The sequence below is a fragment of the Phaseolus vulgaris genome, chromosome 7 (genome assembly GCF_051622355.1).
Source record: "Phaseolus vulgaris cultivar YP4 chromosome 7, ASM5162235v1, whole genome shotgun sequence".
In the NCBI taxonomy this organism is placed as follows: Eukaryota; Viridiplantae; Streptophyta; class Magnoliopsida; order Fabales; family Fabaceae; genus Phaseolus; species Phaseolus vulgaris.
Window position 1 is genome coordinate 51,050,405 of NC_143504.1, and position 72,089 is coordinate 51,122,493.

General features: G+C 31.0%; 4 protein-coding genes across 4 annotated transcripts in view; 2 read left to right on the forward strand and 2 right to left on the reverse strand.

Annotated features, from left to right (window-relative positions):
• The window catches only part of LOC137829985 (inorganic phosphate transporter 1-4), a 5,008-nt gene extending 2,091 nt beyond the window's left edge, over positions 1-2,917 (reverse strand). The window contains exons 1-2 of the mRNA XM_068637040.2: positions 2,831-2,917; positions 2,194-2,323 (exon numbers count right to left, since the gene is read on the reverse strand). The gene's annotated coding sequence lies outside the window, so the exon portion shown is untranslated. The remainder of the gene's footprint in view (positions 1-2,193; positions 2,324-2,830) is intronic.
• A 20,836-nt stretch (positions 2,918-23,753) lies between these two features.
• On the forward strand, positions 23,754-24,275 carry LOC137829395 (uncharacterized). Its single transcript, XM_068636198.1, has one exon. The coding sequence runs from the start codon at positions 23,754-23,756 to the stop codon at positions 24,273-24,275; it is 522 nt and encodes a 173-aa protein (XP_068492299.1).
• A 5,103-nt stretch (positions 24,276-29,378) lies between these two features.
• LOC137829987 (ethylene-responsive transcription factor 1B) lies at positions 29,379-30,497 on the reverse strand. Its single transcript, XM_068637041.2, has one exon. It carries the CDS (start codon positions 30,374-30,376, stop codon positions 29,609-29,611), a length of 768 nt encoding a protein of 255 aa, XP_068493142.1. The 5' UTR covers positions 30,377-30,497; the 3' UTR covers positions 29,379-29,608.
• A 15,651-nt stretch (positions 30,498-46,148) lies between these two features.
• On the forward strand, positions 46,149-46,921 carry LOC137829989 (ethylene-responsive transcription factor ERF098). The gene has a single exon (XM_068637045.2). The coding sequence runs from the start codon at positions 46,294-46,296 to the stop codon at positions 46,735-46,737; it is 444 nt and encodes a 147-aa protein (XP_068493146.1). The 5' UTR covers positions 46,149-46,293; the 3' UTR covers positions 46,738-46,921.
• The last annotated feature ends 25,168 nt before the right edge of the window (positions 46,922-72,089 follow it).

Below are 72,089 nucleotides of genomic sequence, written 5' to 3' on the forward strand. Positions count from 1 at the left end.
TGCAATAAAGGTGAATATTACCTTATCCTGAAAAACTGGAAGGCCTTTAACCATGTTATGTGACAAGGAATAGGATAATCATATTAAAAAACTACAACTAATGATGATGTAGTTTTTAAATAATATAAAAGAAGAACGGTGAAATTTGTAAATGGATGTGAAAATATATGAAAAAAATTACAAGAACGGTGTAATTTGACAAAAATATACGTGGTAATCTGACAAAAAAAATATGTAATTTGATACTTGCAGAACAAATTACAAAATGGGGAAGTTGTTGTCATTAATCACGACTTCAAATTTTCAAAATAACTAAATCGGGGCTTCAACTTTGTTATTGATATGCACTGAAGTTGTGCACAATCAGTATAACTTGAATTGAAATTATTTACGTAGATATCGTCATGCATGCATATATACGATTTTGATTAAGTTTTTATCAGTTTTTTTAAATTGAAGTTGTTAGAGAAGATGACAACTTTAATACAAGGCAAATGCTCCCTTCACCCAACACTTTTTAACCTGCATCCAACATAATTTCAAAAATTTCGAAAATATTTTTTATTCTGAAAATAAAAATCCGAAATTAAAAATAATGCATTTTGGAAAAAAAAATCCGGAAGAGGTTTTTGTGTTTCGGATATAAAAATCTGGAAAAAAAAACAAATTTCATTCCGGATAAAAAAATCTGGATCTGAAAATAATATATTTCGTTAAAAAATTATCTGGAAGAGATTATTGTGTTCTGGAAAAAAGGGTCCAAAATGTAATTTTATATGTACCTATTTTTTAAGCGTATTTTCGGTATTTTCCTTGTGATTGGGTGCAATGATATGGTGCAGGAAGCAATTGCCTTAATATAATAAATTAGAGAGAAGTCATGCGGTTAAACACTAACGACTTCAGTTAATTTTTTTTTCTACGTTAAATGATTATTATTTTTTTTAAATGAAAATATTTATAATTTTTTTTAACTTCCTTGACATCATCAACTGAATATTTTATTGTGAAAAAAATTATTTTATGCTATATTATTTCTAAATTCAGTTTTAATAAGTTTTTAAATTATCATTTTTATTTAAAATATTAATTACTTTTGCTATAAAAATAATTTTCAGATTTTTATAAGGTTAAAGAATTCATGGTTTACTGCTTTTTAAGTATTGTTAAATTTAAAATTATTTGTGTTGTTTTAAAAGATTTAAATAATGTTACTGAAACAAGATAACGTTTAAGGTATACAATTATAAATACTAGAAATATGTAAACAATATTTATAAAATGGTAAATAAGTATGATTTATACATAAATAGGAAACAAATTTCATTTTTAAGAAATTGTGCTACATGGTTTCTTCTTTGTCTTCTTGGTATTCACTAACAATATTTTTAAATTTAACAATATTTATAAAACAGTACACTATGAATTGTTTAACCTTATAAAAAATTTAAAATTAGTCTATAGTAAAAGTAATTTATATTTTAAATAAAATGACAATTTAAAAATTAATTAAAACTGAATTTTGAAATTATATAACATAAAATAAAATTTTGCAAAAAAAAAATATTCAATTGATAAGAATTTTAGATAATTTTTAAAAGTTTACATAAATAATTTATATTAAAAAGGTTAATTATCATTTATCGTAGATTTTTTTTTTAACTATAATCTAGACAATTTCAGTGTAAATAAAATATATTAGAGTTGTCTTCCCTCTAACGATTTCAATTAAAGAAAAAATAACAAAATTATAACTTAATCAAAGTAGTATGAATAGATGATCATTATTATGTAAATATTTTCAATTAAAGTCGGTGGTATAGGACTCAACTAGTGATAAAGTTGGAGTAGTATTTCTTAATGAAGACTTTATTTATTTCTAAAAATTAAAATCTTGTAACTTTGATATTTTTTAATTTTTCCTACAATTATCCACTTACAATTTTTTTTAATGAAATTACACCATTCTTATAATTTGTAGGAATATATATATAAAGAAATTAACAAATTCACAGTTTTCATCTAAGTGGATGAGTTTGAATAAATAATCCTCATAACTAGTATTTAGGATAACCTAAATATATCAGGACTCTCACATAATCTTATTAAAATCTTGCTCGGCTGTTTACAAATATTTCTGAACAAACTGATTTTGTATGTACCCAATATGCTACATAAAAAGAAACACTATACCAGTTGGCGTTGGATCTACCGAAAGATATTAATTCTCCGCAACGAGATGAACCAGGGTTAAAATTCTCGCTGGGAGAGATGTCCACAATCAGTCCAAAGATACTTCTTAGATTGCCTCCAATGAGAAAACCTGTGAGAAAAAAGATGAAATATTATGTTTCAGAGTTCCAAAGTTCAATGGGAAAATGTGTAATCGAAAACACATGTCCTTCTAGAAAGAAAACCAGGATATAAGAGAAGAAACAGGTTAATTGATATAAGATGAAGCAGCCCCCAGACACCAGACACCAGAAGAACACAAGAAAGATATCTGAACCCCAAAAGAACAAACTATACATGCATGCACACAAAATATAAATATATTTTTGCTCTCAGTTTACATGCACAAAGAATCATTAATTCATGCCAATATTTGCATATCAATATTCACAAATCGTCATGCATAACACAGATATTAAATTAGAACATAGTAAATGGGATAAATAAAAGAAACATTTAGAGTGGACGTAGATATATAACCAAGTTAATTTCAGAGACATGTAGGCATGGAAAGGGACGAGACATTAGAAGGATTCATCAAAGACGAAAAGAACATGAAGAGAGAAAGGGACAACGTAAGATGCAATGTGAATCTAACCTGCAGGTACAAGAGAGTGTTGAGAGAGAGAGAGAGAGAGAGAGAGCAAAGGAGAAGAATTGGCTACACACAAAAGAGATGAATGTAATGGGAAATGATTTATAGGGAAAACAATAGTGACTTAGAAAGAATATACCTCATCTTTTTCGTTCATATTTTTTATACTTAAATAAATTATTATTTTATTATAATATAATATTTTATTTAAAAAATAGTTATAAAATAGTTGTTTTTACTATTTATAATGTAAAACAAACTTTTTTGCGTACAGCACATGTTGAGTTCACACATGACTTCAGTTTTTGGGTTCCATTGGGTTGGACGTCAGATACAAGTTCAACTCCAAATATAACATTGAATTATTATGTTGTGGAATTAAAAAACTTTAAAGAGGTCACAAATCCAATCATAAACTTGTTAATATTTTCATAAAGGATTTAATAAAAGAAAAGTGTAAAACAATAAAATTTATATTAATTTGTAACTATTAATACAAGTATGTATTACAAAATAAATAAAAAACATAAAGAAAAATTATCAAAATAGAAATCAATTCGACTTCAATCTTCTTCTTATTTCAAATTTTGTACTCCATAATTTTGCATCTCTGACATACTAGTAACAGCACCTCAAATTAGGCCTTCTATAGTTCCCAACTATGCTGTTGCACTCCGTGTATAATTATTTAAAAATAAATTAAAGGTATGAAACAAATTTGAAGGATGAAAAAAAGCACTATGATGAACAAATTACACAGAAAATTGCGAGATTTCAATAGTTTTGTGTTAGGTTGGTATGGAAGAGAAAGAGAAATTTACCGAACCAAAGTTCTTTCGTGCTCCAACTCAATCAAAAGAGTCCATTTTGCACAGAAGTCCATAATGGCGTGAATATTGATGTTACAATATATATGATATATAATGTAGAAATATGGTGTTCTTTAAGCAATAATCTCCAAACCTTAAATATAATTTTTCAAAGGTGACTGTGGAATATAAAATATTTATTACTTGTGGCAAAAATATTTATCATAAAATAAATTAATAAACTCATTTTTTTAAATTTCATTGTCAAGGGAGGATGAATTGGTTAAATAATGCAAGTTTCAATTTCATTTATGGTGAAGATAATGGTAGGAGTTATATCCGAAGAGAAAGTAAAGTTAACTTCGATTTCATTAAATATTGTTGGGAGTTCTTAAAAGAGGATATAATCACGACAACGAATGAGTTTGTAGATAGAGGAAAATGGCTCAAGGGTCCAACGCGTCGTTCATAAGTTTGATACCCAAGGTCGATAACTCTGAGCAACTTAGTGATTTTAGTTTAGACCTATCTCGTTGGTTGAAGGTTTATATAAAATAGACTTGAAGATTCTGTCATTAAGGTTGAAAAAGGTGATTAGTAAAGTAAAGTTATTGATCCTAGACAATTAACTTTCCTATAAGGCAGGGGTTATTGGATAGTGTTCTCGTGGTCAATGAGGTTTTAGAGGAGGTGAAGAGGAAGAAAAAAAGTTGTGTTTTCTTTAAAGTAGATTATGAGAAGGTTTATGATTCTGTAAGCTGGGAGTTCATCTTTTATATGCCAGGAAGGTTAGGATTCTATGAAAAGTGGGTTAGATGGATTAAATCTTGTATGGAATCTTCCTCAGTGTCTGTGCTTGTAAATGGGAGCCCAACCAAGGAGTTTTACCCGAAGAGGGGTTTGCGTCAACGTGATCCTTTAGCGCCTTTTTTTGTTTCTTATAACAGTTCGCAGGCATGTCAAGGAAAGCAGTTGAAAAGAATTTGGTAAAGAGCTCGGAGATCGGGGACAAGAAGGTTAAGGTAAATATGTCCAATATGCAGATGATACTTTTTTCTTTTGTGAAACAAACATTAAAAGCATGTTTAACTTAAAAGTTATTTTTGAATTGCTTTGAGTTAGCCTCTAACCTTAAGGTGAATTTCTTGAAGAGTAGAATTGGTGAGGTGGGAGTTGACCAGTTTGTGGTTCAATGTTTTGCAACAATTTTCAACTGCGATGCGATGAAAACTCCTTTTAAATACTTGAGGATGCTAGTGGGGGGGGGGGGGTGTCACAAAAGAGGTGTGTTTTGGGATGGATTGTTAGAAATAATCAAGAGTAGACTGGGTAGATGGAAAGAGGTGTGTTTTGGGGGAGGTGTTGTTCATACAAGGGTTGGACCACCACTAAAATGATTCATATTTATTTATTTTTTCTTGTTGATAAAAAAAATCTTTCGTTAGAATAGATTCTAAATGACTTTTATAACTCTTATATCATATTAAGAAGTTAACTTTAAGTTTAACTAAACCTTTGACTTATAACATGATAAGATTTGTACCCACTTATACTATAAAATGTTCTTATCTCCAATCGATATGGGATCTCCAACATAAAAAAAAAAAAAGATATGCATGCACACAAATATAACTTTAGTTTTTAGGAAATAATTAAATCCATGATAATATTTGCATATCAATTCAAATGTATCATATTGAATCTTAAGTTACATCTATTAAGATAATCAAAGAGAATATTATATGCATGGTGCATCCCTGAAACACGTGTGAATGAAAAGGTGAAACATTTAGAATGGACGTGTAGATAACCATTATTTAGCCACCTAATGCATGCATGGGAATGTGATGACAACAAAAGGATTGAATGCATAGAAGACAAATGGTATATGGAGAGGAAAAAAAGACAAGGATTATGAAATTGGCCTTTAGATAACAGAGCATCTCAGATGAATTTGGAGAGGGAAAGAAAAAGAGAAGAATTGACTTAAGTAAAAGAGAAGAAGAGACGTGCACTTATTTATAAGCAACATGTAAGAAGTAGGTGCAAAAAGAAAATCAGATATTCCACGATCATTTACCCTTGCTTAATAATAATAATTTGATAGTAAAATACTACTGTTCAATTTTTTTTAACAAGTTTAGATATTTGATTATAAACTATTATATGACGTGTTTAAAATTTTATTCAGGTATAATTATCTTTTTACACTACATTTAGCTATATATTTTTTATTAATATTCAATTTATTATCATGATTTTAAAAAAATCAATTTGGTCTAAAGATTTTTTTTTAAATATACAATTTGGTATCTTTCATTCCCATAAGCTTATGCAATACCTAAATGTGGAGATTGCAAATTCAAATTGCCACTAGAAATAAAGAAGGAGGATTGAAGAAAGAGAGAAATGAAAGGACAAATTTGAGAGAAGAGTTTGAGGGTTAAAAAGTGAAGATCATATTTGTTTTTGGTTGTGATGCAAGATATGATAAATGATGATGAAGAAGTTATTGTTGTAAGAGTGCCGCTGGTGGAGGAAGATGGATAGGGTTGGAATAGAGGGAAGAGAAAACGAGTTTAGGATTGAAGATGATGACAACACTCTGATGTGAAAACATGTGGGTATGAAAGTGTCACTTACTCTTACCCCACATCATCAACCGGCATCATTGGTGGAACTTTAACAAAAAGGACCAAACTTCATAATTTTTTTTTTTAAATCTTAGGACTAAATTGATTTTTTTAAAACTATTGTAATAAATTGAATATTAACCTTAAATATAGGGACAAAAAGATAATTATACATTTTATTTATTTTATTTATTTATAATATGTTTATATTAAATAATAATTTATTAATAAAATATAAAGAACATTAATATCAACCTTAACTTAATGTATTTCAATTTAATTAAATTGTTAAAAACTATCGCATTACACTAAGAAGATGAGAATGTACATATAATATGAAAGCATTTACTATTGTATCTTAATTTAAAACCAGGAAAACAAAAACAAAAAGTTTAATAAACGACACATTTTTTAGGAAAATTTAGTTATATTATTTTTATATATTTTTTATATTTTAAAAAATAACATGATAGTATTTAATCTTTTTTATAAATATAATTTGATGACAAAATATTATATTACAATTACATTAATCTTTCTTATTAATTTGTGTTATATTAAATGTTGATTTGATAATAAAATATTATATTATACTTAATTCTAATTTTTTTTATTATAATATATTTGGATCAAATAATAATTTAATAAAAGAATATTATACTTACAATGATATAGTTTTTCCTAAACCGATATTTTAGTTTTGCTTCAATTTGTTAATTTACAAGGAATCATTTATATACTTTTCCTAGAACTTGAGTCAGGTGAGTGTCATACCGTTACAAATAATGTATTAGTTTTTTTTCAAAGATAATTTATTCTTGAAGATGACCCAAAACTACTTATAACCAACATAATATACGGTTTTAATTTCCCTCAGAAACACCACTTTTTTAAGTTTGCCTTTGTTAGAATAATTGATAATGAATCTTTTATTTTTTTTCAAAGTGATCATAAGATGAAAGTGCTACACAATTTGAATTAGTCAGATATATAAGTATAAATGATACTTAATTAAATTTGCTGGAAAAAAGAAAAAATGTCTCACTTATATATAATTTTATTTTTTAACATGGTTAGATCTCATTTCGACTAAAATAATATATTAAAATCTATTTTTCAATAAACATTTATTTATTTGTTTTGTTAATTTAGAAAAGATTTGTTTGAAATATTATGAATACATAATTAACTTTGGAGATTACCTAAAAGTTTGGCAAAAACTTTAGTTACACCTAACTTAATCGTGTGGTACATAATCAATAAATGAAGCTAAAAAAGTAAGAAAGACCACGTGAATTCACGGATTTTCAAATATGAAATCTTGCACTTTTGTTTCTTTCATCTTTCAAATATGTTTTACATTGTACAAGTTTTGTTAATTAAATATATTTTTTAATGAATTTTCATAAAATTAATCTCAAAATAATTGCATTGAAAATAATTCTACTAGGATCAGTATTAATATTTACCGAATTCCAAAAAAAAATATTAAATTATAAAAAAAATATTAAATATAAATTAATATTATTTTTCAATTAACATCAATTAATATTTATAAAATTTGTTCTCATTTAACCATGTTTTCACACTACAAATACAGTATTCACATCCAAATGTTTTGCTTCCTACCCAACACAGATTCCCAAATTTCATGTAATGCCCGACTTAGTAATCCCCACTAGTTATCTATGAGAACAAAAAATCTAGTCTGAATAATTAAAAATATAATTGTATAAAATTATAAGTTTCTATAATTTAAAGGATAAAATTACTTAAAATATATTATTTATGTAATTTAAACAATAAAATTATTTAAAAAGTATTATTTTTTATTAATTTATATAATTTAGATAATAAAATTATTTAAAATATATTATTTAATAAATTGAATACAAAATTTTAAAAAAAATCAATCAATCAATGAAAAAGATGTAAAGTGGGGTCTTTTCGTCACTCTTGGGATGCTAAATAAATAGTCGGTATTGATATATATGTTATATATCATCATATTTTGAACCATTTTAGGATACGAAAGGTTAATGACTGAAAAAAATTATGTCCCAACAGTGAAAAACATTTTATCAAAATTAAAATTATTTAAAATAAAATATTTTTTATTGATTTATACAATTTAAAAATAAAATAGAAATTAATTATATAAAATTATATCATAGATTCTCCTATATCAGAAACCTTTTCATATAGAAAATTTTATTATTAAATTATTTAAAATATATTATTTAGTAAAATGACTGCAAAATTATAAAGTTATGTATATGTTATAACATTGTATAAAACTATAAATTTCTATAATTTAAAAAATAAAATTGTAAATAATGTAATATGTAATATTATATACAATTGTATAAAATTATATTATGTTATATTCAATTTTGAAATATATATGGATATAATTGATTGATGGTTAACTGATTTTATAATTTTGTAATAATTTTATTAAATAATATATTTAAATATCTTTGGAGGATATGACAGTGAAATTATCATAGTCACTATAAAAAATAATTAAATAAGAAATAATTTTAAAAATAAAAATAATTAATTATTATATTGATTAAATTTATATTCTTTTATAAATTAAAAATTTATTGGTTTTAAAATAGTTTTTATTATTACTAAAATTTATAAACTGATTTATAAATTGATATCTAATTATTTAGAATTTAAAATAATTGGTAGCTAAAAGTTTAGTAACTATTTAAATACAAATTTAAAAACTAATTTATAAATTTTATTAATAATATAAATTACTTTAAACATTAATATATTTTTTGTCTTTAAAATAATATTTAATTTAATTAATATAGTAATTAATTATTTTTTCAACAAATTATATACGTTTTTATATAAGATTTTGTATTGTTGTATTGGTAATAAGTTAATTGTTGAAAGTTGTGAAACTTTCTTCACATATATTACTTTCAGATATGATTTAGTTAATGATTTTTTTATCAACAATAAAAAAAAATACTACATGTTTTAACTAGTATAAAAAAAAACAACAGGCATATATATCTAACCTTCAGAATTCTCAAACCATAAACACATACAACAATGAAAAATAATGGATAACTAAAAGTTAAGGGATCAAAACCGTGTATTCAAGAATTAAAATTATATAAAATTTAAAACTAAAAGACTAAAATTAAAAGAAAATAAGAATTAAAAATTGTAGATTTTATAAAATATTGGACCAAGATCAAAGCCATTTTTTCTTTTTTATTTCCTTCATGTATTTTTCTTGGAAGGTATGTTTTATATGTGGCCCTTTCTTCCTACACACACCCATGGTTTTCTCAACATTTCATAAGGTGTACAAAATGTCAAAAGTCTTTCTCCAAGCAATTTTGTTGGAAAAATTACACATTAAATGATTTGGAATGTTTTTAGATTATACGTTGAAATGCATATTATAGATTGCACAAGTATTATTTATTTTCAATGATATTTATATTTTGGATTGTAGGATCTTAAATGCATTAACACTTTCATATGATTTTTTAATTGATTAATCAAGATTAAACAAATTTAATTATGGATCATACAATGTAAAAGTTAAAAAATTGTTATGTTAAAAATAATAGAATCTGATTATTTTTAACATTATTTAAATTTTTTTATTATATAATCTGTATTATTTGAAAATACATTATGAATTATACAAACTGTGATATTAAAGAACAATTAAAATAAATAATACTAAATTATACAATCTGAATTACATCACCAAATATTTTTCAGAGTTTTTCCAACAAAATTGCATAGAGGGATTCTTTTGAGATTTTTCATATCTTATGGAGGTGTAGAAGGAAATAATAGGGGTGCAGGGAGGAAGAGCCTTTTTATATGTTTATGTTGTTTTTGTCCATGAAATAGTGTTTAAAACGGTTTAAAAAAGGAGGCCGAATTAAGGAGTATACTATTGGCACCCCTACATTACCATTAAGAACTCTCCACCTCTTTTTCAAAAAACGAGCTTTTATGAAAAAGAAAATACTCGTGACTTTTGACCACCCTGAATGAGTTTCCTATGTATTAAATATTTTGAAGAAAAAAATACAATTGAATTATGTTTTTGTCATGTGAAACTCTTAGGAAAAAATAACACAATAGAAACAATTACTTACGAATTACCTAAAAGGTTAAGAAACTATTATACTCATGAATTAATTTAGTCATTGAAATAATTATGAAACTACTAAAGAAATCAATTTAACTGCAAACAAATAAAATATGTTATTTGTTATCTTCAACAATTTCGTTAATTTAAAAATAACTCGATTCAATATTTAATATTTTGATTCATTCAAACTTGATTTATTCATAATTAATTGTTTTCAATTAAAAAAGCAATTTGTATCATAACTCACTCAATCAATTACGGTTAAAAATTAACTTGCAATACAATTAATTCAATTCTAATTAAACATAAATTTATATGGTACACAATTTGATTAATATTAAAATAAAATTTAAAAAGATATTCACATAAAATTAATTATACAACAAAACCAATGTCAAAGGTTAAGGATATATAAAAGTTGAAAATAAAAATAATTACATACCATAGCAAGTTGATTCGCCCTTATTTGGAAGCATTTGCCTTGGTTAAAAGGTAATCTAAAAGTTTATCTAAAAGTTAAAGTTGGTAATCTAAAAGTTTAAAAGTTAATCAATAATTAGCTATGAAAATCAAGAGAATAGACGCATGGATTCAGATCACTTTTCCTCTTTGTATTATCACATTCTGGAATCACGAGTTGACAATTTCTAAACCCTACCTAATTTGATACAAGTTAAATGGATATAATTTCTCATTTAAGAAAAATAATCGCAGTCAAGTTAATATCGTGATTATTAATATCTATATAACATTTTATTAAATAATTAATACTTTCCAGATTATAGCATTATCTTTTCTATGGCCAAATTATGGTATTATCAAACTTTTACTTTAATATATTATGTATTAATATTTGATACATTTATATTTCTTGTGACTTAATGAACTCAACACAAATGCCTTTAGTTAAACCCATTGATTCAATTATTATTTTTAAACATATATTAGACTTAAAGAAACAGTTCAAATATATAAAGTTCTAAAATTTTTAAAAATGCAGACAGTGATGTTCGAGCTAATTTTTGTAGTTAGATTTGACTAAACTAGTATTGTGTTTTAATTTTCAGAATCCAACTTATACAATTAATTGAGATAATTAAGTCAACTAACCCGAATTAATCTAATTTAATACAGATAATAAATAGAACTACATATCATATAAAAATAATTTTTATACCTGCATTTTAAATTTTCCTAATTTTGCAAGGAACTATTTCCTGGCCATGTAAATATACTAAGTATAAAAAAAAAAATCAAAGTATAGGATGGACCCTTACAACTATTCAAATTTAAATAAAATAAACTTTTAGTAAAAAACCACTAAAAAAAATATTAAATAAAAATTGATTTTAAAAATAATAAAAATAATTAGTTATTATATTAATTAAATTAGATTCTAAATTAACATTATTAATATTAAAATAATTTCTATTATTAAAATAATTTCTAAGTTAATATCTAATTAAGTACTAGAATTTAACTACCAACTAACTAGATTCTAAAGTTAATAACTAAAATTTTGACAACTATTTAATACCAATTTAAAAACTATTTATTAATAATAGAAACTACTTTAGATATCAATAATTTTTTTAATTCTTAAAATAATATCTAATTTAGTTGATATAATGACTGATTATTGTTGATTTCTAAAATTAGTCTCTTTCTAATGATTTTTTTATAGTATATATTGAGTAAATTATATATTATTTTATAAACTAAAAAACTATTAGTATCTTTTTTTTTTATTAATAAAAATTTATAAATTAGTTTTTAAATTGATATATAAACACTAATTACATTAAAAAAATTAAGAATGGTACACATCAACTTAAAATTTGTTAAATCAATATTAATACTTAAATAATTTAAAAATTAATTTATACTTTTTAATTTTTTCTAAAAAAATATTTTATATGCGTTGAAATCAATTAGATTGATTCTAAGAACATCCTTATTTGGTGGAAATTAATATTCGGAAGTTAATTTAATATTTTTTTATAGTGAAAATTATATAAATTGGTTAACATATTTTATATGTAGAATAAGACACTCAATAATATTTATTAGTTGTGCTTTCTATCGTCACACCACCTCTCCCAAGCAGGACAGCAAGACATTTTGCTTTGAAATAATAAAACGTTTTGACAACAGCAAATTAATTAGAAAAGATAGAACACATCAACCTCCTTTAGAGAGCTAAAACTCAAGAGGACTGGAATTTGATGGAGCAAGTAAAGGAGATACTGTGATTCCATAGAATTTCCTTTCTCACATAATATTTAGAATGAATGATAGCCAGGCCAAAAGAAACGTATTATAGTCTTTCAAGAAGAACAATATGAGATATCTTGAGGGGTTTGTGAGGGATGTAGGTCACTGGAAGGAGGAGAGGTGGAGGTTTAATGAGGGACGTAAGCCACATCAATGGTTGAGCAACCGTGTCACCTTTTTTCTCTCTAAATTTTCGGGGTGGAGAATACGATATGCTTAAGATTTTTCAGAAGTGGACTAGGGAGAAAGAGGTGTTCATCTCACGTAGACTTAACAGGTGGGAAAGAAGGTTTAGTTTTGTGAGGTTCTTTGAGGTGGAGAATGCGAGTAGATTAGAGAAGGAGCTGGATGGTACACATAGGCAATATGAAACTTTATGTCAATATCCCAAGATACAGAAGAGCTGGTTTTGAAGAAGGAAGTGACCTGTCCAAAGTGGCTAGAAAACAACATAATCATGTTCCAATCAAGAACAAAAAGGAGGAGGTATGGAAGGAGGTATGGAAGGTAAACAAGAGAAAGCAATCCTTTGCAGATGTTGTGAGAGGCTCCTCATGTGAGAAGTGGAAAGGAATCATTGTTGAGACTAAACAACAAGTTCTGCCATGGATGGTTAACAATGTGGTGTGCCAAATGTCTCCAAATATTAACTTCAGTCAGTTGTGTGAGGAATTCATTAAAGGAGGAATGAGTATGGTTAGAGTGACGTTTTTGGGAGATAACTTGGTTCTATTAACGCCAAAAGAAGGTGAACGAATGGATGAACTTCTCAACCTTAACAAAGAATGGTTCAAAAGTGTTTTTGAAGTCATAAACCAAAGATCTGAACTCTTTGTAGCAGTACAATTTGCCCATTTCTCTATGGAATAAGGATTGTTTTTCGAAAGTGGTTGGAGAAGTGACCACTATGGTTTCTATTGATGAAGTTACAGAAACATGGGATAATCTCGAATATGCAAGGATCCTAGTGCGACTCCTTAAGTCCAACAGTGCTAATCTGTCCAAGAATATGCTGATTAACGGTCAAGCTTATCATATCCATGTTGAGGAGGAAATGCCCAACCAAGGAGGAGGCCTTTGTAGGTGCAATTGTAATCATTATGCATAATTTTCGTAATATTTCATATTAAAATATAGTCACATATGAGTATTAATTGCTAATTTACATATAAAATAATCCCTAATTTATGAATTTATACCTTTTTACATTTTTTATGATCTTTAACTGAGTAAGAACATTTTATTCCCAAATCTGGTGTTAATTGCAGGTTTCTAGGGAAGAATGGAGATTTGAACTAAAGAAGAATGATGTATGCTAAAAGGAGAAAGCTGGAAGGACTAAAACGCACAAAAGAGAGAAAAAAGTCCAACCCATCAACGAGAATGCGTCAGATTAATTGAGCTATTTTTATGTTTTTTTATCATTAAGCCCATGAGCGCGACGTAGGAAGTCACATAACCCTAGCAAATTAGGTTAAATAGGGGGCTAGAGGCACAACCCTAGTGTGCCAGATTGAGAGGAAAACACCATTGAATGAATTATAATCAATTGGGAGAATGGAAGTTTCTAGAAGTATGGGTGGCTAATTCTACCCTTTTGGGTTTGGGAGTAATCTGTTCAAACTCTTATGTATTGAGGTGATATTTAACTATGATATAATATTTTGTTTTTGATTGATTATTAGTATTGTTGTTTTGCTTTTAAATATTTGTGACATGTTTGAGAATCTTAAATATGACTGTAAAGTATTTTTAAGGTTCTAACCTAAACAACAATACTTAACATATTTGAGTGTTAAGAATAGATTTGATATGTTAATTGCTATTATCGTTTGAGCTTGATTCTAAGTTGTTCTTATAAATATGCGAGAGATCGATATTTAGGGAACATTCTTAATAATTTTTATATGCGGGGATTTGATATAAATGACTTTTATACGGACATCAATTTCAATCAAAGAACATAATGTTAACATACTAATAAAAAATACATAAGAGTGAGACAAATGAAACCTAATCTCTATTTTTCCAACTTGAAGCAACCAATTCTTTTTTTGTTTTCTTATTGATCATCGTCAACACAATCATTCTCAACACACTTTAATTTGTTCTGTTTTATATTTAAAGATTATTGTACTTGATAATTCACTGTTCCTTGTGGGATCGATATCCGTCCTTAGGGACAAATTATTACTTCTAACAACGCGGTGCACTTGCCGTAGAAAGTCATCAAGAAGACTCAGAAATGAGGTCAAAGGAATTGAGGTAGGAAGCCAATGGAGCGAGGAACCTGACGTTGTTTGCAGGGAAGCCAAAAAGTTATTTGAAGATAGATATCAGGTGACACATGATTACAGGGTCAGACTTGGAACTGTAGAGTTTAAGACTCTGTCCTTGGAGGCTAGTTCAGGTATGATTGCGAATTTCACAGAGGAAGAAATAAAAGAAGCGGTGTGGCAATGTGAAGGCTAAAAAAGCCTTGGTCCGGTTAGGTTCAATTTCAACTTTATCAAAGATAACTGGGATACTCTTAAAAAGGATATAATGGATGTCGTGCTTTCGTTTCAGGATACGGGGTGCATCGCAAAGGAATGTAATGCATCTTTTATAGCACTTGTGCCTAAAGTGTGAGATCCCACAAAACTTGATCAGTACAGGCCTATATCCCTTGTGGGTGCAATTTATAAAATCATATCTAAGGTGTTGTCGTGCCGCATCAATAGTGTTTTACCGACGGTAATTGATGATAGCCAATTGGCTTTCTTGAAGGATAGAGGTATGTTAGATATCGTTCTTGTGGCTAATGAGGTTGTTGAGGAGTTAAGGAGGCATAAGAGGAGTGAGTTATGCTTGAAGGTAGACTACGAAAAGGCGTATGACTCGATAAGGTGAGATTTCCTATTTCATATCTTACTCAAACTGGGTTTCCACAGAAAATGGATCAGGTGGGTCAAAGGATGTTTGGAGTCTGGGTCGGTGTCTGTTTTGGTTAATGGAAGCCCCATGATGGAATTTAGGCCAACAAGAGGGTTAAGGCACGAAGATCCCTTAGCCCCTTTCTTATTTCTCATTGTTGCTAAAGGCTTGGCCGGGCTAGTTAGTCAGGCTCTTAGGATGAACCTCCTCAAAGGCGTGAAGGTGGGGAAGAATGAGGTTGAAATCTCTATGCTGCAATTCACCGACAACACCTTGTTTATGTGCGAAGACTCCTATAACAGTGTTATCTTTGTAAAAGCAATCCTAAGGTGTTATGAGATTGCTTCGGGGCTAAAAATCCACTTTCATAAATCCAAGTTGGCTAGCATTAATGTTGAAAGGAATCCCCTCGAGTTCTATGCAAAGTCTTTAAATTGCATTCTAATGAGGGTACCTTTTAAATACTTGGGAGTCGTAGTAGAAGGAAACCCAAGAAAGAAGCAGTTTTGGGAGTCTATTCTGAATAACCTAAGTGATAGGTTAAGTGCTTGGAAAGGAAGATTCTTGTCGCTAGCGGGAAGGATTCACTTAATCAAATCGGTTTTAAATACCTTACCCATCTTTTATTCGTCCTTTTTTAAAGCACTGACATCGGTGTATAACAAAATTATTAGTATCCAAAGGAGTTTCTTGTGGGCTTGGGGAAGAGATAAAAGATCTATATTTTGGGTAAGTTGGGAGAATGTAAGCAAACCGATGGAGGAAGGTGGGTTGAGGATTAAAGATATCAAAATGTTTAACTGTGCTTCTCTAGCCAAGTGGAAATGGTGGTTAGTGAGTAATGAACAAGGGAAGTGGAAAGACATCTTAGTTTCAAAATATAGCACGAAATCGAGTCAAAGGCAGCTTTAAATAAAATTTCAATCCTGGTGGTGGAGAGATCTATCCAAAATATGTGGTAAGGGAAAGAATCAAGATGGTTCCAGGCAGCTTTATAATGGAAAGTTGGTTTTGGGGATAAGGTTAGGTTTTGGGAGGACGCTTGGCTTGGAAAAGGTAGCCTCATTACTTTGTATCCTAGGTTGTTTTCTCTATCTTTGGATCAGGGGAAGACGATGGGAGAGGTAGGTGGGGTGGGAAAAATTAGTGTGGAAGTGGAGGTTAAGGTGGAGAAGTCAGGTTTGAGTAGGAATCTCTGCAAGAGGAAGACATGCTGAGGTATATCTCTATGGGTTCTCTTAGGAGGGAAATAGAGGACTTGCAAACATGGGGAAGGGATCCCACAAGGAAGTTTTCTGTGAGGTCATCTTATGACTGCCTAGCAAATCAGGGCTTGGGTTAGTCATGTGGTATCTTCAATCAGTTGTGGCAAGTTAAAACATTCCGCAATGTTCTAACTTCTACTTGGAGGATTTTTTTTGACAAAATGCCAACTCATTGCAGCCTAATCAGGAGAGGAGTGATTGTTAGCTCTACTACTTGTGAGATGTACAAAGTGTCGGAGGAGACTTCTCGTCACCTGTTCTTAGAATGTCTCTTTGCATAAAGAGTGTGGTCTTTATGCTTTAGATGGATAGGTGTCCTGGGTGCTCAACATAAGGATTTGAGGGTTCACTTTGAGAATTTTAACTTGGTCCATTTAAGCTTTAAGAAGAACCTGTTGTAGAAAGGTATGCGGGTGACAATATTGAGGGGCATATGGGAACAAAAGAATGCGATTACCTTCTAGCAAGGGAAAACATGATGCGGAAGAAGTCTTCCATATGGCTCAACTAAGATTGTGGTTATGGATGAAACACAGGGTTCGTGCTTTCAATTTCTCATTCTCGAATTAACACTTGAATCCTACTCTTTGCATTAAAAGCTATAGGTAAAAGGGTTGGGTAGCCCTTTGAGAGCATGGCTGAGGGTTGGAATGACAGTACTCAAGTGGAATGATGGTATCTTGGTGCTCGTGTTGTGCTTCTACAAATGATGCAGGCCTCTACAATTGGTGGTGATGCAGAACTCGAGTGGAGTAATCTGCATATCTGAGAAGCAGAATTGTGAGGTAGTTTTTTAGCAACAAAATTGTGTGGCGGGGTCCTGGATGCATATCTTGGCTTATGAGGAAGCCATTATAGATGTAGAATGTGGTAGTGGTAAGAAATGGGTGTTGTTACAGCTTCAAATTGATGGAGCAATTTTTTTAGAGTTATTGGTTGTTACAACTTCAAATTATGGAGCGTCTAGCTGGAGGCTGAGGTTAGGCTTTTTGGGTAAGTTTCTGTCTGTGCCCTGCATTTCGTCTGAGGTGTGAAGCCAATAAGCCACTTGATAAAGTGTTGGTACAATGGATTTGGCGATGCCATTTGGTGCTTGCAAGTCTTCGGCTAAGTAATATCTTGGTTTTTTGTTGTATGAGTAATGAGGAAGTAGTGTAGTGGAACATTTTCTTGCAAGGTTGGGGAAGCTAGTAGACCAATTAATTAATTAGAATGAGAGGGGTTGGTGGAGTCGGTCAATGCCTTTGTCACGGGTTCAATAGAGCTTGGAACCAATGTAAGTAATGGGAGGGTGGGTGCTTGTCAACCATGTTGTTGATTTTGATCCAGCAATAATTTGCTTAGCTGGTTTTCTGCATAATTATGCAATACGAGGAATAGTAAAGAAGCAGAGACTTAACAGCATCTTCAAAAATAGAAGGAGATCTAAATATTCTACCAAAACCTTCTTCTTTAGCTTATGGATAAAGCTTTTGAAACTCAATCACTGTGTTTTCGTCTTCATCACTTATCCTTAGCATTCGTGATAGGGATGGCAAAGCGGGGCGGACCGCGGCCCATAGGTAAAAAACGCGGGGCGGGCTGGCCCGCTAACCCGCAAGAAAAAAAAATGTCATTGTTTGCAGATGACGGGGAAAGATTATAATTATGAAAAAATGGATGAAAGTTCTTATAAGACGACATCCAATGTTATTGAAATGGAAGAATGTCAATAATGTTAATGTTTAATGTTTTTGAATTAATGTTCATGTTTATGTTTAATGTTTTGGAATTAGGTATTTTTAATGTTTTGGAAGTGGAAGAATAGTGATATTTGATATTTATCTTAATGTTTAATTTTTTGATGTTTGACTATGTTTGAAAAGGAATAAAAAAAAATTTGGGTTTGATAGTAACAAATATATAGGTTTAATTTGACAATTTTTTAAGAACAAAATGTAAAAAAAAATGTTTAATTTTAAAAAAAAATGCGGATTGGCCCGCAAATCCGCGGGCTAGCTCTTATGCGGGGCGGGGCGGGTCGAAAATTCTAACCCACAATAATTTTTTGATTTTTTCCCCTGTCACGGGACGAGCCGGCCTGCTTTGCCACCCCTAATTCGTGATACTTGTTTCTAATAAACCAAACTTATAAATCAAAATCTCTAAGGGTATCCTAAAAGTGAGTGGGGAGAAATGAGGCAGGGGTCGCAGAGGCAAGGAGGACGTAGAGGTTCTGGTAGCTCTAATGATTTTACAACTTTCTTCTTTGCAAATTTTCCAAATGGGTATGGAGAATTGGATATGTTCAAGATTTTCAGAAGATGGGCTAGGGTCAAAGAAGTGTTTATTTCAAAAAGACTTAACAAATGGGGGAGAAGATTTGGATTTGTTAGATTCTTTGGAGTAAGGAATGTAGGGAGGCTGGAGAGAGACTTTAACCAAATATATATTGACAACAAGAAGTTGCATGTAAATGTTCCCAGGTACAGGAGGAGCGAGAAGGAGACTAGATGGCTTGAGAGTGAAACCAGAAGCAAATATTTTGAAAAGGAAAGGAATCCTAGGAAAAAGAATGAGGAAACAACTATATTACATGGAAATAAAAGAACAAAGGAGGTGTGGAGGGCAAAGACAGGGGGAAAAATCATATGTAGATGTGGTTAAAGGCGATTCACAAAGTAAGTGGAAGGGACAAATTATCAAAACAGCACAAGTCTTACCCTGGATGGAGCATAGTGTGATATGAAAATTTAGAGAAGAGATGGATTTTGAAAATCTGGGTGAAGAATTTGTGAAAGGTGGAATGAGTATGGTGAAAGTGAGATATATGGGGGATAATCTAGTCCTTCTTACACCGCCAGAAGGGGAAAACATGGAGGAGCTCATAAATCTTAATAAGGAGTGGTTCGAGAGTATCTTTCAAAGTATCGAGCCATGGTCAGCGAAGCTAGTAGCGGACCATAAGGTCGTTTGGGTGAGATGTTATGGGCTGCCTTTAACATTCTGGAACAAGGATTGTTTCTCAAAAGTGGTAGGAGAGGTAGCCACGCTTGTTTCTATTGATGAATCTACAACACTGTGGGAAAACCTGGAGTTTGCGAGACTCCAAGTCCGCTTGCAGAAAAATCGTAACGCTAAGTTGGCAAAGAATATGAGGATAGATGATCAAGTGTTGAGCATCTATATTGAAGAGGAACGCCCTAAACAATCTGCGTGTCAGTGTATGTGTAATTGTAATTTCTACGATACCTCGGACACCGTGTCTTCTTCAGAGACATATGTAGAGGAAACAACTCTGTTGGTGGCTTGTGAAGAGGAGGACATTGGGAACGGCGGGGAGTTTCACCGGGCAGAGAGGGAGATGGACGGAGGCAAGAGTCAAAGTGTGAATAAGACAAAAGTTTCCTACTCTAAGGTATCTGCCACGAAAAGCAATTCAACACAAAGTAAAGCACCTCTGATTATCACCAATGAAGGAACTAAGGACCAGAATGTGACTGCGGAAGTTGCTTTATACATCCAGAACAAACAGGACTCACGCAATCACCATTTTGAGCATGCTGACCTGGCTAAGCTGGTGGTGGATGTGGAATGTAAGGGTGCACATAAAGAGCCCAAAGTAGTATTGGGCCAAGAGGGGAAACAGGTGGCCCAAGAAGGAAAAGGGGTAGTCCAGGGAACAAATATTGCGCAAAAGAATGACGATGAACTGCAAGGAGGCACGACGGTAAGCAATCCCATGGACGAAGAAAGTGACCCAGGTTTTCGTTCAAATCATGAGAGTGACAAACAAGCAATTGAGGCCCCAGTGGAGATAAGAAGGAAAACATGTACGAGCTTACCCTGTTCACTTGAAGTAGAGGTGACAAATACAAGAAGTAGATGTGATACACCCTTACATAGAAGTAAGATGAAAGGGCTCCATGACTTGGGGGAACCAAGTACACATCCGAGGAGGTCAGTAAGGCCGAGTGAGAAATCGTCTCGAGCAAGGAAGGAACTGCTCACCAGAGGGGGTTCATTAATGCTGTCAGTTTCTGATGGGGATTTCGGTAATTGTAATTCCAAATTTCGGAAAACTGAATTTAGGGAGGAGCCAACCAAGCTATGAGACCTAGGGAAACAGATTGGGCTAGCTTGCCATGGGGATGAAGAAGAGGTGATTCAAGAATACGAAGGCATGGAAGATAAAGATCTGGACTTTATGAAGAACTTAGCAGTGGGTAATTTAAATGGTTTTTTATGTTAATTTTCAACATGAACATAAGAGGCTTAGGGGGAGGAACAAAAGTAAGGTATATGAGGCGATGCATATCTTTTGAGAAAGTAGAATTTGTGTGCCTTCAGGAGACGAAAACAACAGTGGTCACGGATACTAGATGCTTCTCGATGTGCGGTGATAACAAAATTGGATGGATTCATAATGAAGGGGATAATGGGAATGGAAGTCTTCTTTCGATGTGGCATAAAGAGGCATTCAGTTATGAGAGCCACTCCATGGGTAAGGGGTACATTGCCACTGTGGGACAACATTTGAAATCTGGTCATAGGTGTTGTGTGGTAAATGTCTATGCGGCATGTACCTTGAAAGAAAAGAAACTGCTCTGGGAGGAATTGTCCAATTATAAAGTAGTATCACAAATCGATGTGTGGTGCTTTTGTGGTGATTTTAATGCGAATAAGAAGTAGGAATGAAAGGAAAGAGCTTTAACAACTTCATTGATTCAAACTTATTAATGGAATTGCCTATTGTGGGGAAAAAATATACGTGGTTCAAAGCAAACGGTATGACGAAGAGCAGGATTGATAGAGTCCTTGTTATGGAGGAATGATTGCAGTGTTGGCCTATGAGCAAGCAATATGTCCAACGGAGGGAAGTCTCTGATCATTGTGCCTTTTAGATCTATTGATGTTTGGCATCTAGAAAGAGGTTTTCATGGGTTGGTGGAGGAGAAGTGGAAATCTTACTTGGGCCAAGGAAATGTTATAAGGAGACTCAAGGATAAGTTTAAACTATTGAAAGCGGACTTAAAAGTATGGAATAAGGAAGTTTTTGGAAATTTGAATACTGTGAAGGAATCCATCTTACAGGATATTGAGAATATTGACTGTCAAGAAAGCCAATGTGTTTCTGCGGAGAGGGAGAGTCAACTTAGAGCTAATTTGGTAAAGAAACTTTGGGAGACTGATGCAAAGATTGAATCCCTCTATCGTCAAAAGGCTAGAATCAACTGGCTCAAATATGGTGACTGTTGTACTAAATTCTTCCATTCATCCTTGAGGTGGAGGAGAATAAGGAATGAAGTAAAGGGTGTTGAGATAAGAGGCTTCTGGTGTGAAGAACCTTGCACGGTCCGATCTGAAGCAAAGAAACTGTTTGAATCTAGATTTAAAGCAACAAAAGACTATGGAGTTAGAGTTGACGAGGTAGAGTTTAAATCTTTATCACCAGAGGCAAGCTTGCGGTTGATTGAGGCTTTTAGTGAGGAGGAAGTTAAGGAAGTTGTGTGGCAGTGTGAGGGATCAAAGAGCCCTGGCCCGGATGGGTTCAATTTCAACTTTATTAAGAAGAGTTGGAATAGTCTTAAGGCAGATTTTGTGGCAGGTGTCATTCCAAAGGGGTGCAATGCGTCATTCATTGCTCTTGTACCTAAAGTAAGGGAACCTTGTAAGCTTGACCAGTTTAGACCCATCTCGTTAGTGGGCGCCATATACAAAGTTATATCAAAAGTGTTGGCTGGTGGGATCAAGAAAGTATTACCTACCATTATAGATGGGAGTCAATCAGCCTTCATCAAGGATAGAGGTCTAGCAGATAGTGTGCTTTAGGCAAATGAGGTAGTTGAGGAAGTTAGAAGGAAGGGGAAGAGCGGTTTGTGTCTGAAGGTAGATTTTGAAAAAGTATATGATTCTGTCAGATGGGACTTCATGTATGATATGCTTAGTAGGTTGGGTTTCCATAACATATGGATAAAATGGATGAGAGGATGTATGGAGTCAGCCACAGTATCAGTGCTAGTCAATGGGAGCCCCACGGAGGAATTTACTCCTACAAGAGGTTTGAGGCAGGGAGATCCCTTAGCACCATTTCTATTCATTGTGGTGGCAGAAGGCCTTGCAGGACTTGTACGACAATCAGTAAAATCTAACCTCCTATCCGGGATTAAGGTAGGAAGCAAAGAGGTAGAGGTGTCTTCTCTCCAGTTTGCGGATGACACTCTCTTCTTTTGTGAGGAGTCGGGGAGCAATGTGATCACAATGAAGTCCATCTTAAGGGGCTTTGAACTAGCTTCAGGGCTGAAGATTAACTTTCACAAATCAAAGCTAGCAGATATTAATGTTCAGAGTAACAACCTTCTATGCTACTCTAAGGGGTTGAATTATAACCATATGGGAACACCTTTCAAATACTTGGGTCTAGAAGTGGGAGGAAATCCAAGGAAGAAGTCGTTTTGGGAACCTGTGGTAAACAAACTAAAGACAAGGCTAAGTGTGTGGAAGGGACGGTTCTTATCAATGGTAGGAAGGATATGTGTAATTAAGTCAGTGTTCACTGCAATTTCTCTCTTTTATCTATCAGTTTTCAAAGCGCCGGAGTCAGTTTACAAGAGTATCATAAGTATTCAAAGGAGATTCCTGTGGGGATGGGTTAAGGAGAAAATACCGATATCATGGGTGAGCTGGGAAGACTTATGTAAACCAAAAGAGGAAGGTGGTTTGGGGCTCAGAGACATCAGAAAGTTCAACTTTGCTCTCTTGGCCAAATGGAGATGGCGGTTTATGTCTCAAGAGAGAGGGAAGTAGAAGGAGGTGTTGGAATCAAAGTATGGAGCGGAGCTAGAATGCCTCCATCTGCCAGTGAAGTATCAATCGTGGTGGTGGAGAGATATAGTCAAGGTGTGTATGGAGGGAGGTGGTGATGGGTGGTTTCAAGAAGAGGTACGGTGGAAACTAGGTAGGGGAGATAAGGTTAGATTCTGGGAGGATGTGTGGATTGGGGACTCAAGCCTCAAATCTTTGCTCCATAGACTGTTCTCCCTGTCGGTAAATCAAGAGCAAAAGGTTGAAGATGTAGGGGAGTGGGAAGGCACGGATTGGAGGTGGAGGTTAGAATGGAGACGGGATAGATTTGAGTGGGAAACCGAATTGGAAGGAAACTTGTTGGACTACATACTAAGGGCTAATGTAAATAAAAACATAAGTGATATTCGAGTGTGGGGGGAGGAGGAACTGGAGAAGTATTCCGTCAACATAGCATATAATCACCTAGCAAAGCGACCCGGAGCTACGCATCATTATGCCTTTGAGTACCTTTGGAAAGCTAAAGCATTTCCCAATGTGTTGATGACAGCTTGGAGGGCATTGTTAAATAGAATCCCAACAATGGAGAATCTTAGTAGAAGAGGAGTTCAGATGAACTCATAGTTTGTGTGCTCTGTCAAGAAAAGGAGGATTCATGCCATCACCTATTTATAGAGTGCAAATATGCCCAACAGGTTTGGTCTTTATGCCTCAAATGGTTAGGTCTCTTGTTTGTCCAACACAATGACTTAAGAGAACATTTTGGGAGTTTTCATATAGCACAAGCTAGTAGTAAGCAAAATCTGGTCCTGAAAGGTGTGTGGGCTGCTATTGTAAGGTGTATTTGGGATCAGAGAAACTCTATTTTGTTCAAGCAAGGAGTAGTTGATGCTGAAGAGATTTTGCAGATGGTGCAGTTTAAGTCGTGGCTGTGGATGAAGTATAGGGAGTCCTCCCTCAATTACTCTTTTGCAGATTGGATGTTTAATCCGACCACTTGTATATATAGCATAAGTTAGCTGAGTGCGAACCTGTATATGGAGAGGTTGTGGTTTGATTAGAGAACCTGTATAAGGAGGTGAGGGAACCGAGAGCAGGTTGCCAAGAGTACAAAGAGGGAGAGTAAAAATCTTGGTTCTTGGGAGGGGTACTAGACTACTTTTGGCCATATAGTTAGTGAAGGGAAGGAATTTATTCTAATGCTTGTTGGGATCTTAGGCAGCTGCAGCAAGGTATAAATTCCCGGAGACAGAACCTATGTGCTCTGATGTTGCATATTGTTGTTGCTGCTGGGAGAAATAACATTGGATAGTCTGATATTGATACTTTTAAGGGAGATGGTTGGAGTTGATAAAGGAGAGGCCTGATGGAAAACCTTTTTGAACCATATTTTTGTTAAATTTTCAACGATGCAGGATGTGATTTAGGTGCAATGTGTAGCTGATGTTCCCTGCGTCTGTTATAATTTTCTAGTTCTCTGATGTGGTGGTATGGTGCTGCTATGGGGTGGTTTGGACCACCTGACTTAAATTGTGTTATCTGATCTGCTACCAACACTGCACGGTTTGAGGTGGAGATCAATATTTAGTTGTGTCTGAAGCAAAGAGGAGTAGTGTTGCTGATTTTAGCTTAGCAGTCACAAGGCGTAGATCCAGGGGAGTTTTCTAGGGCTGCAAAGAACAAAGCACTGATCCATATCAAGTGATATAGGTGTTCCTTTTATTAAAATTCCCTTGGTGAATCCAAAATAGTTGTTGAAAGGTGAAAACAAGTGGAACCGTACCTGGCCTAGTGAAATTTTAAGGCAGTTAGAGTGAAGCTTTAATAGGTGGTTGCTGGTTTTATGCAGGATCTTTACAAGTTTAAACAATTATAAGTTTGGTTGTTGTGTTATTAAGGTAGTTAGAGTGAAGCTATAGCCGATGGTTGCTGATTTTATCTGTTGGAATTGGGTAATTGCTGGTATTATGCAGGATAATCTACAAGTTTGGAGCAACTAAAAGTTTGGTTGCTGGTTTTTGTTTATGCCTTCTGTAAGGAAAATTGGACCAACTCTTGGTCTAATATTGCTCAGAGATAAGCTAGGGTGAATTCTGTGTTGACTGAATGGCGAAGAGCTGACCTGTAGTTGATGGTGGAGTGTTTTTCCATGTTCAGGAAGGCGCGTATAGAGTCACATTCTAAATTTGTTAAGCTTTTGGTGCTCTTGTTGGACGGAGTGGGTAAGGTGCTGGATGCAGGGGAAGACTATGGTAAGGTAGGATGTGGTTTGCACTTGCACCAGGACCTGCACTGGGACAGTTTGCTCAATTACCACTTGTTATAGTTGCCATTGCAAAGACGTGTAAGGCTTTAACTGACAACATCTAAAATAATTCTGCCTCATTGGGGATTATCAAGGGGAAACGTTTGGTACAAGTTGGTTACAGTTTGTTGAGATAGGGTGCAAGTGGCTCTTTTTGGTATGGCTATTCTGCAGAGGTTGTGGTTTATGGATCTGGCCACTGGCGATGTTAAGTGTTATGTGGACAGATGCTGGAGGGTCTAATGCTTGTTTGGGTTTCACAAGATTGCACAGTGCTAGTTTTTCAAGGTGCTGGCAAAGCTGGATATAAAGCTGGAGAGAAATGTGCCACGGTAAGGGCTGGATGGTGGGGATTGGTGGTGCAGTACGGTGTTGTTAAGTGCTGCATTATAGGTTTTTGGTTTGGTTGTTGTTACATTCTATTAAGCTCCACGTGATGTGGTGCACCCCTTGAATGTTATCCTTTGTGGCTATAGTTTAGTCCATGCTCTAAGTGTTGCTGCAAATTAGGAGCAAATGTTGTCAAAGTGCTGTTGTAGTGTAGGGTAATCTTTGTGTAATGATGTAGATAAGCCATCTAATGGTTATCTTGTTCCAAGCCATATGGAATTTGTAAACGGGTTGGATACCCTAAGTATTTTTTTTAATTTAATTTATTCATTGGTGATAAAAAAAAGAATTAAGGGTGCTGTCCATAATAGTATTAAGCTCTCGGTATAGAAGTGGTGGGGAGGAAGTGTGTGAGCTTTGGCTTGGGTTGTTAGGAAGACTCTTAGGTTTTGCAGAAGACTTTGGTTAAAGGGGCATGTAGGTGATGGAGAAATTGTGAAGCGAAGATGTCCACTAAGTTAGCATGCTCTTTGCCTGGTAGCAGAGTTAATTTGGACCAAAAAGTGATCCATGTGTCTATGCTCTATATAGTAGAACTCTGTTTAAGCTTTTTTGGTGTTTGATGGGCTTCAAAACAGCAGTGATGCTGCAGGCCCACGTACACAAATTCAATGCTGATCAAGTGTAAAGCTAACAAGAAGGGGACTCAATTTGTTGATGAGTTCCTAATTTATAATATGGAAAATTGATGCTGAAGCAAGTTTACAATGGGGTCAACAAAATCAAAGTACACAGTACTATTTTGGAAGGGAGGTTGGATTCCAAATCTGGTTTTTGTTGTAATAGACATGTCTCACAATTTTGGCCTGCTGAGTAGTGTTGGATGTTTATGCAGGCGGCAATGTAATTTTTTTTTCTGGTTTGGGTACTTATATTGCTTGTGCTTTGGGTAGACTATCCATTTATTAGTTAGATGGTAGTAATTGTATGTAGGTTGAAACACTCTTTTAATTTATTATTCTTTTCCCATAAAAAAAACCTCCTTTACAATACTACACATGCTTCAAACTTTAATAAATTAATAGTATATAGCGCGGATTCATATTAATAATGGAGCCTAAGTTTCTCAATATATCTTCAACCAGGCATCAAAATGATCAAACAAACTATAATGCTAAAATCGATCTTTATGATGATATATTCTTTTAGAGAAATCGGTTAGAATAGCACAAATATAATAATAATATTTAGAATGCGGTTTTTGTTTCTTTTAGTTGTACTTCTAATTTCCACTTTTCTAAGCCTTCTATAGGTCCTTTTTAAAAATGATTAATATCTTGAAATGTTTGAATAAATGTTAATTGAAATCTATAAGACTATAATATTGTTTTCTTTTTCTGGAAGGATTAAAAAATTGTAGGTATGGCACAAAATTGTTGAATTTGACTCTAGCAGAGGGTTTGGTGGGAGAATTCTATTGGTGCAATAAATGAGAAATATATAAAACTTCAAAAACAATGGAGCTATAAATTAGGTCGATACATCACCAACTACTCAGAAAACTATTTTCAAACCCTATGGAGTTAAATTCTTACTCAAGCTAAATTTTTTACAAAGAACATGTTAGAATTCCCACACACCTTCATCTTTATTTTCAAAATAAGACGTATAAAATAGTTTGCTTTCATGATAATTTTTTTTTTTAAATTCTTGTTTTATATTGATCTACTTCTACATATTTTTACTTTTTGTGTGTGTGAAAGGGGGTTATTTTGATATGATACATGTATTTCTCTATTTGATATTAAAATATATTTAAATTTTAGTTCGTGAAATATTTTAAAATTCTACAAATGTGTGAAATCTTTGTTTCAGTCCATCCAATTTAATATTTTTTATTTGTTTCCTAACTGAATTAAATAATAGAGTCTTAAAAGGGCTTTCAACTCATATAAATGAGTCAAAAGTGACATGTAATATTCAATGGTTTGCAGATACCGGAAGTGTTAATTTTTTAAAAATAATTATGAAGACTATTATACTAACTTAATTTGATTTTTTTTAAAAGATAAAAACCTAATTGGGTATAATTATAAGTATTAGAAATATTTTTTTATTTTATTTTTAATCATAGTCATGTTTATTATGTTATAAAGCGCAAATTGATCGAATCCATAATAGGCAATAGAAAGTTGGGTAAGAAGTACCGAAAATATATAATTATAAATATATGATTTAATAACTTATTATAGATTTATTAGAATATAGTTGTGACTTTTATTTGAACCTAAAAATTAGGATACAACTGTTATATCTAGAAGCAGGTGATAACATTGCTTCTAAAGATTTATTCACCTTTAAAACGCTAACTTTTAAGATTGGGAAAGTTTTCTAGAATACAAAAAGCTCTTTTAAAACGAATGACAAAATAATTCACATCAACTTAATCTCACACAAAGGATGAGGATATGGATGAGGAAAAATTGAATGAAAAGAAAAAGAAAAACACATAAAGACAGATATTAGAAAGAACGTAGCATCGCTAAAATTGAGCTTTGTCTTTTATAGATTTGACTAAGTAAACTAATAAAACAAGTAAAATAAACTATTATTAAAAATTATACGTTGAACGTTGGCAAAGATAAAATTTAATCTCAATTTTTTTAAATAAAAAGATAAATATTATAATTTTAAAATACAAAAGTTTTATTACTCCTCATATAAATAGCCAACAAATTTGCCCACAACAATTTTTCTACAAATTAGATAGACCAATTCTTATTTAATTATAGGGCATGTTGAGAATCAATATGCTTTTAATTTCAGAAAGAAAATATTTTTTATTTTAACTTTTATCAAAAGTTCTTTGATTTTAATTTTTCAAAATATGAAATCATTTGACTCGTTAATTTCTCATATATTTAAAAAAACATATATGGTCATGATATTTACAAATATTCGTGACACATCACTGTAATACGCGATATTTGAATATTTATTTTTGGAAAAATAGAAATATTCTACCGAAATGAAATAATTCCGTTCCCTCTTGGTTTGATTAAAGAATAGCATGAGAGACATTTGAAAGTGTATTGTTTGAATAATTTTTTCCTTGATGTCATTTGTTTATACAATTGGAGTCTAATATTTTATTCTCTCTCATTACTTTATGAGGAACCAAATGATCAAGAGAGAGATGACGAAAAATGGCGACCGAATCCTAATGCCAACACAACAAATCTAGTACAAAGTCATGAAAGAATTAACGTTAATTAACAAGATTCAACAGCAGGATTAATTAACGAGCTAAACTAAGAATTAACTAGCAAAGCAAATGATCAGAAGAAGAAGAAGAAGAAGAAGAAGTTAAGCTGAGAAGCTGTTCCAAGTAGTCAGAGCCCAAATCCTCCAACACCAACACATTTTGTGAAAGCACATTCTCCAACTGGTGCTCCCTTTTGGCCTTTTTGTTTGTGGCTTTGGACTTCCTTCTCATGGTGTGTTTCCTCTTGAGTGCCAACACTGGTGAGGAACCATCTTCCCATGGCTTGTTGGCCATGTCTTTGAGTGATTCCCTCACCACTTCTTCTGGGAAGTTCAGCACTGCCATGGAACCTCTTGTTGACAAAGCTGCTTGGTCATAGGCCAGTGCAGCAGCCTCTGCTGTGTCAAATGTTCCAATCCACACTCTAACCCCATTTCTTGTGGAGTCTCTTATCTCAGCAGCAAATTTCCCCCATGGCCTTCTCCTCACTCCCCTAAAGGGTCTCTTCTCTTTGATGCTCTCCTTTGGAGGGGCTGATGCATCTGCTTCTTGGAGCACTTGGCCTTGCCTTGCATGAGTTAAATTGGAGGACACTTCCAGCTGTGACTCACTGCTGACCAAAGAGCCTGAAGAGTTGGAATCCGAGGATGATTCCTTGATTTGTGAGTGGTCACTGAAGGTGAAGGGATTATCATCAAGGGTGGTGGTGTTTTCTTCATTGAAGAGAAAAAAGTCCTCCCAATGGAATGGTTCTGCACACAAAGAAGAATTTAGAAAGGGAGTGTTAAGGCTTTGGTACTGGAAGAAAGATGAATCAAAATCCATCTCTTGGATCTCAATGTAGACACCAAATTCAGCTGTTTTGCTTTTGTTGTCTTTCTTTCCACCTCTGTTTCTCTCGTGTGCTTGTGGTATTATGTTTTTGTGGCTTGGAACAAATGTTTGGGTGCTTGCTTCATTTATATATACTCATTGAAAAGAAGGAAAAATGATGACCAAAAGATTCATAGATAATGGACAAATAAATGGAAATTAATAAAAAAAAATGAATTGTACTATAAAGTCGAAGTTGGAATTATTGGTCAAGGAGGATGTCTTTGGATATCTATTTTTTATGTCATTGAAATTGTACTATTAAAAGATGGATCTAAATATGTATGGAAACGGTTAAACAAAGTCCTAAAAGGAAGTTCTTTTACATTTACATTGGGTTTGGATGAGCCTAGGAGAGAATAGGGAGTGGATACAATTTTCAAACTATATGGGTTTAAAATGAATACAATCTAAAAAGTAATCATAATTAATTATGTGGTTAATTTTTTATGAGTAGAAAAGTTTTATTGGAAGAATATGTTACGTGAAAATTTAACTCCCATTAAGTGGATAAGGACCTATATCGAATTGATTTGTCTCAGTTCATGTTGAGCTGATTCGACTTGGGTCCATGTCGAGTCAGGTGGGTCCGAACCCATGTTGAGTCGAATGGGTTCGGATCCAAGTCGAGTCGGCACTGGTCCCAAGTCAGGTTGAGTCAGCTTGAGTCAAGTGGGCTCGAGCCCTTGTCGAGTAGAGTGGACCTAGACTCATGTTGAGTTGAGTCGACCCGATTTCAGGTAGAGTCAAATCTGCTCGGACCTAGGTTGAGATGAGTTAGCTTAGACCCATATCAAATTGAGTCATCTCGGACCTATATCAAGTCAAGTCGAGCCTGACCCATATCAACTCGAGTCGACTCATGCCCATGTCAAGCTGAGTCGCCTAGTACCAAGTTGAGCGTATTCGGGCCGAGTCTAGGTCAACTCGAGTCGATCTGGATCTAGGTCTAGTCGAGTTGATCTAGGTCTAGGTCGAGTTAGCCTAGACCTAGGTCGAGGCAAGTCAACCCATTTCCATATTGAAATGGATATAATCTAATTAATAAAGTGGATTTAATCTATTTTAAATGGATTTAATTTAAATTTAATCTACTTTAAATAAATTTGAAAGAGTCTAAATAAATTTGATTTAGTTAATAGATTTAAATTAAAATTTGAAAAATCCAATTCAAATAAATTTGATCTAGTTAGAATGGATATAAATTTAAATTAAAATTTAAAAAATCTTATTCATGACCACCTACTAAAAAGTAATCATAATTAATTACCTACTAAAAAGTAATAATAAATAATTATGTGGTTAATATTTGTTGAGTAGAAAAGTTTTATTGGAAGAATGTGTTACATGAAAATTGAACTCCCGTATATAGGAAAAGGTATACTAACAATAACAAAACATGTATTTAAATGATTAAAAAAAACAAGGTACTAGAAGATTGTATTGAATGGTATAGTCACGTGCGTTAAAAAAAGAATAAGAAAACGTGGGCAACTGGAGAGGGAGAAGGGTTGGAGCAATAGGTTGGTGAGTGGCTAGAAGGATTCAAAGTAAAGGAAAAGGGCGGTCGAAGGGCATGGTAACCAAGACTATGTCTCTTTGTCTCAGTGTCACAATCACTCTCATAACTCACAACCTTTCTCTTTCTCTCCTTTTGTCGCATTGCACACACCTCACAACATTTCAGTGACTAGTGAGTGAGTGACTGAGCCAGTGTCATTGTATCACATACCACTAATGTTGCACTCAAACCAAAAACCCCACCTCATCATATGCCCAGTAAGTGGGGATTTTTCTTTTCTTTTCATCTCTACTTTTCTTCTCATTTTTCACTACACACAATTTTATTCAATAATTACCTCTACTTTCACGTTTCATTAAAATATTATTAAAACCATATACTGTAAATAAATCCGGGGTTTCATTTTAGCCTCATTTCAAAGTAGATTGTTTAGAATTATCATATAATTACTTTAACAAAACAAGGTGCTTGATATTGGGTTTCATTCATAAGAGTTCATCACTCCATCAGAATATAATTGAGCTGAGTCTGCGTGAGCATTAACTCCGTTCCAAGAACCTTCCTCTGTCTTATCTACATTACTGAATTCCATCCCCTAAACGATATGGGACCCAACTATGCTAAGTGTTACATCAGCCGCCAGCGTGCCTGTCTACTTTCAACGGCATATAATATTAATTATGTCAGTTTTTGTTTTACTATAGCTATAAATACCAGTTAAATAACCTCTGTTAAATTTCATTTTTCTCCCCACCAAAGTTACTTTATCTCTGAATTATTACCACGCAAGTTTTAACCATTACAACATGCTGTTAGAAAGAAACATAATCAAACAGTTTCCGGTGGGTTAAGGTTGACAGCAGTGGCTCTTCTAGATGGGAAAAGAAATGATGATTATTATAAAAGGTGAAAAAGCAAAGATTAATAATGGATAGGGTTTTGATAATGATTCAAGAAAAGTTAAGAGAATGCAGACGAAGGGCATGTAGGAATGATTGAAAGTTTATAGTGTTGGGATGATCAAGTTGCGTGATAAAGCATGTGCCACTTGGTGATATTAAATGTTTGGAATGAATTGTTTATTGAGGGAAGAAGGTACATGCATGCATCTTTGTATCTCTCTGATTTCCACAACTTGGACTGTCACCAACGAACATTTGACATTTGATTTCTGTGATAAAGGATTCATAATATTTATGATTTAACAATTGCCTCAGACAAGGATCAGCTGGTCCACCAGATCGCCACGACTCAGTTTCAAAGTTCAAAGTCAAGAGGAATAACATATAGAAGCCTTTGTTGAATGTATAATCTTTCTTTCTATTTCCTTTGCATTATTTCTCAACAAGAACCTAGCTAGGACAAACAGTTTCCACCTTCACAATTACCTTTCAGATACGTAAGTTTTCTTATACAACTAAATGCCACCAATTAAGACATTCTTTTAACACTTCCTCCGTCACAGTTTTTATTTCTTTTTTATTAAGTGAAATTGATGTAAGTCTTATTAAATATTTTCAATTATTTTTTAGTGTCTATGATCGCACAAAATATTTATTATATACAGTATATAAATTATTATAAATTTTAATGATACATACTAATATTTTAAAAAAAATCTATTAAATTGACTCTAATAATATTAAATATCTTTTCGAATCAAATTACTCGATTAAGATAATCTTAAATATGTTTTAATAATTATAAACATATTTTAAAAATAACATATTGAAGTTAATTTTGCAGACTCTAATAATATTAAATATATTTTAATAATAAAAATATTTACAAAAATATTAGAATTAGTTTAGTTGACTTGTTTTAGTTTTTAAATTTGTAAAAATAAAATGTTTGTTAATAACGGTTAAATTAACACCAATTTATATATTATAAATTTGTATCTCTCTTTATGATAATAAGTAGTATCAGTAAATTATTTTTAATCAAAAGGATAGTATAAAGGTGACAATTTTTTTCATTTACAACTTTTTTCCTTTTCTTATCTATATTTTCACACTCATAATTATTTTCCTTATCTTTTTCATTCACATTCATCTCCTTCATCGACATTCATCTCATCCATCTATACTCATATCCTTCATCCACAAACATCTTATTTATCTACATTTTTTTCTTTATCTCTTTTATTTGTACTCATTTTCTTCCTCTCACTCATCTCCTTCATCCAATACAATCTTTTTTGTATTTTATTTTATTGAAGATAGAGCTGTTGTAAGATAAACTTATTTTTTAAATTATCATCACTAACATAAACCAAAATGATGCAAATTAAATTAATATTAAAAATATATTTTTATAATTAATTAACTAGTATATAATATATAGTGTATGTCTCATGAGTTTAATCGAAACTAATAATCCCTACTATCGAATTCCGACACAAAGATCATAACGTTGAGACACATAGAATAATTTTTTTGACCAATACAATACAAGATAGACAATAATCACAAATTAACGTACCTTTATAATTTTCGTCAGTTTTTATTCATGCTAAGTACACATTTTCTTGTAATGATTTTCTTTCAAAATTAGGTTAACATATCTTAGTATGTAGTGAGATTTAATTTTTTTTCCCCTGTTCTAATGAAGAAATATAATATATTTTAAATAATTATATTAGAGATCTCACATCGACTAGAGATGAGGACAATTCATTGTATATAAATAGGTGCAAACCTCACCTCATAAGCCAATTTTATAGAGTTGAGTTAGGCTTAAAGTCTACTTTGTAATATGTTATAAAGATTATTTTGAACCTACTCTAACGAGTGTTTATTGGACTTATCAGACCACCTGCTATCGGACTGTTATCGGATCACCCATAATATGTTATTTCACGCGGCACATCAACTAACATAATATGTTAGTTCATAATAAATTATGATATTAAAAGGTGTGAAGACTTAAAGAGTTTGTGTGGTAACACTAATGAATTAGTTATTAGTTTATATAATTTAGTTTAACCAACACAATAAATGTTTGATAGATATTTTAAAATATTTTAGATTTAGAGATATTTCTGACTTATAGGTTATAAACATCCGCTTTGTATTTGAACTTAGAAATGAAGAGAAAAATTATATATCTATATATATATATGATAAAAAAAAAAAAAAAAAGACAAGATGCAATGGAGACATGCACGTGTATCACCGGACCAACAAAACAACCCATTCAGAGAATTTATACTCTGATAAGCCAAATATATTTTTAAAGAATTCCTCCCACAACAATTACGCAAGAAGGGGAACCAAATAAATTCGGCAAGAAAGTCGATTAAATTTTTTATAAGTCTTTCAATACACTTTATCTAGCTTGTAACTTGTTTACATTTCTTTTCATTTTTATTTCTTATATTTTAATATATTATTTTTATTTTTAATTTATTTATTATTATCTATTTCAATCATATAAATATAATTAATTATTACACAATCTTTTTATATTTATTTAATTACTTTTTTATGCAGTTCAAATTAAAAAATAATTTACAAATTTGAAGTAACATATCAAACGATACTAATTAAAACTGCACACAATAAAAAAATTTAAAATAGAAATTTAAGGAAACAAAATTTTAATTGAAAAATAAAAAATAAATAAATAAATAAAAATTAAATTAAATTAATAAATTTTAAATGAATTGTTCAAAAAAATATAAGAAACTTTTAAAAGATAAATAGAAGAATCATTTAAAATTATTAGTGAAAAAATATTAAGTTTAAAGAATCATTTAAATTTAATTTTATATATTTATATTTTTTTATTTAGAATTATAAAATTGAAGTTGTTTAAAAAAAAATAATTTTTTAAAACTTTATTTAAATTTATTTTTTTTAGAAAGATAAAGTTTATTGACTAATATTTTATTATGTACTTTTATTTTAAATTTATTTTTTTATATGAGATTATATTTTAAAGAACTGCTTTTAAATAATTTATTTAAAATAAAAAAATGAAAATAACTACAAGTATAAAAGAATCTACAATTTTTTTCGCAAATATCCGATAAATAACAGACAAAATAGTGGAGCTAAGTTTTTTTAGACAAAATAGATAACAGATAAATACCTTGTATTTATCCACAGACACATGTACTGATACGACACGAATAGAAAAATACGTATAATTTTTAAAATATAGAACACGGAGACACAAATTTATATATTATATAATTATGAATTATATAAATGGACAATAAAGATTTATGTGTACAAGTATGTTTCATATTTTTTTTAGCAAAAAGAAATTTTTTCATGGCTAGTTCAAAAGGATTTGTTCCTTATTTTTATAATCATACTAAAAATTTATACAATAAGTTTGAGTTTTTAAAAAATTAATGTATTTTTTATTTTTAAAATTGTGTTAAAATCGTGCTAGAATTGTCAAAAATCTAACAAATACTTTTTGAATTAGACACTTCATTTATACGTGTTTTACGAGTATCGTACGAGTGTCAGTGTTTTACAAGTATCGTACGAATGTCGGTATTTAATACATGTATCCGACACGGACACGTCATTTAAGAAAAATGTCTAAATCTCATATTATATACACAATATGTCCATTATCATCCCTCCCCGGTACCAATACTGAAGAACTTGAATTCAAAATAATGAATATTACTAAAAAAAGACAAATTATAAGTAACTTCAAGACATTACAATTAATTTTGATATATATATATATATATTATGACTTTTTATTTTTCTGTTTGTGGGAATTGTCTTTAGTTACTTATATTTTTTTATTAAAAAAATCAAATAAATAAAGATATTTAAAGAATACTTTCATCCTTATAAAAACAACTATATATATTGCAACAAACTGGAATGAAAGAGCAAAAAAAAAAAGAGCAACATATAGTTACCACAAAGCATTAATTAAAAAAAATGACACAAAATTCTTTGGTTGGTCTAGATACCAAAAAAATTGTAGCCTTTTGTCATCAAATCTATGAACATGTAGGAATTGGTCATCTAGAAATTGGCGTTCTTGCATAATAATAAAATTAACCTATAAGATATGAGAAATTAGAATAGAGGTAACGAATTTTCCGAAACCATTTTGAGAATGAATTTAGGTTACCGTAAACAGTTATACAGATGATAGAAAATAGTTGCAAAAATCATGTCCTTGAGGTTAAATAAGTTGCTACACAAAGTTATAGATGTCAGACAATCAATTTTTTTTGAAAGGGAGGGGTTTATTGGACAATGTACTCGTGGCTAAAGAAGTATTGGAAGAAGTGAATAGGAGAAAGAGGAGCTGCATTTTTTTCAAAGTTGACTACGAAAACGCCTATGACTCAATTAGCTGAGATTTTATATATTACATGCTTCAAAGGCTTGGATTTTGTGAGAGGTGGATTGGCTGGATAAGAGCGTGTCTCCAATCATCGTTGATTTTCGTGTTAGTTAATGGAAGTCCCACTCTAGAGTTCAAACTAAGGAGGGGATTGAGACAAGGAGATCCTTTAACATCGTTTCTCTTTTTGATTGTAGCAGATGGATTAGCTGGAGTGACCAGGAAAGCAATGGAGAAAGATTTGCTGGAGAGCGTGACTGTTGGTGAGAAGTTAGTCAAGGTGAATATGCTTCAGTATGCGAATGACACTCTTTTATTCTGTGAAGCGAATCCTCAAAGCATGTTCGTGATAAAGGTAATGCTTAATTATTTCGAACTGACATCAGGTTTAAAGGTAAATTATCTAAAGAGCAGCATAGGTGGGTGGGGTGCAGTCAGCAGTTGTTACAGAGCTTGGCAACTATCTTGAATTGTTAGATAATGAGAACCCCTTTTAAATATCTGGGGTTGCTCATAGGGGGTTTCCATAAAAGAAGAACTTTTTGGAAAGGGGTGGTGGAGAGAGTGAGAAGCAGATTAGGAAGATGGAAAGATAAGCTTATGGAAAGATAAGCTTATTTCTATGGCGGGGCGAATATGTTTAATCAAGTGGGTTCTTTCCTCTCTACCTCTGTTCTATCTGTTGTTATACAAATTGCCAGGTGGTGGTAGAGGAGATGGTGAGGCTGCAGAGGGATTTCTTGTGGGGTTGGGGGTCGGAAGGTAGGAAGATAATGTAGGCCTTGTGGAATAAGGTGTGTCAATCAAAAGGAGAGGGTGGACTTGGAATGATAGAGATGAGAAATTTCAATATGCTCCTGTTAGGGAAATGGATTTGGAGGCTGGGTAAGGAGGAAAATGGTCTTTGGAAGGAGGTGGTGGTTTCGAAGTATGGTGGGTGGAGAAAAATTAGGGCTCAAGAGGTTAAGAGGTACAATTCTTTGTGGTGGAAGGACTTGAAGGAGGTCTGGAGGTTTCAAGGATGGAAAGGAAATTTTGAGGACAACATAGTCTGAGATATTGGGAGTGGGAGAGAGGAGAAGCTTGTTTGATTGAGAAAAACAGTTAGAGCAAGAGTTGGTTAGGATGTTGGATACAAGGAGCATTTTCGAAGAAAAAGAGGATAAGTGGTCTGGAAGGCAAGTGTGCAACAAAGTTTATAGTCCAATCGGCTTACAAGTGCTAGGTACGAGGAGTTTTGGAGGATTAAGGCTCAACCTTCGGAGCAATAATAACATGGAGGGTGCTAGAGGATAAAATAGCGTATAAATAGAATCTAGTGAGAAGGGGGATAAGTGTGGAAAGCAATGTTTGTAGTATGTGTGGGGAGGGTGAGAAATCCACGTCTCATCTTTTCTGTACGTGTAGAGTTGCCTGGCTTGTATGGTTTAAGTACTACGAGTGGGTGGGTCAGGCATTTGTTGTTCATCAGGAGCCAAAGATGCTTTTCTCACAGTTTAGGCTAATAAAGGAAAGTGCAGTTCTAAATCGGATATAGTTGTGTGCATGGATAACAGTCATAGGAGAATTGTGGAAGCATAGAAATAAGAAGATATCCAGGAATGGGCACGTAGATCACTCGAAGATTTTTTCGATGGCGCAATTGAATGTTTGGTCGTGGGTGAAATCGAAGGTATGCCTAACATGTTTTTCTTACTCAGATTGGTGTCTTAAACCTTTGGTCTATATAAGGTCTATCAGAAAAGATAAAGGTTAGTGAAGAGGTAGGAATAATTGTGCTTATGGAAAGAGGATGTTAATAGTTTGATTTGTCCTATGTTCTTTTATAAGAATTGAATTATTATTATTTTTTTTACCGATAAAAAAAATACAGATAACAGACAAAATTATTTGGAGATTTGAATGAGTATTATTTAAAGATAACTTACAATTTATAGATTTGAATGAATATTATTTGAAGAAAATATCATATATATTTTTATTTAGCAGCCATTTCTAAATCAGCTAGAATCTAAATTCTTTTTATGCATGGTCTGGTATCTCAATAATCTCACAAATCTTAAACTCTAAAATATAGTAGAACGAGATTAGTGTTTCAAAAGAATAATGAGTTTTTAAGAGAACAATGATAATTTTTAAAGTGAATCAAAATTCAAAATCTATTCAGGATGTTCAATAAATTCTCCAACAAGATTAAATTTCATTAAAACTACCGATGGAGAAAAAAAAAACCATTAATTATAATCCAAAATGCATATCAAAATACACTAAATCTGAAAATAATCCACTTTAAGTTCGTCCTACATAATTATTAGTGAATATAGAGGATGAGAGAGATTATTACACATGTTTTTTTTTCTTTCAATTTGAGATTACATTAAATGATGTTGAAATAGAATAACAACACTACAATTTTTGAAAGTGAATAATATCTTATTTTTATGTTTTTTTATATATGAAACACATAACTTTCACCATTTATTTATATTTATTTAATTCATTTAAATTTTATTGTAAATAAATTTATAAAAATAAAAAACAAATATGAAATTTTAAAATAAATATTTATATGCACAATTATTTTTTTTAAAAAATGCTTATATAAACTAATCCGACTCTTATGCCACATAAGAATGACGCAATGCACACCCTATAGAAAGGAAAAATTATATTGATTAAAATGTTGTGGTAGGATGATTAAGATAAATGTGACGTAAGACTCACTTATACCAATTGCTTAACATATCGGAATTTCCATTAATTATTACTTTATAAACCTAATTTCACATCTCTAACTGTTACCTAAGTAAAGAGTCATCTCAACACAAGCCAAAGGTAATTAATTATGCCCAAAAGAAAAGTGTTCAATTTTATATTATAACCAAAATCAAGTCAAAAGATTGATGAATTTGAACATGCAACAGCATGTTAAAATATTCCCACCGACAATGATACATTCCCTACTTAAACACACAAATTTGAGGAATTCTTTCTAGTACTAACTTTCTTTCGTCTTTGGGATGATAATGGCATTCAAATCTCACGTTTCTTAAACTCTAAAGTGACGACTCTAAATTAGTTATTGGAAAACCTTGTCATCTCAACCTCAGCATATACATAAATCAAATCTTTTTCTGATTCCATTTTAGTAAAATCAAATATATTATTTTTAACTTTATGTTATCTTTGAAATGTGTTCACTCTAAAATATGTTCAGACTTAATTAAATTTTAATTTGGTTTATAAATTTAAATATTTTTAATTTATTTTTATTAAAAAAATATATTTTATTGAGTACATAACATTTTCAGTCATTATCGTTAAATGAGTGTTACTTTACATCGTTATTATTTAATTTCTTTTATTTGAAATTTTTTTGATTAAATTTTATGTTTTTTACCATAAATTTAATTAGTTTTAATTATTAAAAGAAATAATTAAATATTTAAAATCTTTATATTTTTACCGTCTATATAGCACAGCATCACAAATTTAGAAAATAAGAAGAATGAACTTTTGGAACTTTAATTATTTTATAAATGACATCATTTAATTTTATAAATTAAATACTAAATAAAAATAAACTATTATGTATTCGATACTTAACAATCAAATTAAAAAGATTTCATTGTAAAATGTATAATATTTTTGTAAGAAAATAAATAAATAAATATGAACTATTTAATGGGTGATTCAACCCTTATATAAAACAAAAAATAGAAAGAATTAAAATCACACACATCTACCTATTCCAAACACCCAATAAAAAAAACCTAAAAAAACCCTGCAATAGTCAAAGAGTATTATATCAAAAACCCAAAACAACCAAATAAACCCACACATGGCATTAGCTGAGTGGGATATATATAACTCATAAAAAAAAACGTAAACAACCACCAAAATAAGGAGGATGACATTTTTTTTTTCAGCAAGAGAGAATAAATAAAAAAAATCACTTCAGGGGTGATTCAAACCCAACATAAAACACCCAGCCAAAACATAAAAACAAATACGCCTCATCCAACAAATCCAAACCCATATAAGGGGCCAACAAGTAAAAGAAAAAAAAAAAAAGCACTAAAAGAACCTGCCACTTCTAAAAACAACTTCTAAACTAACAAGCCAGACAAAACACCCAGCCTAAAAACAACAACCCACACACCTAAAATGAAAGCAAACAAACTAGATCGAGTTCACACATACCAAGGGTTCAAGACACCAATCTGAAAAAAGAAAAGCAAGTAGAGGGGACTTTAGAGGTAACCCAAGACCAAACCTTCAATTAGGCTAAAGAAATTTTTTTTGAATGATCCACCACTTCGCCTTTGAAAATGACCTTATTCATATGACTTCAAATCTCCCTTACCACTGCGATCCACACACTCCCTAAAACTAAGTTGACAAATTTAGGTGCATAACACATATTGAATTGAAGGAAATGTGAATAAGAATCGGGAGGAGCAATCGATAGCAACCTTAACCACGCATAACACAAGTTCCAAACTAACCAAGCAATTCTACAACCAAAAAACAAATGGTTAGATGACTCCTCTTTTAACCCACACAAACAACAACAAATACTTTCAACCACAACCCCACGACTAATCAAATTAACTTTAGTGACAATCTTGTTTTCCAACACCCTCTAAGTAGTAACCTGGGTCGAAGGCAAAACCTTAATACTCCAAAAAAAATTGAACAAGCGCAAGCATTCTGCTTCAATCTCTCCCTCTAAAATATTGTACGCAGAATTAACCGAAAACTCTAGAGACACTCCATCTTTCCAAGACCATCTATCAACATTAGCCGAAGCAAGACCCAACCCATGCACCACCTTAAGAAGCTGACAAACCTGAACCTTCTTCCAAAAAGACTCCTTCGCCAAACAAAATTCCACCTTCAAATATTGTTAACATAAACCCCACAAAGATCTAACAATGCATCTTTGTTAACACATAGGGAGAACAATCTCAGGAATTTGAGATCTCGGGAATTTACATTTCAAAGCAACGTTACCCACCCACCTATCTTCCCAGAATTTTATAGCCTTCCCATTACCAACTTCCCACATAAAGCAATCTTCGAAGTTCCTACCCCACTCCTCCAACATCCATATCTCCTTCAAATCCCTCCACTAAAGAGAGTCAAAATTGTTTCTCTTATGCTCTTTCAAACTTCTCCAAACTCCATACTTAGACTTTAAAACCTTCTTCCACAGATCGCCCTTGGTCGAACCCAACCGCCAAATCCATTTTCCCAACAAGGCTACATTGAATAACTTAATATTAATAATGCTAAGACTGCCAACTTCACGTGACTCACAAACCTTTTCCCAATAAGCCCACACAATCTTTCTCCCATCAGACCCCAACCCTAAAGGAAGTTCCTCTGAATTTTCACAATCTTCTTCAACACAATTGAATGTATTTTAAACATAGATAATTAGAACAACGAAATAGCCGAAAGAACTGACTTGATCAAGCAAATTCTCCCAACTAACGAAATAATTCTACCTTTCCATCTCCCCAATCTGCTCTTTATTTTTTCAACCACGCCATCCCAAAATGCTCCCTTCCTATGACACCCCCAATAGGCATCCACATGTACTTGAATGATGTTTTCATCACATCAGAGTTAAGAATAGCCGCAAAACATCGAATCGTGAACTGATCAACCCCCACCCCTTCAATACTACTCTTCAATTCACCTTGAGACCAGAAGCCAGCTCAAAACAATTCAAAATAATCTTAATGTTGAACACGCTTTTGGTAGTCGCTTTGCAGAAAAACAAAGTATCATCAACGTACTAAAGCATATTAACCTTAATCTTCTTACCCTCGATCTTCAAACTTTCCACCAAATCTTTCTCAACCGCTTTCCTTAAAACTCTTGTTAAGCCTCCAGCTACTATAAGAAACAAAAATGGAGCTAAGGGGTCTCCTTGTCTCAAACCCTTCAACGGAAAAAAATTCCTTAGTCGGGCTACCATTTACGATGACAGACACAGAAGCTGATTCCAGACAAGGATGATAGTATAAAAGTGATTAGATGACCCCAAATTGTTTTCCAACGAATCCAATAGCAAATCGAGTAAAACAGTGTTCAGAACCTGTAAGCAATACAAATTAGCAATAACAGTAAATGAAAGAAGAGTTGTGATTGTTAAGTAGGAAAATATAAAATATGATTAAAAATAGTAGAGAATGCAGGTGGACTTCCAAGTTTATTCACCACGAATTCCTCATTCACTACTAGAAAATCATTAAATAGAAATCAATTTTAGAAACAAAAAATAATTAGTTGCTCTATTAACTAAATTAAATACCATTTTAGATACTATAAAATTTGGTATCTAAATTATTTTTTATTATTGATAAATAGTTTCTAAATTTGTATCAAATTAGCTACCAATTATTTAGTTTCTAAAGTTGGTAGCTAATTATATATCAATTTAGAAATTATTTATCAATATTAAAAACTAAAAACTATTTAAATATCAATAATTTTTTTGTCTCTAAAATAATATATAATTTAGTCATTATAACAACTAATTATTTTGTCCTAAAATTGATTTCTATTTAATGATTTTCTTGTCGTGATAAGTTTTCCTGAATCAATATCTCACTAGTTCCAAGCGTATACTCATGAGATGTTTATCTTTTATCTCTCAAAGAGATTAATTACAACTAAGCGAACTAACCAAAAAATATAATTAAAGAAAAGAACGAAATTAAATAAATTTTGAAATAAAAAACATTAGTGTCGTCGAACCGGTACTAAATTAAATAAATTTTAAAATAAAAAATATTTGTATTAGTCAAGTCAACACTAAATTACTTTAAATTAAAACTTAATTTAAAAATTAGTAACAAATGACTGTTAACTTAGATTAGTAACAAATTTATATCATCTAAACCAATGTTGCATAGAGTCGGTAATCGGCCATCAATCATTTGATAATCATACATACATGTAATACAAATTCGATGCTATTAACTAATTAACATCAATTTTTGTGATGTTAAGTGAAACCAAAATATAAAAACTTCATTCTTATATGTTTCTCTATGGAAGAAAGAAATCTTTATGCAAATAATTTAACTCTTTCAATTTTTTATGTTACCGTGTTGTAAATCATTATAAAAGGATCTTATGTTTTTTTTTTGGAGTTTCAATGCTTTGTGGGTATTTTGGGGAACTATTAAGTGGAAGAATTTATTTTTTATTCAGGGTTGTTGGAGGATTAGAGGAGTAAAATTCTCTTATATATAATGTACATTAAGACTTTTTTTTAATGGGTTAGAGTACTTCTAATACTCTTATTTATTCTATTTTTTTATTGTTGATAATTTTTTATTTATTTAAATAATTATTTTCTTATAATGACGTACGTGCTTAAAATTTAAATACCTAAATGTACAATCCTCCTACTCCAACTGGAACTTAAACCCTTTGCCGTGTTTAAAGTCGATGATGTTGAAAATGATATCTTAACTAATACACTGTGCAATGTGGATAAATGCAGGTAAGTAAGAAATTTGAGCAAGCGAGCTCTATGCGGGTAGGATTGAAGGTAAGTTATGCACACTTAGATAGACAAATTGTTGAAGAATATACCTGGGGAAGGCTCATAACAACATAACCATTTGCTACTTTATGCATTAATACACAGGGGCTGAAATGAACCCTGCACTCGATAAATACTCGAGATTTGGCTAGCTGCAACTAGGACAAACATGCAACCACCAGCTGCATCAAATATACATACCAATGGACCCAAATAGAGGTCAAGGAAGCTAAATTTTTTATACTTAATTAGATACCTATTTATAAATTAAATTAGAAATTTATATTAATAATAAAATTATTTTAAATATTAATAATTTTTTCTATAAAATAGTATCTAATTTAATTATATAATAATTATTTTTTATAATATATATATATATATATTAAATATAATAAAACTGAATTTAGCGATAAAAAACATTAACATTCAATTTAAAGATAAACAATTAATAAAACTAAACGTAGATAAAAAAAAAAAAAGTGCAAGTCGAGGTGATTCGAGAGAACCGTGGAAGTATATGGAAAATGTACATCATATTCTAAGGACTAATCCATTAAGGAATTATTAAATAATAAGTTTACATTATCCACATTCAAAATTTAGAAAAGTTAGGTGTTAAATAATGGTAAAATTTTGAATGGAAAAAAATATTAGAGGAATCTTTTACCAATGGGTCTATGTCCAATACATAAAAGAATTTGAGATTACTTTGAACATAGGTATCGAATTCTCTTGTATGGTCCATTCATAACTTGTTAATGAAGATTTTGTTCGGTGTTTCTTTTTCTTAGATTTTCAACAAGTAATATTAGAACTCATTATTCATCTTAATAATAAGCTCAAACATGAAGTTGGTAATAAATCTCTCTACTAGATGATCCTTTATATTGAAAATATTTCTTATAATTAATAAACTCAAATAAGTTTGTTTGAGTAAGAAATACTCATAAAACCATTGCATTTTGAAATTTCTCAACATAATCATTGAAATTGTCCTGTAACTTCCTCAATCTAAATCCAAATTTCCTTGTTACTTTGGATTTTTGAATATATCTGTATGATTAGAATATTTGAGACAGATCCGAGAATTTAAAAGCGAAAAAGTAAAATGGTTATAAATGAGAAGAATGATGGAGGCACGTGCGCGGCCAGGAACACGACAAGTGCGAATAAGGCATGTTGGACATACATGCACGAAGCACCGTTTATGTCAACTTGCACACACTAAAAATAATTAATAATATAGTTGCAGAATTTATTCAACTTCAAATTCAAACCGTCACATACGACCCTGTGGTCAAGGTTCACCAAGAACAACACAAAGCGCACACATAAATACTATTGCTGCTGCTATCTACATCCATACAATACGTGACACACTCATTTTCCAAACACAGTAAAAATAATTTCCAACACTTTCTTTCTCTGTTTCTAGATTTGTTGCTAATGGAGGGAGGAAGATCATCGGTTTCAAATGTTGAGGTTCGGTATAGAGGGATTCGGAGAAGGCCATGGGGTAAGTTTGCTGCAGAGATTCGTGACCCTACAAGGAAAGGGACTCGGATATGGCTTGGAACCTTCGACACTGCAGAACAAGCTGCACGAGCTTATGATGCTGCTGCTTTTCATTTTCGTGGCCACAGAGCCATTCTTAACTTCCCAAATGAGTACCAGTCTCCTGATCCAAACTCTTCTTTGCCTATGCCTTTAACAGTTCCTCCTTCTTCCTCTTCCTCCTCCTCTTCTTCTTCTTCCTATTCTTCTTACTGTATGGATAACCTTGCGGGACCTGAAATGATGCAAGGTGATGATGATATTTTTGAGTTGGAGTTCTTGGACAATAAGGTGCTTGAAGAACTCCTTCAGGAAAACAGACATCTCTTCAAGTGAATGACAAGAAAGATCAACTGGCATGAGATAATAAGAAAATTTGTTGTTAATTTAATTTAATTTTGTTTCACTTGCGTTTGTGGCTGATCATCAAGGCTCTTGGAAATGAGACTGAACATTTGTTATTATTGTAAGAACTCAGTTATGGGAATAAAAAGACATGGAATATCCTTGTTTTTTGGTAGAGTGCTTGCTAGGCATTGTGTGTGTCGTTGATTTCTTGTGTTCATACCCATACATTTTCTGATGTTTTAAATAATCAGTGCATTGCATCCTTATTAAAAATAATATATCCAACATAGTTTGTATAAAACATAAATCTTAACAACAAAAGAAACCTACTAAACAAAGGACGCAATTCTTAGATTAACAAAACAAATATAGTTTTTACACTAAGACAAAATACTTCTATTCACAATCTACTTTAATAATATAATAATATATATTATTAATTTATATTAAAATAAAAAGAAATATAATTAAAATAATAATATATTGAGTTGTAAAATAAGAGTAATTTTTTGAATAATGTTAACATACCACTCTATAGATAGTTAATTAGGAAGAATGTGGCCAAATAATAATGTATAGCATAGGGGAATATGAGACCCTGAAATATCCCTTCAAGAAAAAATATTTATAGATCGAATTTCTAATTAATTAATGGCATTATAGCTTCACCATATAGTAATCATATAAAGGAAGTAACAATTACACATCTTCATAGGTATCCTTTAAAATTTATTAGATCAAAAGATAATCATGGTGAAATTTCATGGAATGTTTGTAGAAGTGATCATAAACTGTAAAAAAGAATAAAAAAAAATCATACAATAAACATTAAAAAAAAAAGTGTATGTGGTGACGATTATTTTTATATGAAGTGATGTTTATAACCGTCTCACAATATACTTGTGTGGTAGTACCTTGCATCGCCACAAATTTGACTGCCACAAAGTATAATGTGATGGTTTATTGTGAATTGCCGTAACATATACCATATAATATATTGTATAAAGTGACAATTTTAAACATGTAACTTATGTCTGTTATAAATATTAAATTTTTTAATTAGGTAAACCAATTTTAATGTAAATAACAACAATTTTAAATGTCACTTTTAACGGTATAATATGACATTTATAATAATCATTATTATATGAAATGATAAATTATTTTACGCTAGTTATGACTATCGTAATTCAAGTATTAAATATTTTATTTTAATTTTATAATTTTTAATATTTTATTCAATTCTGTTTTTATAATTTAATTTCATAATATGATTAAACTTCATATTATTTTAAAATTTCATATATTAATAATTGAATAATATAAACATAGATTTATAATCAAAAGATGACTTTATTCATTTGTTGAAATAACAAAGTTGGTAATGGTCAATGTATTCAAAACTACAAGCCAATTAAAATGATAATATTAAATTGTCAAAATATCACTTATTTCATATTTGGACATTATAAGTCACGTCCTAATTTGTTTTGCTACCACCACTTCTAACATCTAGTATCTAGAATAAATAAAAATATGTTTAAAATTACTTTTAATATGCTTTGTTATTTCACCGAATTTATTCCTCAATGACTATAAGTCCTGATAAGAGCTGCCTTTTTACTTTACCTTGATTACACAAATACAATAGTGAGTTAAAAACTTACTATTTAAAAAATATATAAATTATTTCCTCTTTATTTTACAATTACATATAAATTTAGTAAAAATAGAAAATATACATCCATGAGTTTCCAGACAAAATAAATGTGAACAATTCCACTTATAACCATAATGAACTAGAAATATATGTTGTATAGAAACTAAAAATTTGAAAGGTATTAAAGTTTTCACCTCCTTAATATCCACTTCGACATATAAATTCGGAGTCCAGCCATGAAACAATTTTTAAGTGTAAAAGATACAAAATAAAATAAAATAAAATAAAATAAAATAAAAAATAAAATATATATATATATATATATATATTCAAAATTAATTGATACTTAGTTTCTAGAAATACTAAGGCCTCGTTTGCTTCTGGACAAGTAAAGGAACATATTTATTGTGTCTAAGAAAATTAAGAAAAACGAGATACTAAAAAAAAAAAAAAAAATATTGGTTGGTTAAAAACTTTCTTTGTAAATTAGGAGAGAATTGCGAAGAAAGTACTGTGAAATATATATATATATATATATATATAATTATTTAGGTTTCTTTTTATTATAAATTTAAATTATTATTGTTTTTATTTAAAATAGGAATATAATTCAAACATATAAAATATAATTAAAATTATAAAAAAAATATTTTTATAAAATAACATAATTAATCATATTATCTATAGTAAATTATAAATATAAATAATAATAAATGTATTTTTTAATAATAAAAAAACAAATTTATATAATAATTATAAAAAATAAAGATAAAAAATAATAATGTTATTTAATTTATAAATAAATAAATCTAATTAATTTTTAATAATTTTTAAATTTTTAAATTTATATTTTTATCAATTAAAAAATATAATTTCAATCACATCTATCCCATCATTCACAAATTTTCATAAACTTTCCTACACTTTCTACTCTATTTACCTTAATCCAAACAACCTTAGTTTCTTCACACTTTCTCTTCAATTCATCTCAAATCCACTCCCTCAAATTTACTCCCTAATCTAAACAAAACCTAAAGGTGGGTAATTGAATTCTCACAGTAAACACCAACATGGTTCCTATTTCAAACTTGTGAAACACCAATATGTGCACAAGTTTTACCCTTAATTAAAATAGGTCATTTATGTTTCAGAAAAATTCTCACACTAAACATTATCATGGTCCCATGTTTCATAATTGTGAAATAAAACATCCATAAGAACATGGGAAATTTAAAAAATTATATAAACAAGTGTATCACCACATGTATATTCTCACAAGTAAATACTTACGCAACTCTAGTTTTTGAAATCTCAAATTCCAAATGAGTGCAAGATCGATCAGAATTATGTTGATATCTCAAACTATTTCGTTGGTGTTCTTGTTTCCTAATGTCCACAATTATTGTCTCAAACTAAATATAAATCAAACTATAAAAAGAAAGAACTAAAGATCAGTGTAGAGTCAAAATCAAACCTAATAAATGGTAAATGAATGTTACCTATCGACGTTGACGAAGTTTTGAGTTGACGGCTGATGGTGACGGTGAGGATTCGCAGTCATGGTGATAGTGACAATTACTGATGACGGGTACGAATAGTCAGTTTCGATGGGTGAGGGATAGGGTTCAAAGAAAGAAACTTTCAAATGTTTGAAAGTGAGGAATAGGACTCAAAGAGAGAAATTGTTGGTACTAAGGTTCAAGGGCTCGAAGTTAGCACTAGTACAAAAAGGCACATTAACTACAGTTAAAAAGGACATATAAAGACGGTTTCCAAACTGTCGTTATTGCAGTTGTCGTTATTGCATGTGTCATTATAAATAAGTCATTTATAACGACCATTTTCCAACTGTCGTTATAAATGAATTATAATGGCGGTTCCTCAATTGTCATTAATTTGGCTATTAAATAACAATTTTTAAAAAAATATATATATTTTAAAGAAGGTTGGGAACCGTCGTTATAAGTGTGTCTTTTTAAAAAAAAAAAAAATTAAAGACGGTTCCAGGTGGGTGGAACTGTCGTTATATGTGTTTTTTTAAAAAACAATTGTTTTATTTGTTATTATACACCTCAAACCTACATAAAATATCCAATTTTCATAAAATAGAAACATTTAAAATCATAATTTAAATATGAAAAATACATAAAACAAATTATAACATTTTACAAAAAAAAATCCTAATATATGAAAAAGTTTTATGTCATTTTAATAATTTATCTATCATAAGGTGTTATACACGGTTACAAAATACTTTAACCATGTTGTCCTCACATACTCTAATGCTTTTAAAAGTTTTGTTATGCTCAATTAACACCCATTTTTCTGGTTGTCTTGGATTCTTATATTTCACAATGTCTTTGTGTGTATCTATGTAAGGTAACACCTCATCAGTGTTATTTAGGATATACAAATGTGTTTGCAGAACCTCTTCTCTAGATTTGCTTATGACATGTACACATTTTCAAGATTTACTTATCAATCTACGAGAGTGCCAACATTTTTCAAGAACTCCTATAGATTTGGCTTTTGACAAGTACTCAAAACAAAACTCAATAGATTATTCTGAAATGTATTTTTCAATAATGGAAGCTTTCGGACGACATTGATTCTTCACATATCATTTCAAAATGTTCATGTATCGTTCAACTGGATACATCCATTGCATATAAACTGACCTACACAATCTGATTTCTCCTATAAGATGAACAACCAAATGTACCATGATATCAAAAAAAGATGGAGGAAAAAACATCTCGAATTGACACAATATCTTCTTCAAGTTCATCCAACTTTTGAGAGTTAATCTCTTTACTACATATGGAATTGAAAAATGAACATAGTCGAGTGATTGTAAGCCTAACATTTTTTGTAAGATTCCACGAATAGCCACCTGTAGTAATTGTTGCATTAGAATGTGACAATCATGAGACTTTAAGCCAATTAGTTTCAAATCATTCATAAATACAAGACTTTTCACATTTGAAGAGTAGCCTTGTGGTACCTTAACACCTTTAAAACATTCACAAAAACTTGTTTTCTCTTTCTTTGACAAAGTGTAACACGCTGCGGGCAAGTATGTACATTTACCAACTTCTCGTGGTGCCAATTCCTCTCGTATATTTATCTCAATCAAATCCAAATGTGCATTCACGCCATCCTTTGTGTTGCCTTTAATGTTCAGAAGTGTTCCTATTAGATTGTCACACACATTCTTTTCTAGGTGCATTACATCTATACAGTGTCTGGCATCTAACTTACACAAATACGGAAGATAAAAAAAGATTGATCTCTTCTTCCATATTTCACTCACAGTTTGCTTCTTCTTCATGTTTCTAAAAGTCACATTAACATTTTTTATCTTTTCATAAATTTGAAGGCCACTTAAGGGAGTGGGACAAATATCATGTTTTTGGTATCCGTTAAAATCTTTTTTCAATCTACGATACGAATGATATTTCTTTAGAAATCTAAGATGCCCAAGATACATGATTTTTCTTCCGTGTTTCAACTGCTCATATGATGTCTTCTCTTCACATATTGGACATGCTCTATGGTCTTTCAAACTATAACCTGACAAGTTCTCATATGCAAAGAAGTCATTGATAGTAAAACCTAACATCGCATGCAATCGGAAAAATTCATTCTTAAACACGTCAAACACGTCAACCCTTCATTCCACAATAATTTCAAATCTTCAATCAATGGATTAAGATAAACATTTATGTCATCTCCAGGTTGTTTTGGACTAAAGATCATCATAAATAACATCATGTATTTGCGCTTTATACACAAAGCATGAGGTAAGTTGTAAATCACTAACAAGCTGCCTACCTGGATTCCTCTGAACATGTGTTGATCTCCCTCGTCACTGTCTGACCCAAAGACCACCATGGATGGCCCACCAACTCCCACTTCCAATTGGGCATGCGTTCTCGACTCACCAGCTCCCATTTCCAATTGGGTTTGCATTCACTTCCAACTTTTGTCCAGTTGGGCTGCGTTTCCCACATTTTGGCCCAAAGTGAAGATGGGCTCATAAACTGTGTTTTTGAACACCTCCATGGTTGTAATTAGGTTAGCCAATGTTGAGTGGGCATTACGGTTGTTGCATGCGGATTCAGAGGTTTGGGCGTCATGTTTAGCAAAAACAACCCCTCCCGAGCCGTTCAAACCTTGCTTTTCCTTATTAGATTAAGACTTACCTGCTTTCCTCTGCCTCTCATAACATTCACAAAGGATTCCTTATCTAACATTCACAGAGGATTCCACACCTCCCTCCTCATCCCCCTCTGATCGGCGTTCCTCCCTTTCCCCTTGCGTACCCTCCTCATCACAACTGTTCTCCGAGAACATAGTGCGCTCCACAAAGGAAACCGAGGATGCAACAATGTCAGCAGAGGCATAATGGTTGTACTGGCATTTACACTGGCCTCCAAATTCGCATGGATACTCCTCTTCAATATGGATATTATACACATTACCATTGATTTGCATGCTCTTTGTCATTCTGGCACTGTTATTCTTGAGTAATCGAACTTGCAACCTTGCATACTCAAGATTTTCCCACATCATTGTAGAGTCATGAACTGACACCAACGTAGCCATTGCTCCTACCACCTTTGATAAGCAATCCTTGTTCTAGAGGGAAACGGGTAGGCCATAACACCTTACCCAAACAATTTTGTGACCTGCTACGTGTGTTTCTGACCAATGATTAATAACATCAAACACGCTGTCAAACCACTCTTTATTGAGCGTGATTAAGTCCTCCATGCTTTCCCCTTCTCTTGGCGTTAGTAGAGCCAAGTTGTCACCCATATACCTTACTTTTATCATGTTCATTCCCACTTTAATAAATTCTTCACACAATTGATCGTAATCCAACTCTACAAAGAACTGGACAATAACGCTATTTTGCATCCACGACATAACATGTTGTTGAGTCTTTATAATGGGGCCCTTCCACTTAGATTGTGACGAACCTCTTATAACCTCAACAAAGTATTTTTTTCTCCTTCTTTTCCATCCACACCTCCTTACCTTTCTTCTTCATATTCGCCACAGGTTCATCCGAGCGACTATTCCTGGTATCCCTTGGCTCTTCCTTGTGTAGGTTCCTGACATCCCTTCTGACCTCTTTGTTTAGGACAAGCTCATTCCTTTGATATCTTGGGATATTAACATGTAGTTTCATGTTTTCAATATAAATTTGATCAAGCTCCTTCTCCAGTCGCCCCACGTTTCCCACTTCAAAGAACCTCACAAACCCAAATCTTCTCCCCCACTTGTTCAACTTACGTGAGATGAACAATTCTTTCACCCTTGCCCATCTTTGGAAGATCTTGATCATATTGTGCTCCACGAAGTTACTCGGGAAATTAGAGAAGAAAAAAGTTGTGTGGTTGTTTGATAATCTTTGTGGTTTACGGTCATTGTCGTGGAGGGCATTAGTTGTTCTACCTCTCATCGTTTGTAAAAATGAGGTTATGAGCTTGTTGATTAATGGTGATTAGTGAACCTTGTTCTCCTATACTCCAAACAACCTCTCTTATTCCTATTTACTTGATTTACTCAATTTGAAAATAATTGATAATTTTGGAGAATATGTATTTGATTAGATGACACATGTGTTAGACATTTGTGAATGAGCTGATCTAATATTAATTTGAATTTGATTTTAAAATGTGTATTATGTATTTTACTAATGAAATGAAAAATATTATTGACAAAGATTATTTGATAATAAAATTGTTTTGTACACATGTGTACACAATTGATGAATATAGTGGTTTTATGAAACCTTGAGTTTTGTTAGATTTATTAGCTTAAGTTGAATTATTTTGATTTTGTACTTGAATGTTTACATTATTTAATAGGTTATAGGTTGAGTGTTTTGAATCTAATTGAATTAAGATAAATATAAATTGAGTAGTATATGAATGATACATTATTTTAAATTGAATTTTTCTTAAATGGAATCAAAGACTTAATTTGTGATGTTAGTTCTTATTGCTCAAGTGATCGTATACGAATGCAATGCTTTAAGTTATGAACGATAATTTGAAGAAGAGAGAAGTTGTAACACCTTAATTGAAATAGTAATATATATATATATATATATATATATATATATATAATGGTGAAATTTAAGATTAAATGGGACATTTACATAACATAAATAATGTTTATATATAAATGTTCCTCTATAAGTTGGTCTAAAACAAATTGAGCATGAAACAATCAAGTATATATTTTGGAATGGTTACATATTTTATATATAAAGTGTGATTGTAATTATTTTTTGTCAAGATAATGTAACTAATTATTCATGAGGAGATTATAATTTAAGGTAAATTCGTGAGAAGAATCAAAATTCTTATATGTTTCTTCTCTTCTCATCTCATCTCTTATTTTATTGTCTTGAAGCATTTCTTGATTTAACTTTTTAAACTCAAATATTCAAATTGATTGATTCAAGAAAAGTTTTAAAAAGTCTATTAATATTTTGAAAAAAAAAATCAAATTCACCTCCTCTTGTGACAACTTTTTTTTTTATATATAGAACTCAAATTTAAGAGACGTCCTTTGAATTATGTCAAAAATCTCCTATATTTATATTTATTAAGTAATTCAAAGCTAGGAGACACTCACATATCATTTAGCTACCTTAATACCCTTAAGTGACATAAGCTTACCCAACAAATGTAATACTCATTTCCTTTCTTAAATACAAATTAAAAATAACATTAGTTTTGAATATTCATGTAGAAGATGTTACTTCAAGGTAAAAACCTAAAATTCATCAATCATAAGACCAAATTTATTCTCCACTTCAATTTCAAAGAAAAAGATTATACTTAATAAATATCTATTCACTTTCCAAATTCACATTTAAAATCTTAGAGTTTAATTTCATAGAAATTATTTTCTAATCTAGAAAAGAACAAATTTAACATCTAAAAAATTAATAATTTAGAGAGAAGAATTACTCTAAAGATAACAATCTCAACCAACTTTTTCTCTCAAATTCATTCCATAATCAAGAGGAGAAAATGATTGAGCACAAAGAACCAATAAAAAAACAACGACTTTCTTACGGAGGAGATAATGAGAATGAAAAGGAATGATTGATTCACTAGGTGGATTTAAAAAAAAAAATAGAAGAAATTTTTTTAAGCACTACCTCAAATTCATTAGGGGAATAACAATTCACCAAGCAAAAACCACACCAAAGACTAAACTCATTTTTTTAGGACTGACATCAGCTGAACATATATAAATTTGTTGAGTGAATTATGCATAAAACTTTAGGTGTCTTCTTTACTACATAATTTGGATGAGCGAAATCTATATCATGATGAATTTGGAAAAAAGGAAAATTAATCAATTCTCTATCTCCACTAAAAAAATATCAAACAGAACCTAATTTTTAGAGAAAAATAATAATTAATTATTATAGTGACTAAATTAGAAACTATTTTAAAAAGAAAATCATGAAATAGAAACTAATTTTTAGAAACAAAAAATAATTAATTGTTATAGTGACTAAATTAAAGACCAGACTAAAAAAAATGTTTCTAAATTAGTTTATATTATTGTTAAATGGTTTCTAAATTGATATCTAATTAGCAATGAAGGATTTTGCTACCAAATTTAGAATCTAAATAATTGGTAGCAAAAACTTTGATTGCTAATTAGACACTAATTTAGAAACCATTTAACAATATTAGAAACTAATTTAGAAACCAAAATTTTTTTAGTCTCTAAAATGGTCTTTAATTTAGTCACTATAGCAACTAATTATATTTTATCTTTAAAAATTAGTTTTTATTTCATGATTTTATTGTAGTGCTCCAAATTTGTTGACCAAAAGCTATTAATAGTGTGAAGATTAGATTAATCACAAGTCTTGTAAGAGTTAATTAAAGTTATTTTGTGTGAGTCTAGGTTGTCAAATTAGATTAAGTCGAATAGGACAAGTTGGTAGACATTCAATTAGATTATATAAAGTATTCTCTAGTACTAAATTTTTTTATAAAAAAAATAAATATAAAATACAAATAATTTAAAATTTAGAATTTATAAAAATACCATAAATTCCAATTCCCTAAAAAATATATTTATGTATGGTATAGAGGATAATAAGAGATATACTTTTCCCCTCTATTCCAAAATAGGTAGGTACAATATCAATTCTAAACAATATCTATTAAAACTTAAAAGATTAAAATTTCTTATTGAATTAGTACCTATCTATCTAGGTGATATTATAAAATATCTCAAGAAAGTGATACCTATTTGATTCATGGATTGTGTTCAATATTATATGATGAGTTAAATGAGTTATGAATATTGATAAGAAGTAAGGATACATATTAATGAGTGATTTGTATTATATATATTTTAGACAATTTAGTGAATTTGTACTAATATACCGCAAGTGCAAGGATATCAAGAGACATATAAATAAACTCTCTTAAGAAAACAAATCATACTTTAAGTACAAGGAAGACGTACAAAGAAATCCTCTTATTTATTTACTTTTGAAAAACTTTGTTTTTTAAATTAGATGCATTATATTTGTAAATATGTAAATATTTGCATACAACTTTATTATATATACTAAATGGGGAAATTATTTCTTAAAGTTGTTACTAAATGAATAATAATATACCGTTTAATGCTAATGACAAAGTATAACTCATTTTTAAAAAAATATAAATTATATAAAATATAATTAATTTTAAAATTATATTATGTCATACTAGCACGTATTTCCTCGAATTGATTTATATTACCAGCCCCACCAAATTAATACATAGATTATGCAATGAAATAAAATTTGTCTAAGGGTCCCACCATGCAAGTTATGGACATTAACTAGATCCCGGAACTATGAATTAAAAAAATTAATATATTCTTCATTAGAGTAATACTGAGCTAAATTTCTTTTAAGAAATTTGATTTATATAAAAATTATAATTGAAATAAAATATTTTATTAAAATAATTAACTAACTTTTCTGATAAACAATATTTGTAGATGACATCATTAAATAATTTGTAGTTAGATCACAATTATCAAGAAAAACACGGACAACCACAAAATTAATGGTTCATTTGGTGGGACATGTAGAGGCAATTATTAAAGACATGTCAATTTTCCAGCAAAGATATTGTGTGGAGAGTGGGGACAATAAAAATTCTTTTGTCTAGCAACAGTACCATTATTCTTTCTTGGATTAAGACTTCCTTCGTCTCTTTTTTTTTTTCAATTCGAAAATCTCTCAAAATTGTAATTGTATAATTTTACTCCTTTCATTAATTAATTGAAATTTTCTGATGTAATATTCACTTATTTATGTTTAAAAATTGAAATTTTCTGATGTAATATTCACTTATTTATGTTTAAAAATTGAAAAAAAACTTGATTAATATAGTTAAACTCACCTATTATTTACTTGAAATATTTATTTCACACAATAAATTCTTAAAAAAAATTAATATCGCACAATTATAAGAATTGAGGGATAAAGATATAGTTAAGAAGACCCACATAACAAATACTTAATACTTAATGCTTAGTATGGAAAGTAGTTGGGAAAATGACAAACACAGTATTGCGACCCAATGGATTGAGAAAAGTATAGGTGACAAAAACAGCTAAGTGTCAACTAGTTTAAGTTATTTGGTAATTATATATATATATATATATATATAAAAAGTAGGAGACAAAAACTTGTATAAGGTAAAGCTAAGTCTATACTTACAAAAAAAAATCCTCAAATATAAAATGAGGAGTGTAATCTCATGGTTATTCAGATTTTATTATTATTAATTCTAATTTTATTACTTTAAACTATTTTACGTTATATTGCATTAATGGTTAGTTTATAATTAGTATTACTATTTTATAACTTTCAGTAATTGTAATTTTATTATATATATTATTGACTAAATCAAAATGAACAAGATCAATTTTACAATTTTGTGCAATTACGTTCAATCAGTTGCTACAATCTTTTGTCTTCTCTTATTTCTTCTTCAATTAGTTCCTACAACTGGTATCAAGAGCTAGTCTGTTATTATGAACTCTACCCAATTATCAATCTCTATCCTTGATGGAAAAAATTACAATCGGTGGTGTGTGCAAATGAGAATTTTGTTTGATTATCATGAGTTATGGGATGTAGTTGAAAGTGGAGTGTCTGCATTAGCTGCTAATGCAACTGAGGCGCAACGAGTAGCAAATCGTGACCAGAAGAAGAAGGACAATAAGATTTTGTATCTCATTCATCAAGGGATGAATGACGAGACGTTTGAGCAGATAGAAGGAGCAACAACTACCAGTGAGGCTTGGACAATTTTGTCAACCAATTATAAAGGTGATGATAAGATCAAGAGGGTGCGTCTTCAAACCCTAAGACGCCAATATGAACTTCTGTAGATGGAAACCACAGAGACTATTGATGCCTATATAAATAAAGTTATTGCTTTGACAAATCAGATGAAGACCAATGGTGAAACACATTCGGAGCAGGCAAAGGTGGAAAAGATTTTAAGGTCTTTAACTCCCAGATTTGAACATGTTGTTGCCGCAATTGAAGAGGCCAATGACATTTCAAAAATGACAGTAAGGTTATTGTCTGGTTCTCTACGAGCGCATGAGCAGCGGATGAATGACAATAAGATTGAAAAACCAATTGAACAGGCTTTACAAGCACAAGCCTCAATTGGTAGCTCCTATCATAAACATGGTAGCTATTTCAGCAAAGGTCGTGGTGGCCAGAATCATGGAGGTGTTTGGCATAGGGAACGTGGTCGCGGAGGACAAGGAGACATTTATAATAAATCAAATGTTGAATGTTATAATTGCCATAAACGTGGCCATTATGCAAATGAGTGCAGATCAAAAGGTGATAATCATGCTGCCAATTGTGCTCAAGAAGATAGTAATCACGTACAAGATGAAGGATCATACAGTACTAATGACAGCCACATCAAATGAAACCCCAAACAATCAGACTTGGTATTTGGATACAGGTTGCACAAATCATATGTGTGGTCAGAAGGAGTTGTTTGTAGATTTGGATGACTCATTTCGCACAAAAGTGAAATTCGGTGATGGCAGGTTCGTTCCAGTGACTGGAAAAGGGCGAATTCTTATCACATTGAAGAATGGTGCTCACAGGTACATCTATGATGTTTTCTATGTACCTGATATGAAAAGTAATTTGTTGAGTATGGGACAACTGGTTGAGAAGGGTTATGAGATGCACATAGTTGAAAATAAATTATCAATTTTTGATAAAAAAAAGTTAATTTGATTCTTAAAACCTTTTTATCAAAAAAACGCATGTTTCCAGTATATATTCAAATGGGTGATTTCAAGTGCTTGAATGCAATAGTGAATAATGAATCGTGGTTATGGCATTTACGTTTTGGGCACTTAAATTTTCAGAGTTTGGAAAATCTTTCCAAAAGAAATTTAGTGAATGGTTTACCCCATATTCATCACCCTGATCAATTGTGTGAGGCTTGCATTTTTGGAAAGAATAACATGACACAATTTGTTAAGGAGCCTTGGCGTGCAAAATTTCCTTTGGAGCTTGTTCATAGAGATGTTTGTGGCCCGATGAACATATCATCAGTTGGAGGTAATAAGTATTTTTTAACCTTTATTGATGATTTTTCAAGGAAAAACCTGGATTTATGTATTGAAAAGCAAGGATGAGGTATTTCACTGCTTTAAAATATTTAAAGCATTTGTTGAAAGAGAGAGTGGCAGAAAAATTAAGATGGTGCGTAGTGATGGAGGAGGTGAGTACAAGTCTAATGAATTCAAGAGGCACTGTGAAGAACTTGGGTTGCAACATAACATAACTTGCCCCTACACACCTCAACACAACGGAGTTGCTGGGAGAAAGAATAGAACAATCATGGACATGGCGAGGAGCATGCTTAAAGCGAAAGGTATGCCAAATTATTTTTGGGCTGAGGCCATAACATGTGCGGTATATTTGATAAACAGATCACCCACTCGGAGTGTTCCTAACACAACTCCGATTGAGGCATGAAGTGGATTCAAACCCAATGTGCAGCACTTGAAGGTATTTGGGTCAATTACTTATGCTCATGTTCTCAATGCAACAAGATCAAAGTTGGATGATAAGGCAATGAAGACCATTTTCATTGGATATAAGCATGGGGGATACAAATTGTACAATCCAATGACAAAGAAGGTGATTGTTAGTCGTGATGTTACATTTACCGAAGATGAGGGATGGCAATGGAATGCAACAGCTGAAATGGATTCGAAAAAATGATATATTTACGTTTTGAACGATGATGTGGAAGATGGAGTCACTCTTGAAAAAATGATATATTTACGTTTTATTATATATATATATGATTGAGTAAACCAAAATGAACAAGATCAGTTTTGTAATTTTGTGCAATTACGTTCAATCAGTTGCTACAATCTTTTGTCTTCTCTTATTTCCTTGAATTAGTTCCTACAATATAGACATTCATAGAGAGACATTTATAGAGAAGGAAATAAGTTGGTAGTTTATATATTTCCTTCAATGAGACAAACCATATAAAATTAAATATAAAAATTAAAGAAAATGTTTATACAAAAAGATGAAATAAGTAAACTAAACTATTTTGTCATATGTAATTGAAAAGGAAAATAAAAAAAATGAAAATATGTTTTATATTTTTTTTGTCCCTTAATAATAAGAGTGTTGTGATTTTTTTATTAACAAAGATAATTTTTTTATCAACAAATAATAAAATGAATAAATGAGGATATTTAAGAGATATCCCAATCCTTGTATAAAAAAATCCCTCACATAGCCTCTAAGACAAATAATTGTTACATGAGGGACTCCCAAAACAAAATCGATAACATCATGGACCTTTCCACAACCTGTATAAAAAACTATACCTTGTACTATATTAGAATTATTTTCCAAAAAGATTGAAATAAGAAATTAACAAACCAAGATATGTACAATATCAACAGAGGAAAAAGAGCTATAGTTCTTCAAGAAAACATGCAATGTTCTCTTGCATATATATCTAAAGACAACAACACCTCCACGACACCACCAACTTTGTATTAATCGTTAGTCCCTTTACATAAATGGTACAAGAACTCAAATTGGATCTTCCATAATGCCTCATCCTAAGCAATCAACAATGATCCTTTTCTATATTGCTCCATATCCTGTTTGAACCACAAAAACCACTTCTCTCAGCTACACCTCTATACCAAAGGAACAACCTCCTCACTGGCCTCCTCCCACTCATTAGCAGCCCTTGTCGCCATAAGCATAACCTTCTCATTGCATCTTTATCTTTTCAAGAACATGCTATATAACCCTCCTTTCCCAACCAGAAGCATAAAGATGGAATACATAATACTCCAACAGTAGAAGAAAGCATATTAGAGAAAAAATGACAGTCATCACCTTTTCGCGTAGAAGAAATTTTCTATGTATGTATTTATGGAAAAACAACTAACTAATAATATTGCTAAACTCCTAAGCTACTTCAAAGATACCAACCAAACAGTTCATACGATAGAGAACTCAATTCGAATATGAGAAGCTAACATTTGAGTATTTTTTGTTTTGTCCATGACCATGCATGTAGTTGTGTTAGGTGGAAAACCTCTTCAGCATTTACCCTACTCTCTTTAAAAACAATTTTATTCTAAACAAAGATAATATATTACATACGAAGCATTATGGGTATTCCAACCAATATATTTACACAATCAAAATATGTATTATATATATATAACATATCTCGTTATATTCACACATCATACATAACCTACTCCCTATTACAATCCTCATTTTGTACAATTATCTTGTGTGACCACCATATTATGTGACACTCTCCTTGCAAAAATTTTGAGTGGAAGGTAAAATTTTAATTCTCCAAAACATATAAAACAACTTATCTTATTTCCCCTCAACTTCATTTTGTAGTTTCTTATAAGCTAATTTTACAATATATCCTTGTGCCTTATCTTATTTTTTTCCAACACCATTCTGTTGAAGATAATTGAAGACTCAACTCAACTTACATAAGGAAGTGTTTGACGAAGAAAATCTGCTTGAAGGTTTATGAAGAGTGTAGTTCATAAGTCTTATTAGGTCTTAATTACCCTTTTAATCCTTATATTAAGAGTCAAAAATTAATTCAATCATGAAATTTTTAATAAATTAAATTCAATCACTTTTAGTACAATTTACAAATTTACTATTTTGATTCCTTTAAAATATTAGTTACAAATTTAGTCTTCAAATTTTGATAAAGTAGGCAAGTTTTTCAAATTTTAATATATCATCAAACTGTCAACAAAAGTAGTATTAATATAATCATCAAAATAACATATATTTAAGTTTATTATTAAATATTAGGCTTAATTACCTTTTTAATTTCTATATTAAGTTCAAAAGTCAATTCAATTCCAAAATTTTAAAAAATTCAATTCACTTTTAATTCATAAAATTTACAAATATACCATTTTGATTTCTTTAAAATATTAGCTACAAATTTAGTCTTCAAATTTTGAAAACATAGGCAAGTTTTTCAAATTTTAATATATCATCAAATTGTCAATAAAATTAGTATTAATATAATCATCAAAATAACATATATTTAATTTTATTATTAAATCTTAGGTTTAATTTTTTTTAATCCCTATAATTAACGTGTTTTATGAGAACCAAAATAATACGTTTGTGAAACTGTAGGGACAAAATAAATTTAAATTTTTTTCCTTTTTTCTTTTTATTCTTCAACTCAACAGTAACATAATGCAAAAAAAAAAGGAAAAAATTCTGTTATTTTCTTTCTCCACATGGTTAAAACAAAAAATATTTTTCAAACATTAAACAAACTAATAGTTTTTTTTAATCCATATTATTTGTGTCAAACAAGGGCACATTAAGTGAGGATCATATGTATTCATGATTTGTGACCATTTTTGAACCAAAAGGAAAAACCATCGTACCATATGTCCCCCTCTAGCTAGGGAAGAGGGTCTAAATCATTGATGGTGTTGTGCTGATGATGATTTCTTTGGAAGGAATCTAAGAACAAAATATACCTTTAAATCATATGCATAGTTTTATTTGGCTATATGTTTATGGGATAAAGATTGGTTCATACTCTCTTTTAGAGAATTGGGACCAGTATTAAGGAAACTGTTTCGACAAACTACTTTTTTAAACTTATTCTGAAAGGTTTATTGAAATTGGTTTTTAGAGATATCATAAATTCTTTGAAGCACTCACAAACAGTTTTATCATAAGATAAATTTAAATAAATTGTGCACGAGCTCTTTGAAATCAGGTCTAAAACAAAGAAGAGAATGGTGTGGGCTTAGGAGTGGTCTTATTAGCAAGCAATTTGAGCTGGGTTACATGATTAAGGCCCATTTGCGACAAACGAACCAGAGGTGGGAGGGGCATAATATCAAGATAATAGTTATTTATATCTCTTAATTATAATATATATATTATTTCTAAAAGTACATTAAAATCTCAATTAAAAAAAAGAAACATCGAATTTTTAAATTTTTTATGTAATTCAATATTTATTAATATATTTACTTTCTTGATATTTTAATAAAAAAATTCTATTCAACAATATTGAAGATCTCCTATACACTAGTAATAAGATCAATTTATAGTGTATAAGTAGATACAATTTTTATCAAAGAAGTTAGGTTTGTAAGAATGAGTTAGGTTAAAATTCACTTTCAAGATTTGTTCGATCTATTGTATTATCCGCTATCGAGTTACTATTGAATCACTCATATATATTTAGTCTTAAATTTAATAAGTCAAATAAATTTAATAAGTATATACTTTGACGTGGGAGACTGTTAAATTTTTTACATCAACTATAAATAAGAGTCATTTATAATAAATAAATAAATAAATAAAAATAATATTATTTTATAAATAAATTTTATGAAACTGAATTAATCTTAAACTCAATTCTCAATAAAAAAAATTAAACTTAAATTCCTCACAATATTATATTAAGTTACTTCAATCAAACAATAAAACTATAAATGATGATCATTAAAAAAAAACGAAAAGAGATGAAAAAAATTATAGATTTGTATGTTTTACAAAATAGTTTATTTATTTATTTTTTATTTCATAAATTATTATGACTTATGAAAGAGTAAATTGAAAATAATATTATATTTTATAAATATTTATGAAAACATGTCTTTTTTATCAAATAAAATTTAGAAAATTTGACCGAGGAGAGAGTTAAGAAAAAAAAGTTAGACCCAAAGGTTCTCTTGTTTTATGTTCTATTTGGTTCTAGGGATGGATTTTTGCAAGCAAAATAAAGATGTAGAAATTGCAAAAACCAAGAAAAAAAAAGTAATAAAAATTAAAAAACGAGAAAAAAAAATCCGAAGTGTTAAATATATATTTTATGATAATAATTTATGAAATAATATCTATAATAAAATAATTAAAATAATAAATAATAACAATAAAAATAAATAATATTAATAAATAATAAAATAAAATGATTATTTTATTTATTTAAAATTAATTTATAATAATATAAGTAAATTAGTTTTTATATATTATTTTATAATTTTTTTAAATTTACTAAATCTATCAAATCACTGATAAATATTTTTTTTTAATTTTCACTTTATTTTCTTAATCCAAATAATTTTACTTTCCTTAAATTTTCTCTTTAAATTTAATTCCAAATTCAAATAAAATATTAAAGAGAGAAAAAAAATAGTTAATATAAAAGTTATCAATATACCATGTATCTAGCAATTTTTATATTAAAAGGAAATAAAAGTTATCCAGTTTCACATATTTTTCTTTTCCTTTTTCTTCTAAATAAATAATAATTTTTTATCCATATATTTTATCTAAATAATTGTAGGAAAACATATTGGAATAATTTCTCTTTAACGTATATCCACTATATCATCTCATTTAATATTTACAAAACTACACGACCATCAACTCTTATATAATTAAGATTCTTAGGAAAAATGCCTTGCATACAACAAAATTACCCATACACCTAGGATCTTTTATGAACACACTCAAAACAATATCATAAATAAAAATAACATAAGACCACAAATTTAATGTGATTCGCAGACACCTCTTATATCTACGCAATTATCTCAATAAGTTTTTTTTTATGTTTTAAATAAGATTACTAGTTTTTTCTCTTTTTAAATATCCTCATTTATCAATAAACAAAATTCAGATTAGTGTTTTTTTTTCAACGAAAGAGTCAACGAGTACCTATTTATTTATTTGTTTATTTAAAAAGTAAAATCGACAGTGCAAAGGGTGATTGCGATGTTTATAGAACGAGAATTTTCCTGGTCTTAAAAATGAAATGCATATTTTATATTACTATTTTGGTAAAGCTCCAAGAGTTTTAACTTTTATGTGTCCGAGTGGCGGCTAACAGTTACTTGTTTTGAAATGAATATGTTTGAACAAGAAATTATGATGGGTTTGGTTAGACACGTGGATCAAAGAGAATGATTATTTATCATATATTCAAGAACCAATAATTCAATGACACAACACAAGGAGCATGTCCAATGATCCTAAGATTTGCGCAGCCTTGTGTCTATGTTACGAACTCTTCTACTTTTCTAGGTTTATTTCAATGTTTTTTTTTTTCTGTTGAATTTGTATATTTGTATTTTTCTGTCATTATTAATGGCTGAATGTCTTATAAGGTGATGATGACTGGGCTTATCTCATGTCGTTGTACAATAATCAATAATATTGTAACTGGAAGATCGGACATTACATGGATAATAGGATTGAATTTGATTATTAGAAAAAAAAAAACAAATTTTGTATAAGACGTAATTAATCTAATTAAAAGTATAAAATTATATTTTAACATTGAAATTAATTTGTGGCCTATTTTAATACATGTTCAGAATTGAGGGTCCATTAAGATTTTATGAATATGCACAATACTTATACAATTATTATACATCATTGAATCAATATTTATCAATTTCACGTATTATATATTGAATTGTAATTTAGGTATCAAAATATCTTTTCCATGTATTTCATTTTCATTGTTTAAGACCGTATACAAAAGACTTCAAGCGTTGTTAGCCAAAAAAAAAAAGTACTCCTTCCAACCCACACAAGAGCTTCAATAAATTTTATGAATTTTATTCAAAAATACATCTATTTTACTTTTTTGTTTCAGTTGATTTTCAAATTATTAATAGTTTGATAACGTGGTCAATGAGTATGTATTTTATTCTCAAGAACGAATTAAAATTTTAAGACCTTGAGTTTTTTTAGTTATATTCATATTAAAAACCTTTTATAAGTTATATTTAATCTAGATTGATTTTTTTATCATTAAGAAATTAAAAAGGACACTTGTGATGTTCCAATCGTTATATAAGTATTAAAAAAATCTCATCCTATGATTAAGCATAATAAAATAACAATTAATAGCAATTTGGATTAGGACAGAATAGCGGTAAAATAACTTGTACGTCCATTTAAATTATATTTCAAAATAAAATAAGAAAACTACACTGAGAAATTTTAATATTAAAAAATAAATAAGTACAATATAATAATTAATAATAATTATCATACATTTTATATTTTATCAAGACAATTTTTATTCTACTGTACATTGTTGCAAAATAATTAGTTTAAGCCAAAATATTTTGAAAACTAATAATTAAATTATTTTAATGTAATATAAAAGTTCCAAAAAAAAAATAATCAAAGATTACATTTATTTTGCAAAAATAGTAACACAGTTTATTAACTATCTATTTTGTAAGAAAATAATATATCAAAATTGGAAGGTTTTCCCCACCTCACTCAAGGAATCGGGTGGAGAAAGCAATCGCCTATATATATTGGATCTCGGCCTGATCACGCATGGTAGCACCCATGTCTGATGCCCATTGATCGGGAGTTAGAATGCATTGAAGAAAGCGTGTCTCGATTGTGAAGACCTAAACAAAAGGTAGTTGTAGGTATGCTAAACTCAAACCACCGACATTCAAAGATTGGCATCGTCATGGACTCGTATTTTGAACCATTGCTACATTCAAACTTCCAACGGTAGCCGACTCGTGATGGCGAAAACCAAGTTGAAAGAAAGCATTGGCGAAGAAGAAGAGAAAAAAGAAGCATAGGACCAAAGCTTCGAAGAGATCGACGTAGACGCTCGTCTCCTTTGTGCCTTACACAAGAAAGGGATTGTGAAACCCACTCCAATTCAGGGCGTCGCCATTCCACTCATTCTGGTTATACTTTTTTCAAACTTCACATTTCGCTATTCACCAATCAACTTCACTTCAACCTAAACTTGTTCACTATCTGTTTCCAGGAAGGCAAAGATGTGGTTGCACGTGCCAAAACAGGTTCTGGAAAGACCTTAGCATATCTTCTCCCGTTGCTTCAAAAAAATTTTACCGTTAGGGCTGATCGGAAGAAGTTGGCGCCCAATGCTTTTGTTCTTGTCCCTACTCGCGCACTCAGTCAACAGGTGTGTTAACTTGTTTCGATTTTTGTCATACTTTTTTTTAAAAGAACTGTATAACTTAATTTCGTGTTATTTCTTTCCATCCATAAATTCATGTGTATATGGAAGTGTTGTCGTTGGTTGAGTTATGCAGAGTTAAAATAAAACTTGTGCAAATGAATAGCAACATGCTTGCCAATGACTTGGTTGATTATGTCTTCTAGAATTTTGTTTGTTGTTATCGATTAAGGAGGAAGTTAGTTTTTTTTTCATCTGCTACACGTGTGGATGTTCTATTTATGTTTACAATTTGTTTAGAATGTGCTTTGTTGTAATTGTCTCTGAATTGGGTTTGCAACGGGCATCATTGGCTGGAACTCCTGATATTTTGATCTCCACTCCTACTTGCATAGCGAAGTGTTTGTCCGGTGGCCTACTTAAGGTGGAATCCATGAGCGAATCGCTTGAAACTCTTGTTCTTAATGAGGTGAAACCAGATGCAGTGAATTGTTTGTTTAGAATCTTTGTTTATTGGTTGTTGTCTATTTTTGAAACAACTAGCATTTTTTATAGTCGAATTATATTCACAGAGCATTTGCAAATGTGTGTAGTTTTCACGCTTTGGTTTGTGGTCTAAGCTATTAATAACAACTCAAGTAGCTGATGAACAATCTTTGGTTAGTATTTTGTGACATGATCAACGTTCAAAATAATGTTTTCAGGCAGATCTTCTACTGTCATATGGGTATGAAGAGGATATAAAAGCTTTTACACCTCATGTTTCCAGAAGTTGTCAGTGTATTCTTATGTCTGCAACATCAAGGTGTGTTATTTATGATGTTTCTTCCACTTATGATATTTGTCACGTTTCCTGTCGTTTTCAAATCTCTCTCTATATATGTGTGCCTATATCACGTGTAATTAGTTCTCAATAATGAGTTTCACTCACTTTCATACTATCAAAAGTTTTACATAAAATGCGATTTTCATTGACCTGGTCATGGAGTTATATCATCATATTAGTTCACACCCATGAGTTACACTTACTTTTACACCAACAATAGATTTACATAAACTACTTTGAATTGATCTGGCCATTGGATTATAGCATTTTATTACCTACATTATTTATGACAAATTTTCTAAATTTGCACAACGATATGAGTTCTTTAGATTCATATATATATATATATATATATATATTAAAATACTTATTACATTATTTTCTGTGTATAAATGAGATATGAAATTAATTTGGATTAATCTGAATTTTTTGCACATATTCATATATTAGGGATAAAATTAGCTAGTAAAAATTTATTTAATAGTGTGAGTGTAGCTTGCACTAGTGTGGTGATCAACTTCATTTTTGTCCCCTATGTAAGGATGTGCTTGTTTGTTGTATCTTCATCATATGAAACTAAGAGCAAGCATGGTGATTTTTCTTCCACATTTGTAGATCATATTGTATGTTAGTTACACAATAAATAAAATATTATTTATGTGAAGTTTCACTCGTAAAGCCTTTTCCTGTGTATTCTCATTGATTATTTCATGACAATATTTTAGGGCATTTATTGCCTTTTAATTCTAATGTACTGTCTGCAATGCGGATGTTGACAAACTAAAAAAGTTGATTTTGCACAACCCATTTATTTTGACTTTGCCTGAAGTGGGAAATAACAAGGAAGAAATCATTCCTAAAAATGTTCAGTAGTTCTGGGTAATATATTTCTAGTTGTCTTTTTTGTCATTATGAACTTAATTGCAGTTTAGTTAATTCTTCGTTTTGTCTTCGAAAATATTTCCTAATTTCTTTCTATAGAGAATGAGGGTTTACTGGTTTTCTCTGTTTGGGATCTCTCTTCGCTATTAGAATGAAATGAACCATTATAGCAAGGAAAATTTTGATTTGGAGTGAGAAGGATTTTAACACTTCAAAAATAAAAATGTCATTTGATTCAGTGATCCTAAGAATATTTCAAGGTTGTTTTATGAATTTAATGTCTGATGTTATGTTTCAACAACAAACAACACCAGCAATGATAACATAGCAGAGGAGCAGATGATGATGCTCCAAACCCTACAAGCCCAGATGCAGGAACTGCTCCATAAAGGGGTTGTAGACCAAAGGCGTCATGAAGAGCAGCGATGTCAACAGGTAAAAGAGCAGAACAAGAGATTACTTCAATGACTTGAAAAATCTGAACGGGAAGAGCATTCCCGTGCACCAACACCTCCCACACACCAGTCTGGAACAAAGATACCGACCCCACAAACTCAGATGGTGACTCACGCGTCAACCACGCATCATACACATCAAAGTGTCAAGTTCACAGCTCACGGTCATCCGGTCAACCCGAGAAGTCATCCCTTCACGGACGACATCATTGTTGCGCCTCTCCCCGACAAGTGGAGGGGCATAACAATTAACTTATATGATGGCTCTACTGATCCGGACGAGCACTTGAACATTTTCAGGACTCAAATGACCTTGTATACCGTGGATCAAACGATATGGTGTAAGATTTTCCGCACCTCACTAAAGGAATCAGATGGATAAAGCAATCGCCCATATATATTGGGCCTGGGCCTGATCACGCATGGTAGCACCCATGTCTGATGCCCATTGATTAGGAGTTAGAATGCATTGAAGAAAGCGTGTCTCGGTTGTGAAGACCTAAACAAAAGGTAGTTGCAGGTGTGCTAAACTCAAACCACCGACATTCAAAGATTGCCATCGTCGTGGACTCGTATTTTGAACCATTGCTACATTCAAACTTCCAACGGTAGCCGACTCGTGATGGCGGAAACCAAGTTGAAAGAAAGCATTGGTGAAGAAGAAGAGGACTAAAGCTTCGAAGAGTTCGGTGTGAACGCTCGTCTCCTTTGCGCCTTACACAAGAAAGGGATTGCGAAACCCACTCCAATTCAGGGCGTCGCCATTCCACTCATTCTGGTTATACTTTTTTCAAACTTCACCTTTCGCTATTCACCATTCAACTTCACTTCAACCTAAACTTGTTCACTCTCTGTTTCAAGGAAGGCAAGGACGTGGTTGCACGCGCCAAAACAGGTTTTGGAAAGACCTTAACATATCTTCTCCCGTTGCTTCAGAAACTTTTTACCGTTAGTGCTGATCGGAAAAAGTTGGCGCCCAATGCTTTTGTTCTTGTCCCTACTCACGCACTAAGTCAACAGGTGTGTTAACTTGTTTTGATGTTAGTTTACACCCATGAGTTACACTTACTTTTACACCAACAATAGATTTATATAAACTATTTTGAATGGATCTGGCCATTGGATTATAGTATTTTATTACCTACATTATTTATGTCAAATTTTCTAAATTTGCACAACGATATGAGTTCTTTAGATTCATATATATATATATATATATATATATATTAAAATACTTATTACATTATTTTCTGTGTATAAATGAGATATGAAATACATTTGGATTAATCTGAATTTTTTGCACATATTCATATATTAGGGATAAAATTAGCTAGTAAATTTTTTTTCAATAGTGTGAGTGAGTGTAGCTTGCGCTAGTGTGATCAACTTCATTTTTTTCCCCTATGTAAGGATGTGCTTGTTTGTTCTATCTTTCATCATATGAAATTGAGAGCAAGCATGGTGATTTTTCTTGCACATTTGTAGATCATATTGTATGTTAGTTACACATTAAATAAAATATTATTTATGTGAAGAGTCACTGGTAAAGCGTTTTTTTATGTATTCTCATTGATCATTTCATGACATTATTTCATGGCATTTATTGGCTTTTAATTCTAATGTACTGTGTGCAGTGTGGATGTTGACAAACAAAAGAAGTTGATTATGCACAACCCATTTATTTTGACTTTGCCTGAAGTGGAAAATAACAAGGAAGAGATCATTCCTAAAAATGTTCAGCAGTTTCGGGTAATATATTCTACTTGTCTTTTTTGCCATTATGAACTTAATTGCAGTTTAGTTAATTTTTCGTTTTGTTTTCGAAAAATATTTCATAATTTCTTTCTATAGAGAAGGGAAGTTGACTGGTTTTCTCTGTTTGGGATCTCTCTTCATAACTATTTGAAGGAAATGAACCATTATAGCAAGGAAAATTT

Bases quoted from the DNA above. Each gene is read 5' to 3' on its own strand.
- LOC137829395 (XM_068636198.1), top strand. From the start codon at position 23,754: ATGGAGGGAGGTGGTGATGGGTGGTTTCAAGAAGAGGTACGGTGGAAA.
- LOC137829987 (XM_068637041.2), bottom strand. From the start codon at position 30,376: ATGGATTTTGATTCATCTTTCTTCCAGTACCAAAGCCTTAACACTCCC.
- LOC137829989 (XM_068637045.2), top strand. From the start codon at position 46,294: ATGGAGGGAGGAAGATCATCGGTTTCAAATGTTGAGGTTCGGTATAGA.